The sequence below is a fragment of the Oncorhynchus clarkii genome, chromosome 22 (assembly GCF_045791955.1).
Source record: "Oncorhynchus clarkii lewisi isolate Uvic-CL-2024 chromosome 22, UVic_Ocla_1.0, whole genome shotgun sequence".
Lineage (NCBI taxonomy): Eukaryota > Metazoa > Chordata > Actinopteri > Salmoniformes > Salmonidae > Oncorhynchus > Oncorhynchus clarkii.
The window spans coordinates 48,192,857-48,264,945 of record NC_092168.1 but is presented as its reverse complement, the minus strand read 5'-3'; the positions used below and the strand labels follow the sequence as shown (position 1 = coordinate 48,264,945).

General features: G+C 41.4%; 3 protein-coding genes across 8 annotated transcripts in view; 1 reads left to right on the top strand and 2 right to left on the bottom strand.

Annotated features, from left to right (window-relative positions):
• Window positions 1–14,002, bottom strand: part of LOC139380364 (transmembrane protein 198aa) — a 69,467-nt gene extending 55,465 nt beyond the window's left edge. Inside the window, exon 1 of the mRNA XM_071122982.1 lies at window positions 13,932–14,002. The gene's annotated coding sequence lies outside the window, so the exon portion shown is untranslated. The remainder of the gene's footprint in view (window positions 1–13,931) is intronic.
• Window positions 14,003–26,167: 12,165 nt separating this feature from the next.
• Window positions 26,168–61,457, top strand: LOC139380983 (myc box-dependent-interacting protein 1). 6 transcript variants are annotated; one of them, XM_071124197.1, is made up of 21 exons: window positions 26,168–26,469; window positions 31,347–31,427; window positions 31,533–31,587; window positions 32,789–32,883; window positions 39,545–39,640; window positions 39,805–39,918; window positions 40,502–40,594; window positions 43,325–43,410; window positions 44,468–44,543; window positions 44,736–44,791; window positions 45,887–45,968; window positions 51,376–51,495; window positions 53,712–53,807; window positions 54,176–54,199; window positions 57,419–57,748; window positions 58,181–58,267; window positions 58,592–58,666; window positions 58,784–58,885; window positions 59,150–60,078; window positions 60,132–60,297; window positions 60,352–60,971. In XM_071124197.1, the coding sequence occupies exons 1-19, from the start codon at window positions 26,383–26,385 to the stop codon at window positions 59,249–59,251; spliced, it is 1,857 nt and encodes a 618-aa protein (XP_070980298.1). In that variant the 5' UTR covers window positions 26,168–26,382; the 3' UTR covers window positions 59,252–60,078; window positions 60,132–60,297; window positions 60,352–60,971. The 6 variants fall into 6 exon arrangements, with proteins under 6 accessions (XP_070980298.1, XP_070980297.1, XP_070980296.1 ...); XM_071124196.1 differs by having other exon boundaries at window positions 60,132–60,324; window positions 60,378–60,971; XM_071124195.1 differs by having other exon boundaries at window positions 60,132–60,971.
• Window positions 61,458–69,143: 7,686 nt separating this feature from the next.
• LOC139380982 (Indian hedgehog signaling molecule a) overlaps window positions 69,144–72,089 on the bottom strand; it is a 9,095-nt gene continuing 6,149 nt past the window's right edge. The window contains exon 3 of the mRNA XM_071124193.1: window positions 69,144–72,089. This exon is cut by the window's right edge and continues 1,590 nt beyond it. The gene's annotated coding sequence lies outside the window, so the exon portion shown is untranslated.

The following is a 72,089-nucleotide window of genomic DNA, read 5'->3' as shown; positions in this document are numbered from 1 at the left end:
TTGTTTTAACACCAATAAACGTCCCTTTTTCTGTCTTTCAAGGATAATTCGTAAAAATCCAAATAACTTCACAGATCTTCATTGTAAAGGTTTTCAATTAAACACTGTTTCCCATGCTTGTTCAATGAACCATAAACAATTAGTGAACATGCACCTGTGGAACGGTCGTTAAGACACAGATTACAGACGGTTGGCAATTAATGTCAACCGTCAATTAAGGTCACAGTTATGAAAAACACCAAAAGAAAGATGCCCAGGGTCCCTGCTCATCTGCATGAACGTGCCTTAAGCATGCTGCAAGGAGGCATGAGGACTGCATATGTGGACAGGGCAATAAATTGCAATGTCCGTACAGTGAGACGCCTAAGACATCGCTACAGGGAGACAGGATGGACAGCTGATTGTCCTCGCAGTAGCAGATCACGTGTAACAACACCTGCACAGGATCGGTACATCCGAACATCACACCTGCGGGACAGGTACAGGATGGCAACAACAACTGCCCGAGTTACACCAGGAATGCACAATCCCTCCATCAGTGCACAGACTGTCTGCAATAGGCTGAGAGAGGCTGGACTGAGGCAGGTCCTCACCAGACATCTCAGGCAACAACGTCGCCTAAGGGCACAAACCCACTGTCGCTGGACCAGACAGGACTGGCAAAACGTGCTCTTCACTGACAAGTCACGGTTTTGCCTCACCAGGGGTGATGGTCGGATTTGCGTTTATCGTTGAAGGAATGAGCATTACACCGAGGCCTGTACTCTGGAGCGGGATCGATTTGGAGGTGCAGGGTCCATCATGGTCTGGGGGAGTGTGTCACAGCATCATCGGACTGAGCTTGTTGTAATTGCAGGCAATCTCAACACTGTGCGTTACAGGGAAGACATCCTCCTCCCTCATGTGTTACCCTTCCTGCAGGCTCATCCTGACATGAACCTCCAGCATGACACTGCCATCAGATTTCCTGATTTCCTGATTTCCTGCAAGACAGGAATGTCAGTGTTCTGCCATGGCCAGCGAAGAGCCTGGATCTCAATCCCATTGAGCACGTCTGGGACGTGTTGGATCAGAGGGTCAGGACTAGGGCCATTCCCCCCAGAGATGTCCAGAAATTTGCAGGTGCCATGGTGGAAGAGTGGGGTAACATCTCACAGCAAGAGCTGGCAAATCTGGTGCAGTCCATGAGGAGGAGATATGCTGCAGTACTTAATGCAGCTGGTGGCCACACCAGATACTGACTGTTACTTTTGATTTTGACCCCTCGCTTTGTTCAGGGACACATTTTTCAATTTCTGTCAGTCACTTGTCTGTGGAACTTGTTCAGTTTATGTCTCAGTTGTTGAATCTTCTTATGTTCATACAAATATTTACACATGTTACGTTTGCTGAAAATAAACACAGTTGATAGAAAGAGGACGTTTCTTTTTATGCTGAGTTCATATTTCAATCTAGCCAAACCAGGCAACTAAAAGCAACTTTCTAAACGATGTTTTTGGTTCGTTTCCAGCTCGTTAGCTAGCTAGCTAACGTTAAGTTAATAACGATCATATCATATAATGATCATATCATATAGCTGACAACATCTTAACTTCAATTTCTAATAATTTCATTATTACAGGAAAATAAATTCCCTACAAGATGTAAATAAGAATACAATTTAAATACGAGCCTAGTTGGTTTAGCCACAGATAAAGACAGCAATCTTTCCGCTAGCCATGATTGGCTGAGGTAATGAGTGGGTTGGACATGCTGAGAGAGGAGTTCGGATTGGTCTGCCATGTAGCTCACTTCTGTCTTTTTGAGCTGATCGGTATGTGTAGGTAATCCTGTCTAACACGGCTTTAAAAAATATATATAGAACTGCACAAGTGTGGCTCTCCACTTTCTGGAGGACAGAGTTTTGAAACCAGTGGAATTAGAGTGTGATTGTTAAGGAGATGGAGAAAAAACCTGTCTCCGGATTACATCTTCAAACTAAGAGCAATCATGGCATCTGTGACAGACGGAGAAGTGTCCATCCATGTAAGATAGTCTAGCTAGTTACATTTACAGATATTACACGTTTATACATTTGTCATAAGGTTTTAACATTAGCTAGCTAGCTAACGTTAGCTGGCTGGCTAGGTAGCTAAAGTTACGTGTATGATCTGTGTAGTAATATTATTTGTATCTCAGAGCCATTTGCTTTGCTAGTTTTAGCCTAATGTTAGCTAGCTAACATTGAACCTGGTTGGTTAGCTACCTGCAGGTTCATGCAGGGTGGTAACGCCATGAGGAGAGATTATGGTTCATTGTTTAGCTAGCTAGCTACATGTCTTAACAAAAGACTCCACTATGCAAGTATCCATTTCAACAGAATGTTCATGATGTCACTGTGACACGACAGCTGTTGATAGACGTAGTGGGTAAATTTGCTCTGGATATCTACTCCGATTTCAGAGTGCAGAATCACTGACTAATTTAAGAACGCTCAACACCCGTTGAATATGTGTCAGCAAACACTGGCAAAAAAAGTGTAAATTGTTGCCAGCAGCACAGTTGCAGTCACCAACGCTCTGGATAACATAAAAACAGCCTAACCAGCTCTAGGGTGAGTAAAATGGTGAGAGGTTCTCTCATTTATGTCTGGAAGTGGCTAGAAAGCTAGCCAACGTTAGCCAATTAGCTTGGGTGCTTGACTGCGGTTGTTAGGGTTGATCCGAGCGGTCTGTCCTTAAATAGAAGGGTGGGGCTAAAGCTTAAGAGGGTGTGAACGATGCTGAATGGGTGGGGCTAAAGCTTAAGAGGGTGTGAACGATGCTGAATGGGTGGGGCTAAAGCTTAAGAGGGTGTGAACGATGCTGAATGGGTGGGGCTAAAGCTTAAGAGGGTGTGAACGATGCTGAATGGGTGTAGACAAAGAAGAGCCCTCCAGTAGCTATCAAAACATTCTAAGGACATTTTCTCAAAAGTGAGGTTAAGAGTTGATCAACTTTCAAAGCAGAAGTACTTTCCCATTGTTCCTCAACTGTAGTGTATGATATATAATTTTCTAGTTCTGAGTTTCTACTTTTATCCAACATAAAAATAAATTTAAAATAAATTAAAGATAAATACTGAAAATAGCTTACGGTTGTGAATGTGACGAAATAAAAGCAGGGCATTCTACCGGAGAACTTTAGAACTTGGACACTGTCTCATTGGCCTATTTTGACTTTGGTGTCATGTTGTTCTTAACATTACTGTCTCTGGTAAACACACACGATATCAAATAAAATCAACGTTTATTTGTCACATGCACAGGACACAGGTGTAAACGGTACAATGAAATGGTTACTTGCTTAGTGGAGTCTTTTGTTTAGACATGTAGCTAGCTAGCTAAACAATTAACCATAATCCCAACTCATAATGTTGCTACCCTGCATGAATCTGCTGGTAGCTAAAACTAACCAACTAGGTTTAATGTTAGGTAGCTAGCTAACATCAGGCTATAACTAGCAAAGAACATGGCTCTGAGATACAAATAATATTACTACACAGATCATACATGTAACGTTAGCTAGCTAGCCAGCCAGCTAACGTTAGCTAGCTAGCTAACAGTATGCTTTAACTTCATATGGCTACAGGGGCAGTATTGAGTAGGTTGGATGAAAAAGTATCCATTGTAAATGGCCAGCTCCTCAGTCTCAGTTGCTAATTCAGTCTCTCGATGTGCAAAACTGATAGAGACATACCCCAAGCGACTTACAGCTGTAATCGCAGCAAAAGGTGGCGCTACAAAGTATTAACTTAAGGGGGCTGAATAATTTTGCACGCCCAATTTTTCAGTTTTTGATTTGTTAAAAAAGTTTGAAATATCCAATAAATGTCGTTCCACTTCATGATTGTGTCCCACTTGTTGTTGATTCTTCACAAAAAAATACAGTTTTATATCTTTATGTTTGAAGCCTGAAATGTGGCAAAAGGTCACAAAGTTCAAGGGGGCCGAATACTTTCGCAAGGCACTGTATATGCATATTATTATTAGTATTGGATAGAAAACACTCTGAAGTTTCCAAAACTGTCCAAATATTGTCTGTGAGTATAACAGTGTCTCCTGACCCCTCCTGTCTCAGCCTCCAGTATTTATGCTGCAGTAGTTTATGTGTCTGGGGGCTAGGGTCAGTTTGTTATATCTGGAGTACTTCTCCTGTCCTATTCGGTGTCCTGTGTGAATTTAAGTGTGCTTTCTCTAATTCTCTCTTTCTTTCTCTCTTTCTTTCTCTCTCTCGGAGGACCTGAGCCCTAGGACCATGCCCCAGGACTACCTGACATGATGACTCCTTGCTGTCCCCAGTCCACCTGGCCGTGCTGCTGCTCCAGTTTCAACTGTTCTGCCTTATTATTATTCGACCATGCTGGTCATTTATGAACATTTGAACATCTTGGCCATGTTCTGTTATAATCTCCACCCGGCACAGCCAGAAGAGGACTGGCCACCCCACATAGCCTGGTTCCTCTCTAGGTTTCTTCCTAGGTTCCTGCCTTTCTAGGGAGTTTTTCCTAGCCACCGTGCTTCTACACCTGCATTGCTTGCTGTTTGGGGTTTTAGGCTGGGTTTCTGTACAGCACTTTGAGATATCAGCTGATGTACGAAGGGCTATATAAATACATGTGATTTTATTTTATTTGAACAGAACTGATATTGCAGGCGAAACCCTGAGGAAAATCAAAACAGGAAGTGGCTTCTATTTTGAAAACTCCATGTTCCATAGTCTCCCTTTGCTGGATTTAAAGGGATATGAACCAGATTCCTTTTCCTATCGCTTCCTCAAGGTGTCAACAGTCTTCAGACAGAGTTTCAGGCTTTTATTTTGAAAAATGAGCCAGAACGATAACATTGCATCAAGTGGTCACATGAGTTTTGCTTGCGCAACAGAATTTGGACAGACATTGTTTTCCGCTCTCCTACTGTGAAAGACATTTGCGATTGATATATTATTGATTATATATTTTAAAAACAACCTGAGGATTGATTATAAAAAACGTTTGACATGTTTCTGTGGACCTAATGGAAAATATTTGGAATTTTCGTCTTTCCTGCTCTTTCCTGTGGATTTCTGAACATAACGCGATAAAAACAAACGGAGGTATTTTGGATATAAAAATCATCTTTATGGAACAAACGGAACATTTGTTGTGTAACTGGGAGTCTCGTGAGTGAAAACATCCGAAGATCATCAAAGGTAAACGATTAATTTGATTGCTTTTCTGATTTTCGTGACCGAGCTACCTGATGCTAAGTGTACTTAATGTTTTATTGTGCGATCGATAAACTTACACAAACGTTTGGATTGCTTTCGCTGTAAAGCATCATTTCAAAATCTGACAGTGGATTAACAAAAGGGTAAACTGTGTTTTCCTATATTGCACTTGTGATTTCATGAATATAAATATTTGTAGTAATATTTATTGAATGTAGCGCTATGCTATTCAGCGGTTGTTGATTATACTTATCCCGATAGGGGGATTGCAGCCATAACAGGATACCTTGCAATGAAAACAACTTTCTGACTAAATTAGAAACATGTAATATCTGTAAATGTAGACTCTCTTATACATGGATGCAAACACTTCTCCATCTCTGTCACAGATTCCATGGTTGCCTTTAGTTTGAAGATGTAATCCAGAGACAGGTGTTTATACAACAGCCTTCTGTGTGTTCTCTTTTCTACTCCGTCTCCATATTTGCAATCAAACGCCAGAAATTTCTTCATCTCATTAGATATCATACTCTGCCTCCAAAACTCGGACCTCCAGAAAGTGGAGAGCATTAGCAACACTTCTACTTCTTCTTCGTTCTTTCAAAAAAATATGCATTAGAAAGGATAACCTACTACATACTGCGCTCATGTTATAGACGCGTACTACATGTCAGACCAATCCTAACTCATCTCTCGGCATGTCCAGCCCACCCATTATCTCAGCCAATCATGGCTAGTGGCAAGGTTCCTGTTTTTGTCCGTGGCTAAACCAACTAGGCTCATAATATAACAATTGTATTTGTATTTACAGATGGAATACAAGGTTGTTATTTAAGGCACATGAAAGTTCACATGTTCCAGAAGGCATTTCTGCCCAAAAACACATTATGATTTAAAAATAATTATGTTAAAATTCTAATGCCTCTCCGGTCAAGTGGTGATGCGTGACATACGCCTAGTTTCCTGAAACAAGTCACATGTTCTGCTGTTCTATCGCATGTGCAATGATGTCAAATTGAAAAAAAAACTGTGTTCGTTATTTCTTGTTATAATATCGCAAACGGACGTGGCAGTTTCACCATTAAGGATTCCAGCTTTAAGTTAACATTTCACTTTGACAACAATGTACTGTATAACTAAGTGATAACTCAATTTAAGTGGAAGTTAGGATTTGCTCCTTAGTTGGTAGATCAGAGTTTGTCTTTTAGGCCGCAGCCCCAATGTTGGTCTGGGACTGTCTGACATTTATTCAAATGTTTCTCAATAGAAGAGACAGACCAACCAGCAAAACTTCCTCCTTACACATTAGGTACGTCCCTGGTGCCCTATGTCTTGGGGTTGAGTCCCAGAACCTGACATTAGGTCTCTCCCAGCTGCCCTGCTTCTTGGGGTTGTGTCCCAGATCCTGATATTAGGTCTCTCCCAGCTGCCCTGCTTCTTGGGGTTGTGTCCCAGATCCTGATATTAGGTCTCTCCCAGCTACCCTGCTCCTTGGGGTTGAGTCCCAGATCCTGACAGCGATAGACAGGCAGCATATTCACAGGTTCTGGGCAGCATGACAATTCAGCCTCAGGCTGCATCCCAAATGGCGCCCATATGGCTCTGGTCCGAAGTAGTGTACTATATAGGGAATAAGGCCTATATGGCTCTGGTCCAAAGTAGTGCACTATACAGGGATTAGGGTGCCATTTGGGATGTAAGCCTAGCTTCCGCAACAGCCACCATACAGGCAGGCAGAATGGACATTTGGCCAGACTCCCTTTGTAATTCTCCTTCAATCAGGAAAGGGGGCATTGGGTTTACTAATACTGTGCTTCACTGCTCTTCATTCGAATTTGAATACTTTACCTTGAGAGTGATGATTTCCATTGGTATTTGTACTGTCTTTAAATATTAAAGCTTATTGTCCTTACTTATTAGGAACATAGCATTGAACGTTATCAACACTTCCAAAGCAGCTGCTGTACAGCTTGGGCACTATCAATCTACTGTCCAGGGGACTGTCTGATACAGGACAGGCTTGTTTAACAAATAGAGATACAGAACATCTAGAGATGTTACGCCGTTATATCGCCAAAGAGATACATACACTACCAGCTTGGCACACCTGTATTTGGGGAGTTTCTCCAATTCTTCTCTGCAGATCCTCTCAAGCTCTGTCAGGTTGGATGAGGGGCGTTGCTGCCAAGCTATTTTCAGGTCTCTCCAGAGATGTTCGAACGGGTTCAAGACCAGGCTGTGACTGGGCCACTCAAGGACATTCAGAGACTTGTCCCGAAGCCACTCCTGCGTTGTCATGGCTGTGTGCTTAGGGTCCAAGTATTCAATCTTGGTTTCATCAGACCAGAGAGTCCTTTAGGTGCCTTTTGGCAAACTCCAAGCGGGCTGTCATGTGCCTTTTACTGAAGAGTGGCTCCCATCTGACCACTCTACCATAAAGGCCTGATTGGTGGAGTGCTGCAGAGATGGTTGTCCTTCTGGAAGGTTCTCCCATCTCCACAGAGGAACTCTGGAGCTCTGTCAGAGTGACCAGTGGGTTCTTGGTCACTTCCCTGACCAAGGCCCTTCTCCCCCGATTGCTCAGTTTGGCCGGACGGACAGCTCTAGGAAGAGTCTTGGGGGTTCGAAACTTCTTCCATTTAAGAATGATGGAGGCCACTGTGTTCTTGGGGACCTTCAACGCTGCAGCAATGTTTTGGTACCCTTCCCCAGATCTGTGCATCGACACAATCCTGTCTCGGAGCTCTACGGACAATTTCTTTGACCTCATGGCTTGGTTTTTGCTCTGCCATGCACTGTCAGCTGTGGGACCTTATATAGACAGGTGTGTGCCTTTCCAAACCATGTCCAATCAATTGAATTTACCACAGGTGGACTCCAATCAAGATGTAGAAACATCTTAAGAATGATCCATGGAAACAGGATGCATCTGAGCTCAATTTCAAGTCTCATAGCAAAGGGTCTGAATACTAATGTAAATAAGGTATTTCTGTTTTTTATTTTTAATACTAAAAACCTGTTTTCACTTTGTCATCGGCTTTTTCAGCCACGCCCGTTGCTGACAGGTGTATAGAATCGAGCACAAAGCCATGCAATCTCCATAGACAAACATTGGCCGTGGAATGGCCCTTACTGAAGAGCTCAGTGACTTTCAACGTGGCACCGTCTTAGGACCTTTCCAACAAGTCAGTTCATCAAACTTCTTTCCTGCTAGAGCTGCCCCGGTCAACTGTAAGTGCTGGTACTGTAAATTGGAAACATCTAGGAGCAACAACGGCCCAGCCGCGAAGTGGTAGGCCACACAAGCTAACAGAATGGGATCACCAGGTGCTGAAGCAAGTAGCGTGTAAAAAATGTTCTGTCCTCGTTTGCAAACCGCTCTACCAAGTTCTAAACAGCCTCTGGAAGCAACGTCAGCAACAAGAACTGTTCATTGGGAGCTTCATGTAATGCTCGCCGCCATTGGACTCTGGAGCAGTGGAAACGCGTTCTCTGGACGGATGAATCACACTTCACCATCAGGCAGTCCGACGGACGAATCTGGGTTTGGCATAGTGCCAACGGCAAATATTGGTGGATGAGGAATAATGGTTTGGAGCTGTTTTTCATGGTTAGGTCTAGGCCCCTTAATTCTAGTGAAGGCAAATCATTAATCTACATCATAACAATGACATTCTAGATGATTCTGTGCTTCAAACTTTGTAGCAACAGTTTGGGGAAGGTCATTTCCTGTTTCAGCATGACAATGCCCACAAGCACAAGGGGAGATCCATGCAGCAATGCTTCAATATCTAGTGGAAAGCCTTCCCAGAAGAGTGGAGGCTGTTATAGCGGCAAAGGGGGGGGTGGGCAATTCCATATTAATGCCGATGATTTTGGAATGAGATGTTCAACAAGCATACTTTTGGCCATTTAGTGTATATACAGGGTTGTGTTAGCCATCCCACTGTGTTAACCATAGAGACATTCTCACTATGTTATCCCTAGTCCACTGTGTTAACCATACAGCCAGTCTCACTATGTTATCTCTAGCCCACTGTGGAGCAGCAGGACACAGGTATCCATCTATCTCTCCAGTTGATCCCTGTAAATCCCAGGTTAGTACTGAGGAGGTGACAGAAACATAAAGAGGATTACTGGAAAGCTCACTGTTTAGCCTGTGCCAGACCAAGACCAGACCAAGGCACCTGACCAGGAACAGACCAGGACCAGATCAGGACCAGACCAAGGACCAGACCAGGACCAGGGACAGACCAGGTCCGGGACCAGACCAAGGCACCTGACCAGGAACAGACCAGGACCAGATCAGGACCAGACCAAGGACCAGACCAGGACCAGGGACAGACCAGGTCCGGGACCAGACCAGGACATCAAGTTAATTCAGTCAATGGCTGTCTCATATGGCACCTTTTTTGACTACATAGCGCACTACTTTTGACCAGAGCTGTGTGACAATGGCAAAAAGATCTGGGACCAGGCTAGCCCTTCTCCGTCCCCAGACCTGCAGCCAGGCTAGCATGCATACAGCATGACTATACCCATTACCCATGCATTGCTCTAGACTACAGGTTTCAAACTAATTTCACAGAGAGCCTAGTGTCTGTGGGTTATCACTACTCCATTGTCCTTGATCTAATTAAAGTCACTAATTAGTAAGGAATTCCCTTCACCTGGTTGTCTAGGTCTTAATTGAAAGGAAAAAAACGTAAACCGAACACTAGGCACTCCATGGAATGAGTTGGACACCCCTGTTGTAGACTATTCTAGAAGATGTAACGGTCATAGTGTGAAAAGGCCCCTAGCTATTGTTTTTTAAGGGACCTGCCTTTCCTCTGGGACGAACCCTGCCACATAGAGGACCAATAACGGACAGGCTTTCCTCTGGGACCAACCCTGCCACATAGAGGACCAATAACGGACAGGCTTTCCTCTGGGACCAACCCTGCCACATAGAGGACCAATAACGGACAGGCTTTCCTCTGGGACCAACCCTGCCACATAGAGGACCAATAACGGACAGGCTTTCCTCTGGGACCAACCCTGCCACATAGAGGACCAATAACGGACAGGCTTTCCTCTGGGACCAACCCTGCCACATAGAGGACCAATAACGGACAGGCTTTCCTCTGGGACCAACCCTGCCACATAGAGGACCAATAACAGACATCCTTTCCTCTGGGACGAAGTGAGAGTTCTTCCTCAAACAACAACTAGTGGTTAGAGCATTGGGCCAGTAACCGAAACGTTGCTGGATCGAATTCCCGAGATAACAAGGTACAAATCTGTCGTTCTGCCGCCGAGCAAGGAAGTTAACCCACTGTTTCCCGGGTGCCGAAAATGATTAAGGCAGCTCCCCCCACCCCCGCACTTCTCTGATTCAGAGTGGTTGGGTTAAACGCGGAAGACACATTTCAGTAGAAGGCAGTCAGTTGTACAACTGACTTAGGTATCCCTCTTTCCCTAAACCTGTCCCGGTCTATGTTGCTGACGAACTGGACACCAAGGGGTAACATATACACAACAGGTTACATGAAATCATAATACACTGAACAAAACTATAAACGCTACATGGATTAATTTCAAGGATTTTACTGAGTTATAGTTCATATTAAAGGAAATATATTCAAATACATTCATTAGAACCTAATCTATGAATGTCACATGAATGGGAATATAAATATGCATCTATTAGTCACAGACTGCCTTGTAAAAATAAAAAAGAAGGGTAGGGCCGTGGATCAGAAAACCAGTCCGTATCTGGTGTGACCGCCATTTGTCTCATGCAGCGTGACAGATCTCCTTCGCACAGTTTCATCAGCTGCCCGTGTGGCTGGTCTCAGACGTTCCTGCAGGTGAAGAAGCCGGTTACACGTGGTCTGTGGTTGTGAGGCCGGTTGGACGTACTGCCAAATTTTCAAAAATGACGTTGGAGGCGGCTTATGGCAAAGAAATTAAACATCCAATTCTCTGGCAAAAGCTCTGCTAGACATTTCTGCAGTCAGCATGCCAATTCCACGCTCCCTCAAAACTTGAGACATCTGTGGCATTGTGTTGTGTCACAAAACTGCACATTTTAGAGTGGCCTATTATTGTCCCCAGCACAGGGTGAACCTGTGTTATGATCATGCTGTTTAATCAGCTCCTTCATATCTACCTGTCAGGTAGATGGATTATCTTGGCAAAGAAGAAATGCTCACTAACTTTATATGTTTCGTTCATATTTTTTGTTTCAGTGTAAAAAAAGAAAACAGAATGAGCAGCGGTTGCGATTGTAAGAGCCAAATAAACAAACATTATTTTGTCTATAAAACCACCACATCCTCGGTCATTCAGAGCTGTTGGGTCTGCAGGTCTGCTCCCTGCATAAAGAGGCTCTTCAAGCTGCCGGGTACAGTATATAGCTGTGGCTAGTAGGAAAGACAGCAGTGAAGTGGATTAATAGGATTAGAATCAACTCTCTCTCTCTCCCTCTATCCTTCTATCCCTCTCTTACCTCTCTCTAATAGTTCCATCACTCTCTCCATGCGCCCCCTCTCTCTGTCTTTCACACACACTCTCTCTCTCTCCGAGTCCCACCTCTCTCTCGCTCACTCCCACTCTCTCTCTCTCTCTCTCCGAGTCCCACCTCTCTCTCGCTCACTCACTCTCTCTCTCCGAATAACATTTCTCTCTCGCTCACTCCCACTCTCTCTCTCTCTCCAAGTCCCACCTCTCTCTCGCTCGCTCACTCTCTCTCTCCAAGACCCACCCCTCTCTCGCTCACTCACTCTCTCTCTCTCCAAGTCCCACCTCTCTCTCGCTCGCCCACTCACTCTCTCTCTCCAAGACCCACCTCTCTCTCGCCCACTCACTCTCTCTCTCTCCAAGTACCACCTCTCGCGCTCACTCCCACTCTCTCTCCAAGTCCCACCTCTCTCTCGCTCACTCTTTCTCTCTATCTCCGAGTCCGACCTATCTCTTGCTCACTTCCACTCTCTCTCTCTCTCTCCGAGTCCCACCTCTCTCTCTCTCTCTCTCTCTCTCTCTCTCTCTCTCTCTCTCTCTCTCTCTCTCTCTCTCTCCCCTACCATTCTCTCTCACCCTTTCTCTCTCACCCCCTCTATTTCCCACTCTCAACACTTTTCCCTGCTCACGTCTCCACCTTCACCTTTCTCTCTCCCTCCCTCCCACCTCCCCTCCCCACTCTCTCATCTGTGATAATGCATTAGCTAAGAAAATATTTGACCTGTTGCTGCATAACTCAATTAGACTGTGAACCCCCTGAGGAGACGTGCTGTTGATGCTGATGCTGCTTGGGTTCTCTCTATCCTCCCATTATTACATAACTGTCTTCACAGCAAAAAAACACAATTCCCCCATTTCACACCATTAAGCTCTGTTCATTTTACTCTCCTACATGCAGCGTCCATTTTACATTCCCAATTCATTCCTTCATCCATCACTCACTATCCCTAAAGCTGAGCCTGTCTAATGTATTGATTCAAATGCACTTATTCTTCCTTCAGCATACAGAGGGCATTTATAAATCATCAAACAATAGAATATTTAAAAAATGTAAATGGTTTTAAGAGCTCTTTCACAACACATTGCTTATATGTTGCCGTCTGTAATAACCGAAACACTGCCAAGCACAGCGGTGTAAAACATGTCCCCCTTGACAACAGATTCGTACACACAATGCTCTCAGGGTCAATCTCGAGGGGCGTCAAAACAATGTTTTGATATCAATAGGTTTGCCTGTGAATTTGAGAGTGGTTACATCCCTCAGCTGTTAATCCAAGCAAGTTTCAGGATGGCAGGACTGTTGTTTTCCAAGATTGTGCCTTTAACGTGACCTAAACAGACCCAACCTCATCCAGATGGTGACACCTAATGACCCTAATCATAACCAACATCACACTGTATACACACACACAGAGAGAGAGAGAGAGAGACAGAGAGAGAGAGAGAGGAAGAGGAAGAGAGGAAGAGGGAGAGAGAGAGAGAGACAGAGAGAGAGAGAGAGGAAGAGGGAGAGAGGAAGAGGGAGAGAGAGAGAGAGAGACAGAGAGAGAGAGAGAGAGAGAGACAGAGAGAGAGAGAGAGAGACTGAAATATATAAACAACCAAGGTATGCTGAATTCATAGGCCTACCTAATGGTGTCTTCTATAGAGACTAGAATGCAAGAAGACTGTTTAAAACGATTTTAAAAAGCCATCTGCTATGTTTGTGCTGGATGTACTAATTACATTAGGTCAGTACAATGTGCTGGATTGTCAACACAGTGTCCGATTGCACAGGAGACTTTCCGGCAAATGATGGAGTGCGCGGGCAGGTTAGTGGGCACGCCGGCAATCGATTCCTTTATTTTGTTTACATGCTGTGGCGCGAAATTATACGCCCTAATATCCAATTAAAAACTAAGTAAATAAATAAAAACTAAGTGATAATTGTGTTTGGTGGGGATATTACAACAATGAATATGGAAACAAAGCAAGATGTGGTATATATAGGCAACCATAACATTATTGAAACAAAAGATCAAAAACGGGGCTCGTTACAATGTAACACAAACCCAGATATTTCTATAATATCGTGATTTTCTGTGTGTTTTCTCCACGTCTTGCAAACAAGCATTCTTTAGAAAAAGCCTGGAACACCCTGTCCAAATCAACCTACGGCTGTTATTGATGAAGAACAAAGAAAGCTGCACCTGCTTCACTCACCTCCGTAACGACCCAGCATGTACAAGATATATGCCCAGTCAGATTCCGTTGAATCCTCTCCTCTGTGTCAACTAGCAGCCTCCAAGACAGTCATCGTCCTCAACCGTCAACGCAGTCCCTGCCCGCCCCAAACGCTACAGAGGCACCAGGACCACGGCTTGGCAGAGAGAGAGCACTGCCCACGAACACCAAGCCATCGGGAAACACTAGAACAACGTCTCACCGCTCAAGCTTCACTCTCTCCTGGATAACGGCAGTGTAATGTCCCCCTCCTATCATATGCCATGCAAATAATGGTTCGAATATGGATAGAAATTAAAAATCAAGACTGTTTTTAATATAAACTGTTGTCGTAAATCGGGTTCATCACTTGGTTTGAGATTTCTTGTCTTTTGTTCTTCCCAATCCGACGGCTGTGGTTTCTTTGTGTTCACGCTTCCCCTGCAAGCATCGTGCAGCCCCAGCTTTCCTTGGATGATACCATGTGCACAAGAACGCGGGGTTGTAGGAATACAGCAGCACAGAGGAGAATATCAATGGGTGGAGAGCAAGAGCAGGAAAGACCGGTTCCAGGCATAAGCGACATAAGCGGTCGCTTAGGGCTTCAGGCCACTGGGAACTTAGTCGGGGGTCTCAATTTACTGTGTCAAGTTAAAAATAGTAGAATACACCGAGGTACAAGTTCGAAAAATGATTGTGTGCATCAGCAGTTTTTCCTCTTGTTATGTCAGTCACTGAAAGTCACTCCATTAGCCATGTCAGCTAAAAAAACAAACCATTTTAAGATAGATCTGGCTATCTAAACTATCTTAAACTTGTGAATGAATGAAGTGCATTTTATTTTCGTGGCAAATCGCCAGGATTAATTGTCACATAAAAACAAACATTACAATAATGCAGTGATAATTCTTCGTGGCTGGTTCTCTGCAGTGAGCATCGCATAAAGTTACACTACCGTTCAAAAGTCTGGGGTCACTTAGAAATGTCCTTGTTTTTTAAAAAAGTTTATTTTTTTTGTACATTAAAAGTTGGACAAAATTGATCAGAAATACAAAAGAAGACATTGTTAATGTTGTAAATGACTATTGTAGCTGGAAACGGCAGATTTTTTTATGGAATATCTACATAAGCGTACAGAGGCCCATTATCAGCAACCTTCCAAGTTTATAATTTTAAAAGGCTAATTGATTATTAGAAAACCCTTTTGCAATTATATTAGCACAGCTGAAAACTGCTGTCCTGATTAAAGAAGCAATACAACTGGCCTTCTTTAGACTAGTTGAGTATCTGGAGCATCAGCATTTGTGGGATTGATTACAGGCTCAAAATGGCCAAAAAACAAAGACCTTTCTTCTGAAACTCATCAGTCTATTCTTGTTCTGAGAAATGAAGGCTATTCCATGTGAGAAATTGCCAAGAAACTGAAGATCTCATACAACGCTGTGTACAGAACAGCACAAACTGTCTCTAACCAGAATAGAAAGAGGAGTGGGAGGCCCCGGTGCACAACTGAGCAAGTGGACAAGTCCACTCAACTGGCAGCTTCAATAAATAGTAGCCGCAAAACCTTCTTGCTTTTCTTTCAAAAACAAGTACATTTCTAAGTGACCCCAAACTTTTGAACGGTAGTGTATGTATGTTAATATTTATATTTTTCTCTGGATTTTCGAAATTCTCTCGTGACTTTTTTTTTGGGAACCTCTGAATTAACAAACTTTTGAACGGTAAAAGTATGTGGACACCCGTTCAAATTAGTGGATTTGGGTATTTCAGCCACACCTGTTGCTGACAAGTGTATACAATCGAGCACACAGCCATGCAATCTCCATAGACAAACGTTGGCATTAGAATGGCTTTACTGAAGAGCATTAGTGACTTTCAACGTGGCACCGCCATAAGATGCCACCATTCCAACAAGTCAGTTCAACAAATTTCTGCCCTGCTCGAGATGCCCCGGTCAACTGTAAATGCTCTTATTGTGAAAAGCAAATGTCTAGGAGCAACAACAGCTCAGCTAGCAAAGTGGTAGGCCACACGAGCTCAGAGAACGGGACAGCCATGTGTTGAAACGAGTAGCGTGTAAAAATCATCTGTCCTCGGTTGCAACACTCACCGCCGAGTTCCAAACTGCCTCTGGAAGCAACGTCGGCACACAACAATAGTGTATAGTATATTTAATGTATATAGTGTATGGTATATTTAGTGTATATAGTGTATAGTATATATTGTGTATAGTATATTTAATGTATATAGTGTATGGTATATTTAGTGTATATAGTGTATAGTATATATTGTGTATAGTATATTTAATGTATATAGTGTATGGTATATTTAGTGTATATAGTGTATAGTATATATTGTGTATAGTATATTTAATGTATATAGTGTATGGTGTATTTAGTGTATATAGTGTATAGTATATATTGTGTATAGTATATTTAATGTATATAGTGTATGGTATATTTAGTGTATATAGTGTATAGTATATATTGTGTATAGTATATTTAATGTATATAGTGTATGGTATATTTAGTGTATATAGTGTATAGTATATATTGTGTATAGTATATTTAATGTATATAGTGTATGGTATATTTAGTGTATATAGTGTATAGTATATATTGTGTATAGTATATTTAATGTATATAGTGTATGGTATATTTAGTGTATATAGTGTATAGTATATATTGTGTATAGTATATTTAATGTATATAGTGTATGGTATATTTAGTGTATAAAGTGTATAGTATATATTGTGTATAGTATATTTAATGTATATAGTGTATGGTATATTTAGTGTATATAGTGTATAGTATATATTGTGTATAGTATATTTAATGTATATAGTGTATGGTATATTTAGTGTATATAGTGTATAGTATATATTGTGTATAGTATATTTAATGTATATAGTGTATGGTATATTTAGTGTATATAGTGTATAGTATATATTGTGTATAGTATATTTAATGTATATAGTGTATGGTATATTTAGTGTATATAGTGTATAGTATATATTGTGTATAGTATATTTAATGTATATAGTGTATGGTATATTTAGTGTATATAGTGTATAGTATATATTGTGTATAGTATATTTAATGTATATAGTGTATGGTATATTTAGTGTATATAGTGTATAGTATATATTGTGTATAGTATATTTAATGTATATAGTGTATGGTATATTTAGTGTATATAGTGTATAGTATATATTGTGTATAGTATATTTAATGTATATAGTGTATGGTATATTTAGTGTATATAGTGTATAGTATATATTGTGTATAGTATATTTAATGTATATAGTGTATGGTATATTTAGTGTATATAGTGTATAGTATATATTGTGTATAGTATATTTAATGTATATAGTGTATGGTATATTTAGTGTATATAGTGTATAGTATATATTGTGTATAGTATATTTAATGTATATAGTGTATGGTATATTTAGTGTATATAGTGTATAGTATATATTGTGTATAGTATATTTAATGTATATAGTGTATGGTATATTTAGTGTATATAGTGTATAGTATATATTGTGTATAGTATATTTAATGTATATAGTGTATGGTATATTTAGTGTATATAGTGTATAGTATATATTGTGTATAGTATATTTAATGTATATAGTGTATGGTATATTTAGTGTATATAGTGTATAGTATATATTGTGTATAGTATATTTAATGTATATAGTGTATGGTATATTTAGTGTATATAGTGTATAGTATATATTGTGTATAGTATATTTAATGTATATAGTGTATGGTATATTTAGTGTATATAGTGTATAGTATATATTGTGTATAGTATATTTAATGTATATAGTGTATGGTATATTTAGTGTATATAGTGTATAGTATATATTGTGTATAGTATATTTAATGTATATAGTGTATGGTATATTTAGTGTATATAGTGTATAGTATATATTGTGTATAGTATATTTAATGTATATAGTGTATGGTATATTTAGTGTATATAGTGTATAGTATATATTGTGTATAGTATATTTAATGTATATAGTGTATGGTATATTTAGTGTATATAGTGTATAGTATATATTGTGTATAGTATATTTAATGTATATAGTGTATGGTATATTTAGTGTATATAGTGTATAGTATATATTGTGTATAGTATATTTAATGTATATAGTGTATGGTATATTTAGTGTATATAGTGTATAGTATATATTGTGTATAGTATATTTAATGTATATAGTGTATGGTATATTTAGTGTATATAGTGTATAGTATATATTGTGTATAGTATATTTAATGTATATAGTGTATGGTATATTTAGTGTATAGTCTATATAGTGAATATAGTGTATAGAGTGTGTATTATATATGGTGTATATAGTGCATAAAGTGTGTAGTGTATTTAGTGTATAAAGTGTATAGTATATATTGTGTATAGTATATTTAATGTATATAGTGTATGGTATATTTAGTGTATAGTCTATATAGTGAATATAGTGTATAGAGTGTGTATTATATATGGTGTATATAGTGCATAAAGTGTGTAGTATATTTAGTGTATATAGTGTATAGTATATATAGTGTATAGTATGTATAGTTCATATAGTGTACGTATATTGTTTATAGTATATATAGTGTGTATAATGCGAATACTGTATTGTGTTTAAAGTGTATAGTGTATATACTGTATAGCATGTATAGTGAATATAATATATAGTATATATAGTCTATATAGTTTATGGTATATATAGTTTGAATAGTGTGAAGACTGTATTGCGTATGAACTGTATATAGTGTATTGCATATATAGTGTATATAGTGTATAGTATATTTTGTGTGTATAGTGTATAGTATATTTCGTGTATATAGTGTGTAGTATATATAGTGTATATAGTGTATTAAGTTTTGGAAAGTGGAAAGTTTTAAGTTCCTCGGCGTACACATCACGGACTAGCTGAATTGGTCCACCCACACAGACAGCATGGTGAAGAAGGCTCAGTGGCGCCTCTTCAACCTCAGGAGGCTGAAGAAATTCGGCTTGTCACCAAAAACACTCACCGAAAACGCTCACAAACGTTTACAGATGCACAATCGAGAGCATCCTGTCGGGCTGTATCACCGCCTGGTACGCCAACTGCTCCGCCCACAACCGTAAGGCTCTCCAGAGGGTATTGAGGTCTGCACAACGCATCACCGGGGGCAAACTACCTGCCCTCCAGGACACCTACATCACCTGATGTCACAGGAAGGCCAAAAAATATCATCAAGGACAACAACCACCCGAGCCACTGCCTGTTCACCCCGCTATCATCCAGAAGGTGAGGTCAGTATAGATGCATCAAAGCGGGGACCGAGAGACTGAAAAACAGCTTCTATCTCAAGGCCATTAGACTTGTCTAACAGCCACCACTAACATTGAGAGGCTGCTGCCAACATACTGACTCAACTCTAGCCACTTTAATAATGGAAAAATGTATGTAATAAATGTATTCCTAGCCACTTTAAACAATGCCACTTCATATAATGTTTACATACCCTATATTACTCATCTCATATGTATATACTGTACTCTATACCATCTACTCTATCTTGCCTATGCCGTTCAGCCATCACACATTCATATATTTTTATGTACATATTCTTATTCATTCCTTTACACTTGTGTGTATAAGGTAGCTGTTGTGAAATTGTTAGGTTAGATTAGTTATATATTACTGTACGGTCGGAACGAGAAGCACAAGCATTTCGCTACACTCGCATTAACATCTGCTAACCATGTGTATGTGACAAACAAAATTTGATTTGATTTAGATTTGATTTATGTATTTAGTGTATATAGTGTATTTAGTGCATATAGTGTGTAGTATATTTAGTGTATATAGTGTGTAGTATGCTTAGTGTATATAGTGTGTAGTATATTTAGCGTATATAGTGTATAGTATATATAATATATACATTGTATAGTATATATAGTGTACATAGTGTGCAGTACATATATTGTATATAGTGTATATATAGTATATAGTGTAAAGTATATACAGTGTATAGTATATGTAGAGTTTACACTGTGTAGTATATATAGTGTATATAGCGTATAGTGTATATAGTATATATTGTGTATATACTGTATTCAATCAAAACAAATCAAATTGTATTAGTCACATGCGCCGAAAACAACAGGTGTAGGTAGACATTACAGTGAAAAACTTACTTACGAGCCACAAACCAACATTGCAGTTTTAAAAAATATGGATAAGAATAAGAGATAAAAAAACAAAACAGTTGTGTATAAACTGTGTGTAGTGTATAGCATATACAGTGTATATAGTGTATAATATATATAGTGTATATAGTGTATAGTATATCTAGTGTATATAGTGCATGGTAAACATAGTGTATTGATTTTGTAGTATATATAGTGTATATAGTGTGAATACTGTATTGTGTATGAAGTGTATACTGTATATAGTGTATAATATATATAGTGTATATAGTGTATAGTAAATAGAGTGTATATAGCTTATAATCTAAATAGTGTATATAGTGTTAATGCTGTATTGTATATATAGTGTATATAGTGTATAGCATGTATAGTGTTTATAGTGTATTGTATATATTGTGTACATAGTGTATGTATAGCGTGTAAAATGTAAAGTGTATACAGTACATATTGTGTATAAAGTGTAAATAGTGTGTATATAGTGTATATAGTATATAATGTATAGTATATATAGTCTAGAGAGAGACGTTGTTCTGTTGTATATATAGTTTATAAAGAGTATAATGTATAGTATAAATAATGTACAAAGAGTGTAGCGTATAGTATATATAGTGTTCATACTATATCGTATATATAGTGTGTATAGTGTATATAGTGTATGTATAGTGTGTATACTGTATACTGTGTATAGTGTACATAGTGTAAATAGTGTATATAGTATATATGGTGAATATAGTGTATATAGTGTGTTGTGTATTGTGTATTTGGTGTGCATATGGTGTGTATAGTGTACATAGTGTATATTGTTTATATAGTATATATAGTGCATGTGGTATGTACAGTATATATAGTGTATATAGTGTAAATACTGTATATAGTATGTACAGGTTATATAGTGAATTGTGTATATAATATATATAGTGTGTATAGTGTTTAGTAAATATAGTGTATATGGTGTGTATATAGTGTATATAGTTTATATAGTATATATAGTGTATGTGGTATGTCCAGTATATATAGTGTGTATAGTGTAAAAAGTGTATATAGTATATACAGTATATACAGTGCCTTGCAAAAGTATTCTGCCCCCTTGAACTTTGCGACCTTTTGCCACATTTCAGGCTTCAAACATAAAGATATAAAACTGTATTTTTTTGTGAAGAATCAACAACAAGTGGGACACAATCATGAAGTGGAACGACATTTATTGGATATTTCAAACTTTTTTAACAAATCAAAAACTGAAAAATTGGGCGTGCAAAATTATTCAGCCCCTTTCAGTGCAGCAAACTCTCTCCAGAAGTTCAGTGAGGATCTCTGAATGATCCAATGTTGACCTAAATGACTAATGATGATAAATACAATCCACCTGTGTGTAATCAAGTCTCCGTATAAATGCACCTGCACTGTGATAGTCTCAGAGGTCCGTCAAAAGCGCAGAGAGCATCATGAAGAACAAGGAACACACCAGGCAGGTCCGAGATACTGTTGTGAAGAAGTTTAAAGCCGGATTTGGATACAAAAAGATTTCCCAAGCTTTAAACATCCCAAGGAGCACTGTGCAAGCGATAATATTGAAATGGAAGGAGTATCAGACCACTGCAATGTGGTATGTACAGTATATATAGTGTATATAGTGTAAATACTGTATATAGTATGTACAGATTATATAGTGTATACAGTGTATATAGTATGTACAGTATATATAGTATATAGAGTGTGTATAGTGTATATAGTGTTTATTGTGTACGTAGTGTATATTGTGTATATAGTGTATATAGTGTTCATAGTGTGTATAGTGTACATAGTGTATATAGTTTATATATTGTATATAGTCAATATTGCATGTACAGTATATATACTGTACAAAGGGTTTTTGTGTACGTGGTGTATATTGTGTATATAGTTTAGATAGTGTATATAGTGTATATGATGTATATAGTTTATATAGTGTTTATAGTGTGTATATTGTATATGGTGTCTATAGTGTGTATAGTGTATACAGAGTATATAGTGTGTATGGTGTCTATAGTTTGTATACAGTTGAAGTCGGAAGTTTACAGACACTTAGGTTGGAGTTATTAAAAATAGTTTTTTAACCACTCCAGAAATGTCTTGTTTAACAAACTGTAGTTTTGGCAAGTCTGTTAGGACATCTACTTTTTGCATGACACAAGTCATTTTTCCCCAAAAAATGTTTCACTTATAATTGCCTGTATCACAATTCCAGTGGGTCAGAAGTTTACATACACTAAGTTGACTGTGCCTTTAAACAGCTTATAGAATTCCAGAAAAATGTATTGGTTTTGGAAGCTTCTGATAGGCTAATTGAGTCAATTGGAGGTGTACCTGTGGCTGTATTTCAAGGCCTACCTTCAAACTCAGTACCTCTTTGACATCATGGGAAAATCAAAAGAAATCAGCCAAGACCTCAGAAAAATAATTATAGACCTCCACAAGTCTGGTTAATTCTTGTGAACAATTTCCAAACGCCTGAAAGTACCACGTTCATGTGTACAAACAATAGTACGCAAGTATAAACACCATGGGACCACGCAGCCGTCATACCGCTTAGGAAGGAGACGCATTCTGCCTTTTAGAAATTAATGTACTTTGGTGCAAAAAGTGCAAATCAATCCCAGAACAACAGCAAAGGACCTTGTGAAGATGCTGGAGGAAACAGGTACACAAGTATCTGTATCCACAGTAAAACGAGTCCTATATCGACATAACCTGAAAGGCTGCTCAGCAAGGAAGAAGCCACTGCTCCAAACCCACTGTAAAAAAGCCAGTCTACGGTTTGCAACTGCACATGGTGACAAAGATCATACTTTTTGGAGAAATGTCCTCTGGTCTGATGAAACAGAAATAGAACTGTTTGACCATAATAACCATCGTTATGTTTGGAGGAAAAAGGGGGAGGCTTGCAAGCCGAAGAATACCATCTCAACCGTGAAGCACGGGGGTGGCAGCATCATGTTATGGGGGTGCTTTGCTGCAGGAGGGCCTGGTGCACTTCACAAAATAGACGACATCACGAGGAGGGAAAATGATGTGGATATATTGAAGCAACATCTCAAGACATCAAATCAAAGTTTATTTGTCATGTGCGCCGAATACAACAGGTGTTAAACCTTACAGTGAAATGCTTACTTACAAGCTCTAACCAATGGTGTGAAAAAAAATGTATGTGTGTGTGTGTGTGTGTAGGTAAGTAAAGAAATAAAACAACAGTAAAAAGACATTTGAAAAAAGAGTAGCAAGGCTATGTACAGACACCGGTTAGTCTGGCTTAATTTAGGGCCTTCCTCTGACACCGCCTGGTGTAGAGGTCCTGGATGGCAGGCAGCTTTGCCCCAGTGATGTACTGGGCCGTACGTACTACTTTCTGAAGTGCCTTGCTGTCGGAGGCCGAGCAATTATCGTACCAGGCAGTGATGAAACCGGTCAGGATGCTCTCGATGTTGCAGCAGTAGAACCTTTTGAGGATCTCAGGACCCATGCCAAATCTTTTTAGTTTCCTGAGGGGGAATAGACTTTGTCGTGCCCTCTTCACGACTGTCTTGGTGTGTTTGGACCATTCTAGTTTGTTGTTGTTGTGGACACCAAGGAATTTGAATCTCTCAACCTGCTCCACTACAGCCCTGTCGATGAGAATGGGGACGTGCTCGGTGCTCCTTTTCCTGTAGTCTACAATCATCTCCTTAGTCTTGGTTACTTTGAGGGATAGGTTGTTATTCTGGCACCACCCGGCCAGGTCTCTGACCTCCTCCCTATAGGCTGTCTCGTCATTGTCAGGAAGTTAAAGCTTGGTCGCAAATGGGTCTTCCAAATAGACAACAACCCCAAGCATACTTCCAAAGTTGTGTCAAAATAGCTTAACCTTTCTGGCGCAGGTGTTCCGCTAGCAACCCACCTCGACAACATCCGGTGAAATTGCAGGGCGCCAAATTCAAAACACAGAAATAGTCATAGTAAACATTCATAAAATATACAAGTGTAATACATCAGATTAAAGATGATATTTTTTGTTAATCCAGCCGCTTGTAAGATTTCAAAAAGGCTTTATTTGATTTGATTTGACTTTACGGCGAAAGCATACCATGCGATTATCTGAGGACAGCGTCCCGCATACAAAAGCATGAAAAACATTTTCCAACCAAACAAATGCGTCACGAAAGTCAGAAATAGCGATAAAATAAATTGCTTACCTTTGTACATCTTCATCTTTTTGCAATACCAAAGGTCCCAGTTACACAATGAATGGTCGCTTTGTTCGATAAAGTCCTTCTTTATATCCCAAAAATGTCAGTTTATTTGGCGTGTTTGATTCAGAAATACACCGGTTCCAACTCACCCAACATGATTACAACGGATCTAATAAGTTACCTGTAAACTTGGTCTAAACATTTCAAACAACGTTTCTAATCCAACCTCAGGTACCTAAAATGTAAATAATCGATCAAATTTAAGACGAAATAGACTGTTTCCAATACCGGAGAAAGACAATGAGGAGAGCTCTCATTCACACACACCAAAAGACTAGAGTCCACCTGAGTGACACTTACAAAGACTACTTCATAAAAAAAAAAAACATTGAACAATTTCTAAAGACTTGTGACATCTAGTGGAAGCCATAGGAACTGCGATCTGGGTCCTAATAATTCAGCTTCCCCATAGCAATGCATTGTAAAATCCAATGACCTCAAAATATTTTTTACTGGATGGATTGTCTTCGTGGTTTCGCCTGCCAAATCAGTTCTGTTATACTCACAGACACTGTTTAAACAGTTTTTGTTTACTACCATGCATATGCATATCTTAGCTTCTGGGCCTGAGTAGCAGGTAGTTTACTTTGGGCACCTCCTAGCAAAAAAATTTACTAGGATTAAATGTCAGGAATTGTGGAAAAACTGAGTTTAAATGTATTTGGCTAAGGTGTATGTAAACTTCCAAATTCAACTGTATGTTTATATAGTGTTTATAGTGTATATAGTGTGTTGTGTATTTAGTGTATATAGTGTGTATAGTATATATAGTGTGTATATTGTGTGTAGTATATATAGTGTGTATAGTATATATAGTGTGTTGTGTATTTAGTGTATATAGTGTGTATAGTGTGTATAGTATATATAGTGTGTTGTGTATTTAGTGTATATAGTGTGTATAGTGTGTATAGTATATATAGTGTGTATAGTATATATAGTGTGTATAGTGTGTATAGTATATATAGTGTGTATAGTATATATAGTGTGTATAGTATATATAGTGTGTTGTGTATTTAGTGTATATAGTGTGTATAGTGTGTATAGTATATATAGTGTGTTGTGTATTTAGTGTATATAGTGTGTATAGTGTGTATAGTATATATAGTGTGTATAGTATATATAGTGTGTATAGTGTGTATAGTATATATAGTGTGCATAGTCTATATAGTGTGCATAGTCTATATAGTGTGTATAGTGTGTATAATATATATAGTGTGTATAGTGTGTATAGTATATATAGTGTGTATAGTATATATAGTGTGTATAGAGCATATTTGAAGACAAATATAGTCCAAACCCTTTCCTTGTGTTTTTGTCGTTGGTCCACAACTGTCACACACACAACTATGCTGTCCATTCAGCACCACCACAGGTACCAAAGTTGTAGGCTAAAAGTCATTCAGCACCATGGACAGCGCTATACCGGCTGCGTTCCCACAGAATATGTTACAGTACGTAGGTATGATGCAGTGACACTAACCTCTGCCTTTGTCTGTATCTAGCCTATTGTTTTGGTCTGGTAGTGTTTCCGTACTGATTTTACAGTACTTCCTCACACAGTAAAAAGATAAGCCGAGACATTAGTCCAAAAGCTAGACTTTAAATTGTATTTGGTGAGCTGAGCAAAGCAATGTCGCCACCAAGTGCATAAAGGGAAAACTACAGTAGTAAATACTGGATTGAGCAGTGGGCTCCGTGAGCTTGTCGCTTTAAGGGGTAACCCTTCTGCATTGGTTATTATTATCATCTGACGGACATAACGGTAGGCCACCTTACGCATAGCTGGAAACTGGAAAACCATTCGCTGGGTCTGTTCGCCACACACAGACACCCGTTCCGAAACGTTACCGTTACAAAGGCCTACGATCACGAGTGGTGACTACTTTTTCCGTCGACGTTGATGTCGCTACTTCCTCGGTAGAGAGTCGTTATTTTTCTTCTATTGAATCGAGAGCTTATCGGAAGACAAGATGGCAGAGATGGGGATGGGGAAGGGGGTTACTGCGGGGAAACTTGCCAGTAACGTGCAGAAAAAATTAACACGGGCCCAAGAGAAGGTAAGATATTGAATAACGTAAATGCGTTATATTCCGTTATGTCTTGTTCCATCCAAATGACATCACCCGGAGAGGACTCAATGACGCATCATCATGACGGTCAACCTTTAAAAACCTAGTAGGCCTGCGGTCGTCGGGATATGTCCTTAATTCATCCGTTATTTAATTACACTCATACCTTTTAACAGTATACCTATCGGCCGCAAACATGTAGATATGTATGTAGAAATTGAGCAATATAAGTAATTGTATAGCTAAACCAATGTAATGTTCTGCAAATTAAATGAATTCACTAATCCGGCCTGCAATAGTGCAGTGACTATTCAATAACAATATTGTCGATTACATTCCATGCAGCACCCATAACCAAAAAGGATTCCGTTTCCGGTTAGATTTGATATACAGTAGTTAATTTAACATGTAATAAAAAGCCTTATTTAGCTGTAATTCAAATGGTATATGACCTGATGGTATTAGTGGCCTTGTATCCCTATTGGACAACAGAGGGAGGGAATGACTGGATGGGAGGTGGGGGATGGACAACGTGTACAGTTCCTTCAGAAACTATTACTTTTTTCCCACACGTTTTTAAATACATTTTGTTGTGTTACAAAGTGGCATTCAAATGGATTTAATTGTCTTTTTTTTTTTTGTCAACGATCTATCCAAAATACTCTGTAATGTCAAAGTTGAAGAAATATGTTTAAGAGGTATTAGAATACAGTATATGCAAGTTATTTGAAAACAAAAAACGTTTTTTTTTTTACATTTTTTATTTGATGGCTGCCAAATATGTCATGAAGAACCAAAAAACTACAACAGTTAGTTGAATTAGTCTATATATAAGATCATTAGCGCATGGTTGGGAGGGCTCTTTGATATGAATCTAGCCTATAGGTAGATTTAAATACAGGAGAAACACTTTTGAGCTTAAAAATGACACGACAAATATATGTCAATAGTGAGTGACCTAAGGTAACACAGTAACACTTGACATCCAGTTTTTATACATGTGTAGTAACATTGTGAATATATTACAAATCAACATTGTTGTTACATAAGACTTAGAAAAGTGCTTTATAATTGCATAGAAAGGGTTACTACAGTTACTACATACATTGGGTGGATTATATATACCTAAGGTATTTAAACTGGAACAAACATTTCAATTACGAGTGCCAAAAAAATCTAACTAACTGATTGTATTAGTTTTAGAAAAGGTTATGTTATTATCTTTGTGTAGCATAAGGTTAATCAATAAATGTAATAAATGTACATTCACAAACATTGATATTGAAAAAATAAAAAAATAAACCGGCAATAGAGCATGCTGGGAAATATGATAATGTTAGGCATGGTTTTGAATGGAAAGTAATGTGTATGAGTTTCAGGCCCCTATATTGGGGTAAAACTAGGCCCTCAGAATAATGCCTTATGAAATACTTATGTTATTGTGCAAAAAAAAAACTAAACGTTTTTTTACATATTCACTTAGTATCTGACTAGCTGGTCTGAAAGAACAAAAACAGATGAATGCAACAACCATGTCACTAACAAGTACAGTCATGGGTAGTAACTACAATTTTTACTAAAAAGGAAAGGCACTCTGGGAAATATTTGAATAAGGCTTTACACTAAGCAGTTTGTTAGTAGAACACTTTTCCAGTGTCTATATGTGTCCACAGACTCAACACTTTCAGTGTTGATTTAATTTTTTTTTTTTAACAATGGATCATTTGCTGTGTTATAGCATCCAACTTGCTGTTTTCAATGTTTGCGAATGACTTTGAGTTATTCTGCAATATTTTCAGGTACCATAAAAATCTATTGCAACTTTCAACCTTTTCAGTGGCATGTTGAAAGAGCCATACAGTAGTTGAGCATCACAACTTATTTATACTTCTCTGTACAAAATATAATTATTTAATTTGTTTTACTTGATTATGTACACCTGAAGCAATGCACTTTCAGGAGAATGGACATTTACATAACGTTCGCATAGAAATGTATTGAGTAGATCCAATATGACTGTCAGATAGCATAGGAGATTGTGTGTGCTCTATTCATTATATTTATATCTTCAACATTCAGTTCAAGATACAGTTCTGCCATTATTTGAAGGCAGCCAATCTAATAATATTCAAATATTTATGAAAAAAAGTATTTGCTTTTCTGAGATCTGTACTAGAGGTTGACCGATTATGATTTCTCAACGCCGATACCGATACCGATTATTGGAGGACCAAAAAAGCCGATAGCGATTAATCGGCCAATTTTAAATAAATATAATGACAATTACAACAATACTGAATGAACACTTATTTTAACTTAGTATAATACATCAATAAAATCAATTTAGCCTCAAGTAAATAATGAAACATGTTCAATTTGGTTTAAATAATGCAAAAACAAAGTGTTGGAGAAGAAAGTAAAAGTGCAATATGTGCTATGTAAGAAAGCTAACGTTTCAGTTCCTTGCTCAGAACATGAGAACATATGAATGCTGGTGGTTCCTTTTAACATGAGTCTTCAATATTCCCAGGTAAGAAGTTTTAGGTTGTAGTTATTATAGGAATTATAGGACTATTTCTCTCTATACCATTTGTATTTCATTAACCTTTGACTATTTCACGTTCTTATAGGCACTTTAGTATTGGCAGTGTAACAGTATAGCTTCCGTCCCTCTCCTCGCTCCTCCCTGGGCTCTAACCAGCAGCACAAGTACAACAGCCACTCTCGAAGCAGCGTTACCCATGCAGAGCAAGGGGAACAACTACTAGAAGGCTCAGAGCGAGTGACGTTTGAAACGCTATTAGCGTGCGCTAACTAGCTAGCCATTTCACTTCGGTTACACCAGCCTCATCTCGGGAGTTGATAGGCTTGAAGTCATAAACAGCGCAATGCTTGACGCACAACGAAGAGCTGCTGGCAAAACGCACTAAAGTGCTGTTTGAATGAATGTTTACGCGCCTGCTTCTGCCTACCACCGCTCAGTCAGATACTTGTATGCTTGTATGCTCAGTCAGATTATATGCAAGGCAGGACACGCTAGATAATATCTAGTAATATCATCAACCATGTGTAGTTAACTAGTGATTATGATTGATTGTTTTTCATAAGATAAGTTTAATGCTAGCTAGCAACTTACCTTGGCTTACTGCATTCGCGTAACAGGCAGTCTCCTTGTGGAGTGCAATGAGAGAGAGGCAGGTCGTTATTGCGTTGGACTAGTTAACTGTAAGGTTGCAAGATTGGATCCCCTGAGCTGACAAGATGAAAATCTGTCGTTCTGCCCCTGAACAAGGCAGATAACCCACCGTTCATAGGCCGTCATTGAAAATAAGAATGTGTTCTTAACTGACTTGCCTAGTAAAATAAAGATTAAATAAAGGTATACATTTATTTGTTGTATTATTTTTTAATCGGGCAAATCGGCGCACAAAAATTTGAAATCGGCCCTAATTAATCGGCCATTCTGATTAATCGGTCGACCTCTAATCTGTCCTCAAATAGTTGTAGTCAACTCCAAAGTAGCTATTTGTTTCCCCGGAAAAAAATTGTTCCTTTCAACAAAGCATAGTTATCTATTACACTGTAAATTATCTACTCTGAGACTGTCTTTGTGATCTGGGGTTTGAACTGAATCATCTGGGATCTGAACTGAATCATCTGGGGTCTGAACTGAATCATCTGGGGTCTGAACTGAATCATCTGGGGTCTGAACTGAATCATCTGGGGTCTGAACTGAATCATCTGGGGTTTGAACTGAATAATGTGCCAATGTTTTTTGATTGTACCTTGCATGGCATTTCCCAGAGGAGAATATTCCACAAAACATTGTATCCTCGGGTCAGTCTTTTTGCGTACTGAGGATTTCAAGCTATCCAATTGGCTAGTGTCCATGATGCGTTCTCCAGCTGATTGTAGGCACTCCTCGGAATAATCTCTATCCCGAAATCTGTTCATCAAAACTGTACTTTGTTGGGAGAAAGCAGCTACAGATTCGCCGGACATGTTTAAACTGACTGATCGGCTTTTCTTTAGAGGAATGGGGTGGAAACTATCACTTCTTAGAAGCGTCTTTCGATCTGTGGGCTTCCTGTATAGATTGGTGACGAGCGTGTCCTTTTCTTTGGTGATCTGAATGTCAAGGAAGCTGACGCTGAAGTAATCAAAGTCCACGGTGAAACGAAAATGACCATTCCACTTTTTAAAGATTTTCACTGAACATCAGGTTAATGCCAATGTATCATCTATATAACGTCGATATAGTTTGATCTTGGATAGAAAGGTATTTTTCTCAGGGTTGAGAATGCGATCATGTTTGTAAGAGTTCCATGTAAAGATTGTCATAATTTGGGGCCATCGTTCTCCCTATAACAGTTCCTTTAATTTGAAGGAAAAAGTCACTTCAACTCATAAAACAGTTATTTTTGAGTACCAGATCTTTTATTTTACCTTTATTTAACTAGGCAAATCAGTTAAGAACAAATTCTTATTTTCAATGACGGCCCAGGAACAGCCTGTTCAGGGGCAGAATGACAGATTTGTACCTTGTCAACTCGGGGACTTCCGGTTACTAGTCCAACACTCTAACCACTAGGCTACCCTGCTGCTCCCCTCTGCTAGGTGTCTGATACATGAGGAGCCAGGCCAAGTCTGTAGGGCGTACCTGTATATCTCCTGTATAAATGAGACAAGGATTGTTTTACATATGTACCTCTCTTGTATAAATGAGACAAGGATTGTTTTACATATGTACCTCTCCTGTATAAATGAGACAAGGATTGTTTTACATATGTACCTCTCTTGTATAAATGGCTAGGATAAAGATGAATGTTAAAGGTATGTCTTTGTTCAATGTATTTTTTCCCCAGGTAATGCAGAAGTTGGGTAAAGCAGATGAGACCAGAGATGTTGCATTTGAGGAAGGAGTAATCAACTTCAACAAACAATATGTAAGAGTCAACAAACAATATTAGTCTTTTAATTAAAAATGATCTGCCTCCTCCAACAAAAGCCATGATCTGTGTACAATGACATGTTTTATGTTCCCTTCTCAGACAGAGGGATCCAAACTGCAAAAAGACCTTAGAGCCTACCTGGCTGCAGTACAAAGTAAGATTATAATTTAATCTAGACTATTTTAACACGATGACTACTCCGGGCACGTACGTGCACCCGCGTGCGTCATCGAGCGCATAGTTGATTTTGTCCATCCCACATCAGACACGATCATAACACGCAGGTTGAAATATTAAAATGGACTCTGAACCAACTGTATTCATTTGGGGACAGGTCAAAAACCACACATGAAACATTCCTGGACATTTAGCGAGGTCCTTTTAAACTGGACCCATTTGGAGTCACACAAAACCATGTGTTCTTTACTCTGACAATTAAACCCACAGATAAAAGTTAGTTTCTAGTAATCACTTCTTCTTCTTCTATGGATTTGAATTGGCGGTTGTCAACCGATTTTAAAGTGCATTAGCACCACCAACTGGACTGGAGTGTGAACCTCCAGTTCATCTCTAAATCACCCACGTGGATATAGGCTCCTGAAAAAACCAATGAGGAGATGGGAGAGGCGGGACTTGCGGAGCGTCAAGCGTCAAAAATAGAGCCAAGTTCTATTTTAACGCCTAGCTACGCAGACGCTCATTGACGCGCGCGAGCAGTTTGGATGAAATGACTGAATAGCATGTATGTGTAAATATTTTGCAAGGCTCGTGCAACGCAACGCGGGCGGTGTGGAAGCATGTTAGGGCTGGATTTCCAGACATAGATTAAGCTTAGTCCTGGACAAAAAAAACAAATTCTCAATGGAGATTGCAACAGCTATCTGCCCATAAGTCATTATTTTGGTCTGTACAATCCTCTCCACTGATGCCTGTCTGTCTGTCATGTCTGTCATGTCTGTCATGTCTGTCTGTCTGTCTGTCTGTCTGTCTGTCTGTCTGCCTGTCTTGTCTGTCATGTCTGTCATGTCTGTCTGTCTGTCTGTCTGTCTGTCTGTCTGTCTGTCTGTCTGTCTGTGTCTGTCTGTCTGTCTGTCTGTCTGTCTGTCTGTCTGTCTGTCTGTCTGTCTGTCTGTCTGTTTCTCTGTTTCTCTGTCTGTCTGTCTGTCTGTCTGTCTGTCTGTCCGTCTGTCTGTCTGTTTCTCTGTCCGTCTGTCTGTCTGTTTCTCTGTCTGTCTGTCTGTCTATCCGTCTGTCTGTCTGTTTCTCTGTCTGTCTGTCTGTCTATCCGTCTGTCTGTCTGTCCTACTGTCCGTCTGTCCGTCCGTCTGTCTGCCTGTCTCTCTGTCTGTCTACAGCGATGCACGAATCCTCCAAGAACCTTCAGGAGTGTCTGTCTGACATGTACGAGCCGGAGTGGTACGGCAAAGATGACTTGGACTCCATCGTTGAGGTCAGAGGGCATCTTTAGTTATCACAACTAAAGTCACATTCATTTAATTCACTGACCCATCCTTCTATCCTTTCTCTCTCTTCTTCAGCCCCTGCAGTCTCTCAGCCCTCAGTCACTCCCTCTCGCTCCCTGACTGTGCTCTCTCTCCAACTCTCTCTTCCTCCCCCACACACACTAGGGTTGAATATTTTCCCGGAATTTTACAAATGTTCCATCCCGAGAATAAATCACTTTCCTACTAGATAACCGAGTATTTCCCGCTAAAATCGGAAGTGTCATTCAAAAGCATTCAAAAGCATTCTAAATGATTCTAAAGCATTCTAAAGGATTTTAAAGGATTCTAAAGCATTCAAAACCATTCTAAAGCATTCAAAACCACTCTAAAGCATATAAATATGTCTGCATTTGATCAGAGCTTTGACCAGCGTGAACATTTTAATGAGCCCAAGCAACAAAAAAAAAATAATGTTTTTGTCATTGTGCTGTTATCCAATAAATATATGATATAGACTACTGCACATTATGCACGACAGAAAAACATAATGTAGCTACGCTCTCATGGGTAAATCAGTAGGCTAATCTTTTTAAGTGAACTGTATTACTGTACTGTATTATATTATACCGTGTTATATAGACTGGAATTACACACATCATTCAAACCGTGATGAAGCAGGGAGAGAACATGTGATTAAGTTGCAGCACATGCATCCTACACAGTTACAAGTATAGGCTAGCAAATGTAATAACAGTTTTGAAATCTGTTGCATATCTTTCATAATATCTACCCTAATGTCAGTAGCCTACCTCCTCTTTCTCTCTCTATTGCTTCATTTATTCCTTCCTCGCTTTCACGAGTTAAATTAAATGGGTTTTATTGTCCTTATCTTTAACGTTCTGATGACATGCTTGAAAAACATAGGACACGAATTAGATGCAGAAGGCTTTCACTTCTCTTCAAGAAGATTGAATGGTTATGGGTCTGAATTAATAACTGCTATAGTCTACCACCATCTGAATGGTTATGGGTCTGAATGGATATTAGTCTGAATGGTTATGGGTCTGAATTAATAACTGCTATAGTCTACCACCATCTGAATGGTTATGGGTCTGAATGGTTATGGGTCTGAATGGTTATGGGTCTGAATTAATAACTGCTATAGCCTACCACCATCTGAATGGTTATGGGTCTGAATTAATAACTGCTATAGTCTACCACCATCTGAATGGTTATGGGTCTGAATTAATAACTGCTATAGTCTACCACCATCTGAATGGTTATGGGTCTGAATTAATAACTGCTATAGTCTACCACCATCTGAATGGTTATGGGTCTGAATGGGTATGGGTCTGAATTAATAACTGCTATAGTCTACCACCATCTGAATGGTTATGGGTCTGAATTAATAACTGCTATAGTCTACCACCATCTGAATGGTTATGGGTCTGAATTAATAACTGCTATAGTCTACCACCATCTGAATGGTAATGGGTCTGAATTAATAACTGCTATAGCCTACCACCATCTGAATGGTTATGGGTCTGAATGGTTATGGGTCTGAATTAATAACTGCTATAGCCTACCACCATCTGAATGGTTATGGGTCTGAATGGTTATGGGTCTGAATTAATAACTGCTATAGTCTACCACCATCTGAATGGTTATGGGTCTGAATGGTTATGGGTCTGAATTAATAACTGCTATAGTCTACCACCATCTGAATGGTTATGGGTCTGAATGGTTATGGGTCTGAATTAATAACTGCTATAGCCTACCACCATCTGAATGGTTATGGGTCTGAATGGTTATGGGTCTGAATTAATAACTGCTATAGTCTACCACCATCTGAATGGTTATGGGTCTGAATTAATAACTGCTATAGTCTACCATCATCTGAATGGTTATGGGTCTGAATGGTTAAGGGTCTGAATTAATAACTGCTATAGTCGACCACCATCTGAATGGTTATGGGTCTGAATGGTTATGGGTCTGAATGGTTATGGGTCTGAATTAATAACTGCTATAGACTACCACCATCTGAATGGTTATGGGTCTGAATGGTTATGGGTCTGAATGGTTATGGGTCTGAATTAATAACTGCTATAGTCTACCACCATCTGAATGGGTATGGGTCTGAATTAATAACTGCTATAGTCTACCACCATCTGAATGGTTATGGGTCTGAATTAATAACTGCTATAGTCTACCACCATCTGAATGGTTATGGGTCTGAATTAATAACTGCTATAGTCTACCACCATCTGAATGGTTATGGGTCTGAATTAATAACTGCTATAGTCTACCACCATCTGAATGGTTATGGGTCTGAATTAATAACTGATGTAGTCTACCACCATCTGAATGGTAATGGGTCTGAATTAATAACTGCTATAGCCTACCACCATCTGAATGGTTATGGGTCTGAATGGTTATGGGTCTGAATTAATAACTGCTATAGCCTACCACCATCTGAATGGTTATGGGTCTGAATGGTTATGGGTCTGAATTAATAACTGCTATAGTCTACCACCATCTGAATGGTTATGGGTCTGAATGGTTATGGGTCTGAATTAATAACTGCTATAGTCTACCACCATCTGAATGGTTATGGGCCTGAATTAATAACTGCTATAGTCTACCACCATCTGAAGGGTTATGGGTCTGAATTAATAACTGCTATAGTCTACCACCATCTGAATGGTTATTGGTCTAAATGGTTATGGGTCTGAATGGTTATGGGTCTGAATTAATAACTGCTATAGTCTACCACTATCTGAATGGTTATGGGTCTGAATTAATAACTGCTATAGTCTACCACCATCTGAATGGTTATTGGTCTGAATGGTTATGGGTCTGAATGGTTATGGGTCTGAATTAATAACTGCTATAGTCTACCACCATCTAAATGGTAATGGGTCTGAATTAAAAACTGCTATAGTCTACCACAATCTGAATGGTTATGGGTCTGAATTAATAACTGCTATAGTCTACCACCATCTGAATGGTAATGGGTCTGAATGGTTATTAGTCTGAATTAATAACTGCTATAGTCTACCACCATCTGAATGGTAATGGGTCTGAATTAATAACTGCTATTGTCTACCACCATCTGAATGGTAATGGGTCTGAATGGTTATTAGTCTGAATTAATAACTGCTATAGTCTACCACCATCTGAATGGTAATGGGTCTGAATGGTTATTAGTCTGAATTAATAACTGCTATAGTCTACCACCATCTGAATGGTTATGGGTCTGAATGGTTATGGGTCTGAATTAATAACTGCTATAGCCTACCACCATCTGAATGGTTATGGGTTTGAATTAATAACTGCTATAGTCTACCACCATCTGAATGGTTATTGGTCTGAATGGTTATGGGTCTGAATGGTTATGGGTCTGAATTAATAACTGCTATAGTCTACCACTATCTGAATGGTTATGGGTCTGAATTAATAACTGCTATAGTCTACCACCATCTGAATGGTTATTGGTCTGAATGGTTATGGGTCTGAATGGTTATGGGTCTGAATTAATAACTGCTATAGTCTACCACCATCTGAATGGTAATGGGTCTGAATTAAAAACTGCTATAGTCTACCACAATCTGAATGGTTATGGGTCTGAATTAATAACTGCTATAGTCTACCACCATCTAAATTGTAATGGGTCTGAATGGTTATTAGTCTGAATTAATAACTGCTATAGTCTACCACCATCTGAATGGTAATGGGTCTGAATTAATAACTGCTATAGTCTACCACCATCTGAATGGTAATGGGTCTGAATGGTTATTAGTCTGAATTAATAACTGCTATAGTCTACCACCATCTGAATGGTAATGGGTCTGAATTAATAACTGCTATTGTCTACCACCATCTGAATGGTAATGGGTCTGAATGGTTATTAGTCTGAATTAATAACTGCTATAGTCTACCACCATCTGAATGGTAATGGGTCTGAATGGTTATTAGTCTGAATTAATAACTGCTATAGTCTACCACCATCTGAATGGTTATGGGTCTGAATGGTTATGGGTCTGAATTAATAACTGCTATAGCCTACCACCATCTGAATGGTTATGGGTTTGAATTAATAACTGCTATAGTCTACCACCATCTGAATGGTTATTGGTCTGAATGGTTATGGGTCTGAATGGTTATGGGTCTGAATTAATAACTGCTATAGTCTACCACTATCTGAATGGTTATGGGTCTGAATTAATAACTGCTATAGTCTACCACCATCTGAATGGTTATTGGTCTGAATGGTTATGGGTCTGAATGGTTATGGGTCTGAATTAATAACTGCTATAGTCTACCACCATCTGAATGGTAATGGGTCTGAATTAAAAACTGCTATAGTCTACCACAATCTGAATGGTTATGGGTCTGAATTAATAACTGCTATAGTCTACCACCATCTAAATTGTAATGGGTCTGAATGGTTATTAGTCTGAATTAATAACTGCTATAGTCTACCACCATCTGAATGGTAATGGGTCTGAATTAATAACTGCTATAGTCTACCACCATCTGAATGGTAATGGGTCTGAATGGTTATTAGTCTGAATTAATAACTGCTATAGTCTACCACCATCTGAATGTTAATGGGTCTGAATGGTTATTAGTCTGAATTAATAACTGCTATAGTCTACCACCATCTGAATGGTTATGGGTCTGAATGGTTATGGGTCTGAATTAATAACTGCTATAGCCTACCACCATCTGAATGGTTATGGGTTTGAATTAATAACTGCTATAGCCTACCACCATCTGAATGGTTATGGGTCTGAATTAATAACTGCTATAGTCTACCACAATCTGAATGGTTATGGGTCTGAATTAATAACTGCTATAGTCTACCACCATCTGAATGGTTATGGGTCTGAATAGTTATTGGTCTGAATTAATAACTACTATAGTCTACCACCATCTGAATGGTTATGGGTCTGAATTAATAACTGCTATAGCCTACCACCATCTGAATGGTTATGGGTCTGAATTAATAACTGCTATAGTCTACCACCATCTGAATGGTTATGGGTCTGAATGGTTATGGGTCTGAATTAATAACTGCTATAGTCTACCACCATCTGAATGGTTATGGGTCTGAATGGTTATGGGTCTGAATTAATAACTGCTATAGCCTAACACCATCTGAATGGTTATGGGTCTGAATTAATAACTGCTATAGTCTACCACCATCTGAATGGTTATGGGTCTGAATTAATAACTGCTATAGTCTACCACCATCTAAATGGTTATGGGTCTGAATTAATAACTGCTATAGTCTACCACCATCTGAATGGTAATGGGTCTGAATGGTTATGGGTCTGAATTAATAACTGCTATAGTCTACCACCATCTGAATGGTTATGGGTCTGAATTAATAACTGCTATAGTCTACCACCATCTGAATGGTAATGGGTCTGAATGGTTATTAGTCTGAATTAATAACTGCTATAGTCTACCACCATCTGAATGGTGATGGGTCTGAATTAATAACTGCTATATCCTACCACTATCGAGCATTTCGTTCTTCTTTCTAACTACCCGTGAGTTCTATTTGCTGCTGTATTTAACACTCAGCAAACATTCAGCAAGCGTCCCTCTTCTAATAGTCTATTGGAATAGAAAATGCAACAACAACAAAAAAAATGTTTTTCTGCAATGATTCAAAGAGCTAAGGAGCGTTTTTCTCTCTCTCTCTCTCTGTCTTTCTCTCTCTCTCTGTCTTTCTCTCTCTCTCTCTCTCTCTCTCTCTCTCTCTGTCTTTCTCTCTCTCTCTCTCTCTCTCTCTCTCTCTCTCTGTCTTTCTCTCTCTCTCTCTCTCTCTCTCTCTCTCTCTCTCTCTCTCTCTCTCTCTCTCTCTCTCTCTCTCTCTCTCTGTCTTTCTCTCTCTCTCTCTCTCTCTCTCTGTCTTTCTCTCTCTCTCTCTCTGTCTCTCTCTCTCTCTCTCTCTCTCTCTCTCTCTCTGTCTTTCTCTCTCTCTCTCTCTCTCTCTCTCTTTATCTCCGCTTTCTTTTGACAGAAGTAGGAGCTGTACATATGTGTTGAGTAGGAAAGTTTGGCATCAGACCATAACTTTCATAGCATGCTTCTGGTTCTGGTCTATCTTACCAAAATATTACTATTTTAGCTGCATTAAAGCTCATTCTGGGATTCGAAAAAAAGACCAAAACTGCAGCCCTGCTAATTGAAATTACCGTTGAACAGCTTCCCATATCCCAAACTGCAGCTTTACGTCCTTGGCTCTCCCTCTTCTCTGTGACATCATCTGTTTCCCTTCTTCCTGTTCATATCCATTGTGTTCTTCTCAGTAACTACCTATACTTTTGCTATGCTTTCTATCATCTGTGCTCGTTCATTCATTCATGCTTTATTTGTCCTTCATTTTGTCCCTTCCCTGTTCTCCACATCCTTCTCTCTCCAGTGTAAATAAAGGCTTAGAGAAGAAACAACTTTGAGGTAAATAAATAATTTGTGTTTTACTCACTCAGTGGAAGTGATAGTACTAGGCATTTCTATTAGGTCGTAGCTTCAGGGTTATTTAAGGAGCTGAATGGTCGATACACATTTGAGGTAGGCTGCCATTCAGCTGTACTACTTTGAGGTAGGCTGCCATTCAGTAATTTAACTTCACTTCCTTGTTTCGGGTTGCAGGACACTGATGTTCTGTGGACCGACTTCCATCAGAAGCTGGTGGATAATGCTTTGATATCTATGGACACGTATCTTGGACAGTTCCCTGATATTAAGGTATGATCATATCTTAGACAGTTCCCTGATCTTTAAGGTAGTTTCCTCATCGTCGTGCTCCCTTCCTGAGGACTAGCTTTGATTCGTATAGAGTACAGCTGCCTTCATCAAACTGCTTTCATCACTTGTTTGTGATGAGGTGTGCTCGTCTTCTTCTTCTTCAGTCTCGTATTGCAAAGCGTGACAGGAAGCTTGTGGACTACGACAGCGCCAGACACAACCACTCTTCTACCAATAAGGGGAAGAAAGGAAAGGACGGGGGCATCAAGATCACCAAGGTAACAAGACCTCTCTCAGCACTGGATATGTAGCCCTTTTAATCCTGCGTAATTCTGCAATTAATATCAATCTGTTGTCTCTGTATGCCAGTAATTTACACTGAACTAAATACGTGTAAATCTGTTGAAAATACTCTCTCTCTCTCTCATTTCTCTTTCACTTTCGTTCTCTCTCTCTCTCTGACTCTCTCTCTCTCTCTCATTTCTCTTTTGCTTTCGTTCTCTCTCTCTCTCTCTCTCTCTCATTTCTCTTTCGCTTTCGTTCTCTCTCTCTCTCTCTCTCTCTGTCCTTTTCTCTCTCTCTCTCTCTCATTTCTCTTTCGCTTTCGTTCTCTCTCTCTCTCTGTCCCTCTCACTTTCTCTGTCCCTCTCTCTCTTTCTCTCTCTCTCTCTCTCTCTAATTTCTCCTTCTCTTTCGCTCTCTCGCTTTCTCTCTCTCTAATTTCTCCTTCTCCTTCTCTTTCGCTCTCTCTCTCTCTCTCTGTCTCTCTCTCTCTCTCTCTCTCTCTCTGTCTCTCTCTCTCTCTCTCTCTCTTTCTCTCTCTCTCTCTCTCTTCATCTTTTCATCTTTTCCCACCTCTAGCCAGCATCTCTGTTGGAAAGGGCCACACCAGTTTGGGCTCAGGGCATCCTGTCAGCCCACAACATTGCTCAGAGTAACCTCTCCAGGAACCAGGTGGGTCCACCACCTCTCTCAGCCACCCTGTTGACTACTGCTGTCATTGGGACCCAACACTCTATTTTAGTCTGTAGACTGCCTACAATAGCTTTAGACCTTTAGAAAGAGCCCTCATTTTACACCGTTTCTTTCCCAGACACAAAACCTTTGTCTTCAGACAAGGGAGTTATGGTTTGCTATGTATGACCGACCCGGCTCAAATCAGTCTTATGTAGCAAAAATTGAAATTGTGTTTTGTGGATGAAAGTCGAGACTCAGAGCTACAAAATGGTATGTTATACACTACAGTTGAGGAACAATGGGAAAGTAATTATGCTTTGAATGCTGATTTTTTGTTGTTGTTGAAAATGTCCCTTAAATAGTTTGTACCTACCGGAGAGCTATTCTATGTCTATACTCATTCAGCATTGTTCACACCCTCTTAAGCTTTAGCCCCACCCATTCAGCATTGTTCACACCCTCTTAAGCTTTAGCCCCACCCATTCAGCATTGTTCACACCCTCTTAAGCTTTAGCCCCACCCTTCTCTTTAAGGATTGATCCGAGCGTTCTGTCCTAACAACATCAGTCAAGCACCCAAGTTAACAGAGTTAGCACCCAAGTTAATTAACAGAGTTAGCACCCAAGTTAACAGAGTTAGCATCCAAGTTAACAGAGTTAGCACCCAAGTTAACAGAGTTAGCATCCAAGTTAATTAACAGAGTTAGCACCTAAGTTAACAGAGTTAGCACCCAAGTTAATTAACAGAGTTAGCACCCAAGTTAACAGAGTTAGCACCCAAGTTAATTAACAGAGTTAGCACCCAAGTTAACAGAGTTAGCACCCAAGTTAATTAACAGAGTTAGCATCCAAGTTAACAGAGTTAGCACCCAAGTTAACAGAGTTAGCATCCAAGTTAACAGAGTTAGCACCCAAGTTAACAGAGCGTTGGTGACTGCAACTGTGCTGTCAGATCGTCCGTTTGTAAATTCAGAGTGTTTTGCGTTCAGAGCGCACACTGGACGCTCTGGCCAATGAGTAGGGTTGATACGAATGTTCTGACCTCACAACGGCAGTCAAGCACCCAAGCTAACTGGCTAACATTGGCTAACTTGCTAGCTACTTCCAGACACATAATGAGAGACTCTACTCTGACCACTTTACTTGCCCTAGCCGCGCTAAGCTGTTTTCATGTTATCCAGAGTGTTGGTGACTGTAACGGTGCTGCTGGCAACAATTGAATTACGCTTTTTTGCCGATGTTTACTGACACCGGCCATATTCAACATGTGTTGAGTGTTCGTAAATTCATCAGTTATTCTGCGCTCTGGCACACTCAGACAAGAGTGCTCTGAAATCGGAGTAGATGGCCAGGCTGAATTGATGAACGCACCCGAAATGGTAACTTGCATAGTGGAGTATTTTGTTAAGACATGTAGCTAGATAGCTAACAATGAACCATAATCACAACTCAAACAGTAGTTGGCAAGTAGTTAGCCTGTAGTTGACCAGTACTTGGTCAGTATTTAGCCAGTAGTTGGCCAGTAGTTGGCCAGTAGTTGGCTAGGAGTTTAATAGTTGTTGACTAGGAGTTGGCCAGTAGTTGGCTAGTAGTTGTCCAGTAGCAGATGGCCAGTAGTAGTTGGCTTGTAGTTTGCCAGTAGTAGTTGGCCAGTAGTTGGCTAGTAGTTGGCTAGTAGTTGGCCAGTAGCAGTTGGCCAGTATTAGTTGGCTAGTAGTTGTCCAGTAGCAGTTGGCCAGTAGTAGTTGGCTTGTAGTTGGCCAGTAGTAGTTGGCCAGTAGTTGGCTGGTAGTCGGTTAGTAGTTGGCCAGTAGTTGGCATTAGTTGGTTAGTAGTTGACCAGTAGTTGGCCGGTAGTTGGTTAGGAGTTTAATAGTAGTTGGCTAGTTGGCGAGTAGTTGGCCAGTAGTTGGCCAGTAGTACTTGGCTAGTAGTTGTCCAGTAGTAGTTGGCAAGTAGTTGGCTTGTAGTTGGCCAGTAGTAGTTGGCCAGTAGTTGGGTAGTAGTTGGCTAGTTGTAGTTGGCTTGTAGTTGGCCAGTAATTAAGTAGTAGTTGGCTAGTAGTAGTTGGCTTGTAGTTGGCCAGTAGTAGTTGGCCAGTAGTTGGGTAGTAGTTGGCTAGTAGTTGGGCAGTAGTTGGCCAGTAGTTGCCCAGTATTATTTGGCCAGTAGTTGGCTAGTTGTTGGCCAGTAGTAGTTGGATTGTAGTTGACCAGTAGTAGTTGGCAAGTAGTTGGCTAGTAGTTGGCCAGTAGTTGGCCAGTAGTTGGTTAGTAGTTGGCCAGTAGTTGGCTTAGTTGGTTAGTAGTTGGCCAGTCGTTGGCTGGCAGTGGGTTAGTAGTTGGATATTGGGTGGCTAGTAGGTGGATAGTAGTTGGTTAGTAGGTGGATAGTAGGTGGATAGTAGGTGGCTAGTAGGTGACTAGTAGTTGGATAGTTCGGTGGCTAGTAGGTGGATGGTAGTTGGTTAGTAGGTGGTTAGTAGGTGGCTAGTAGGTGGCTAGTAGTTAGATGGTTTACTGGTTAACTGCATTTTACAGTATATTGGAATGGTAAGTGTAAAATAAGGACCATATGTGCCTTGTGACAGATATTGTGTTTGTTGGTGTGTGTGTGTGTGTGTGTGTGTGTGTGTGTGTGTGTGTGTGTGTGTGTGTGTGTGTGTGTGCGTGCGTGCGTGCGTGCGTGTGTGTGTGTGTGTGTGTGTGTGTGTGTGTGTGTGTGTCAGGCGGAGGACGAGTTGGAGAGAGCTCAGAAGGTGTTCGAGGAGATTAATGAAGATCTGCAGGAGGAACTGCCCTCACTATGGAACAGGTACATCTCACTATGGAACAGGTACATCTCACTATGGAACAGGTACATCTCACTATGGAACAGGTACATCTCACTATGGAACAGGTACATCTCACTATGGAACAGGTACATCTCATTATGGAACAGGTACATCTCACTATGGAACAGGTACATCTCACTATGGAACAGGTACATCTCACTATGGAACAGGTACATCTAACTGTGGAACAGGTACATCTCACTATGGAACAGGTACATCTCACTATGGAACAGGTACATCTCATTATGGAACAGGTACATCTCACTATGGAACAGGTACATCTCACTATGGAACAGGTACATCTCACTATGGAACAGGTACATCTCACTATGGAACAGGTACATCTCACTATGGAACAGGTACATCTCACTATGGAACAGGTACATCTCATTATGGAACAGGTACATCTCACTATGGAACAGGTACATCTCACTATGGAACAGGTACATCTCACTATGGAACAGGTACATCTCACTATGGAACAGATACATCTCACTATGGGACAGGTACATCTCACTATGGAACAGGTACATCTCACTATGGAACAGGTACATCTCACTATGGAACAGGTACATCTCACTATGGAACAGGTACATCTCACTATGGGACAGGTACATCTCACTATGGAACAGGTACATCTCACTATGGAACAGGTACATCTCACTATGGAACAGGTACATCTCACTATGGAACAGGTACATCTCACTATGGAACAGGTACATCTCATTATGGAACAGGTACATCTCACTATGGAACAGGTACATCTCACTATGGAACAGGTACATCTCATTATGGAACAGGTACATCTCACTATGGAACAGGTACATCTCACTATGGAATAAAAAGTGAAATTATGTTTTTGTTGCATTCCAAAAGGTGCATGATAGTACAAACAATACTAACTATGCACTAACACATCCCACACAAGGTTTACAATGATTATTTGTTAAAACTCTCAAATACCCCTTTTCTCTCTTTCTCACTCCTTCTTCGCTGTGTCCATCTTCTTCCTCTGTCTCTCTCTCTCTGTCTCCATAGTCGAGTTGGCTTCTACATTAGCACCTTCCAGAGTATGTCTGGCTTTGAGGAGAAGTTCCACAAGGAGATGGGGAAGGTGAGTCTGATGACTTGATGTTGATCTAACCAACAAGTCCATGAATTAATATGGAGACCTTGTTTACTTTCTCTCTCTTTCTCTCTCTCTCTCTCTCTCTCTCTCTCTCTCTCTCTCTCTCTCTCTGTCTCTCTGTCTCCCACCCTCTCTCTCTCGCTCTCTCTCTCTGTCTCTCAATCACACCGTATGCAGCTCGACCAGAATCTGTACGATATTCTTGTCAAACTGGAGAAACAGGACATGTCTGGGTGAGTTTCTGTAGTATAGTATACCTTTCCTTGTATATAATATACGATGAGCATATGAACAGGTAACAGCGATGCACCGACGTCGTTGCGAGCTCAGAGGAGGTAACCAAGGCAGAAGCCCTGTCTGACTAAACTAATGTGTTTGTCTGTCCTCTGTCTCTGGTTCCGTGTCTGAGATCAGTGCTGCTTGGTGGGTTGTTACTGTTAATCACATGGTAAACAGAGAGACTTTAAGAGTCCCAAACCACTCCTCAAGTTCCCCCCCGTTCCACATCTTTTTTTGTGTGTGTGCTCTTGCCAACTCCAAACATCGCATGACAATGAGTAACGAGGAGTTGGCATGATGGCACAAACAGACTCTGGCACTTTAGGCTACCCCTTGTTTCACTCGTTGGATGTATTCCAGAACTAGCCCGTATGATTCAACTAACGAAGGGCTTTGGTGATTTAGTTGAACAGTTGAATCAGGTTGGCTTGTTCTAGAATGTGTCAAATAAGTCGAACTGGCTGAGGTAACTGCTTTGACAGAGCCCTGTTGGTGGATGAGATATACACTGCTTTAGAGTATCTGCAGTTGTATAGACTGTCAGTCTGCCTTCACTGTTCGCTATAACCTAACAGGCACGTTCCATTCTGTACTGTACAATGGGATCAGATTTCACTCTCTTCTCTCTCTCCTGTCTTTCCCTTCTCTACATCTGTCTCTCTCTCTCTCTCTCTCTCCCCCTATCTCTCTCTTCCCCCCTCTCTCTCCTCTCTCTCTCTCCCCCCCTCTCTCTCCCTCTCTCTTCCCCCCTCTCTCTCTTCCCCCCTCTCTCTCTCCTCCTCTCTCTCCCCTCTCTCTCTCTTCCCTCCTCTCTCTGTCTTCCACCTCTCTCCCCCTCTCTCTCTCCCCCTCTCTCTCTCTTCCCCCCTCTCTCTCCCCTCTCTCTATTTTCCCCCCTCACTCTGTCTTCCCCCTCTCTCCCCCTTCTCTCTGTCGTCCCCTCTCTCTCTCCCCTCTCTCTTCCCCCCTCTCTCTCTCTTCCCCCCTCTCGCTGTCTTCCCCCCTCCCACTCCCCTCTCTCTCTCTGTCTACTTCCCTCTCTTCTCTAGTGAGCTCCCCAGAGGAGCAGATCCAGCCAATCACACTCTGAGTCCAGGCGGACCGCCACCCATCCCTAAGTCCCCCTCTAAGGTACTGTAGTACACACACACACACACACACACACACACACACACACACACACACACACACACACACACACACACACACACACACACACACACACACACACACACACACACACACACAAACAGACACACACACACACACAGACACACAGACACACACACACACACAGACACACACAGACACACACACACACACACACACACACACACAGGGGCTGGAATGACATAGCCTAATAGCGAAGCATGTCTGTTCTACGAAATGTATTCCCAAATAAATGTATTCCCAAATAAATGTATTCCCAAATAAATGTATTCCTAAATAAATATATTCCCAAATAAATGTATTCCCAAATAAATGTATTCCCAAATAAATGTATTCCCAAATAAATGTATTCCCAAATAAATGTATTCCCAAATAAATGTATTCCTAAATAAATATATTCCCAAATAAATGTATTCCCAAATAAATGTATTCCCAAATAAATGTATTCCCAAATAAATATATTCCCAAATAAATATATTCTAAATTATTACATTTTCTCTATTAAACCTTGTGCAGTGAACAACAATGATTGTTGCTGACATGCCGATGTTCAGATGAAGGGACTGTAATAGTCTATGTGGTGCTCAGCTCAGACTGTAGGTTGTAGTCTACTGTAATAGTCTATGTGGTGCTCAGCTCAGACTGTAGGTTGTAGTCTACTGTAATAGTCTATGTGGTGCTCAGCTCAGACTGTAGGTTGTAGTCTACTGTAATAGTCTATGTGGTGCTCAGCTCAGACTGTAGGTTGTAGTCTACTGTAGCTGCTGGTAAAGGAATTCAAAGCCTCTACTTTATCACTCAGGATGGAACGTTCCTTGGTGTTAAAACTAAACCAGACAACTCTAAAGTAGAATAGTTAACCTATTTATTTTTTTGAGTGAATAATAATTATTCATTATTTATATTTATACTCAAATAATAATAATTAATAATAAGAGCAATCAGAATGTTGTGTCCAATTCGGTAGATGAACAAACCCAATGCTTTAGCCTATGTACATGATATAGCCACAATGCTTCATCAGTTGGGTTACAGGTGATCATGCTGTTTGCCAATAATAGTAAACATCTGATAATATAGACCGCACAGTACATAGTCCAATATGTTAAAATCATTTTAACATCATTTTTACCAATATGTTTTTATGGCTCATTTCTGGAGGTGGAAATTATACTTTAGATGGTGTCAGAGTCAGTTTATTTTTAATTTATTTTGGAGTAAAATTATTATTATATAAATATATTTTAAACCAAATCTCTCCCCTAAATAAGGATTTTTCGTTGTATCAAATTGGTAGTTACAGTCTTGTCTCAGCGCTGAAACTCCCGTACGGACTCGGGAGAGGCGAAGGTCGAAAGCCATGAGTCCTCCTAAACACGAGCCAACCAAGACTCACTGCTTCTGGTCCTCTTAGATGAAAGGGGAGGTTAACTTGGCCCCGGACAATGGAACTGAGATCGATTTAAGGTTTCAGTCAATGTTATTTATTTTTGTTGCACACAGACGCTGTTGCTGCAAGTTTCCGGGGGAGTTTTTCAATGTATTTAAAGGCAAGCACACACAGACAGACTTGTGCCCCGGATGCAAAAACACTCACACACACACACACACACACACACACACACACACACACACACACACACACACACACACACACACACACACACACACACACACACACTCACACACACACACACACACGTACACACACACGTGTTTATATTAAGAAAGAACAGACAACAGATTTCCACCTCGTCTGCAGATGTCTCCTGGGAGCAATACTGGCTCCATCTAGTCTGTGACCAACTCTAAGGGAGAGGGAGATATTGCTCTCATTCAGAATGTTGGTAACGCTTTACAGCAAGCTCTCACAGTCCTACTGCAGAATTAGCAGTTCATCCACGTTTCTCCAAACGTCAAATTTAGGTTAAGGTTTTTTAAATAAAACATTTTGAGTGTTCTGGTCATTTGAGCGTTCTGTTAATTTGAGCGTTCTGTTAATTTGTGTCACGTTCGTTTAGAAATGGATTGGACCAAGGTGCAGTGGTAGGCGTACATTTAACTTTTATTTAAATGACATCGAAAAAACAACAAAATACAAAAAAAAATCGAACGTAAAGCTACATGCAGTGCAGAAAGCAACTACACACAAACAAGATCCCACAATCTAAGGTGGGAAAAAGGGCTGCCTAAGTATGATACCCAATCAGAGACAACGATAGACAGCTGCCTCTGATTGGGAACCATACCTAGCCAACAAAGAAATAGACAACCTAGAATGCCCACCCAAATCACACTCTGACATAACCAAATAGAGAAATAAAAAGGCTCTCTATTCTGTTAATTTGAGCATTCTGTTCATTTGAGCATTCTGTTAGTTAGAGCATTCTGTTCATTTGAGCATTCTGTTCATTTGAGCATTCTGTTCATTTGAGCATTCTGTTCATTTGAGCATTCTGTTAGTTAGAGCATTCTGTTCATTTGAGCATTCTGTTCATTTGATCATTCTGTTCATTTGAGCATTCTGTTAATTAGAGCATTCTGTTCATTTGAGCATTCTGTTAATTTGAGCATTCTGTTAATTAGAGCATTCTGTTCATTTGAGCATTCTGTTCATTTGAGCATTCTGTTCATTTGAGCATTCTGTTCATTTGAGCATTCTGTTAATTAGAGCATTCTGTTCATTTGAGCATTCTGTTCATTTGAGCATTCTGTTAATTAGAGCATTCTGTTCATTTGAGCGTTCTGTTGATTAGAGCATTCTGTTAATTAGAGCATTCTGTTCATTTGAGCATTCTGTTAATTAGAGCATTCTGTTCATTTGAGCATTCTGTTAATTAGAGCATTCTGTTCATTTGAGCATTCTGTTCATTTGAGCATTCTGTTCATTTGAGCATTCTGTTCATTTGAGCATTCTGTTAATTTGAACATTCTGTTCATTTGAGAGTTCTGTTGATTAGAGCATTCTGTTAATTAGAGCATTCTGTTCATTAGAGCATTCTGTTCATTAGAGCATTCTGTTCATTTGAGCATTCTGTTCATTTGAGCATTCTGTTCATTTGAGCGTTCTGTTGATTAGAGCATTCTGTTCATTTGAGCGTTCTGTTCATTTGAGCATTCTGTTCATTTGAGCATTCTGTTAATTTGAGCATTCTGTTAATTTGAGCATTCTGTTAATTAGAGCATTCTGTTAATTTGAGCATTCTGTTAATTAGAGCATTCTGTTAATTAATTAGAGCATTCTGTTCATTTGAGCATTCTGTTCATTTGAGCGTTATGTTCATTAGAGATTGAATGTAGGAGAATATAGCACAATAAATCTGGTAAAGAAAATACAAAGAAAAAACCAACCGGTCTTTTTCTACCATCATCTTTGAAATGCAAGAGAAAGGTCCCAGTTATAGCCATCACTCTGCTTGTAATTCAGATAGAGCCCACAAGATGGCAGCCGTGTATGTGCAAAGTTTCAGATGGATAACTTCAAAAATGAGTGAACAACAAAACTTTTAGTGTGAAGTCCCCAGGTATATGTGGGCAAATCGTGAAGAAGACATTCACAATCATATTCCATTTTTTATGCAAGAATATAATCAAATCTGTATACTTGGGCTTTGATTATTTTTCCAAGTATTAGTAGCCATATAATAAGTTCAACACTTGCAAAACAACCCGTTTTCATAACTTCATAATTGGTGCTAATTTGACAAAGATACAGTTGTTCAAGTGATGGCTGCCCGCGCCATAAAGGCGTCGCTCTCTGACCAGATATGGTGTCCTATAGGATATACTACACCCCTAATGAAATAATTAAGTATTGTTACCTTCTAGGATCTCTGAGGAATAGATACGAACGTGATTTGACTCGTTCAAATAACGTTTAGGGTGAGATTTTCACAGATTCCTTTCTTTGCAAATTTAACGAGTGGAAATACAAAACAGATCATGCATATGCTATATGGATCTTTTTAGGATATGAAAATTTATTTTATCTAACAAAACAACACTTCATGTTATTTCTGGAACGCTTTGGATGATAAATCAGAGCAAGATTTCAGAATGTAAGTACACATTTCACCTTTAGAGGTGAATTTATCAAATCTATCGCGGTGAAAAAAGTGTTTTGTTGTTAGGAGCTCTCCTTAAACAATAGCATGTAATTGTTTCGCGGTAATAGCTACTGTAAATTGGACAGTGCAATTATATTAACAAGAATTTAAGCTTTCAGCCAATATAAGACACTTATATGTAGCGACATTTGTAGTTTCTCTAAAATCTGCGATCGTGACACAAGGCGATGCATTATTTACAACTGTCCCATTGATGAATTAATTATTTTATGATTTACAGTCAGAGGTGTACAGTTCTTTATCGAAGCAGGAACATCTTTGAAGTTGGCAGTAGTAAGTGTGGTGGTCAGACAAGCTCATTTTATTGATTAAAGAAATAGACCTGCTATTGTTCCTTGTAATACAGTGATTGATTAATTGGGGTTCTGATAGTAATTCCCCCGTTTCAGATACAATAGTTAATATATCAGCTAATTGATCATTACAGCTAATTGATCATTACTGCGTAGCTTGTTGGCCAGTAAACAACTGGGACGATTTCCATGGAGGTAATGGTTGAGTCTTACTCGATGGATTGGCAAATTCTGCTCTCTGTCTTATCAATAAATTAGGTTCTGTCTTGACTTGACTTTGTAAAGAGGAATAGTTAGAGGAGGCAGGTATCCTAGTGGTTAGAGCGTTGGACTAGTTAACCGTAAGGTTGCAAGATTGAATCCCTGAGCTGACAAGGTAAAAACCTGTCGTTCTGCCCCTGAACAAGGCAGTCAACCCACTGTTCCTAGACCAGTTAACCCACTGTTCCTAGACCAGTTAACCCACTGTTCCTAGGCCATCATTGAAAATAAGAATTTCTTCTTAACTGACTTACCTAGTTAAATAAAGGTAAAATAAATAAATAAAAACCTTATCTGAAAATAATGTTTGTTGATAAAACCTTTGATAGAATCAGATTTTTTTTATTGATCATTATGAACTTATTTAGTTCTATTTCAAATTGATCACAGAAAGTAGTAGTGGTGAAACGTTGAAATGCCGTCTTGTGGCCCTTTTAGGAGATTCAGAAATTTGAAGTTGGCAGTAGTAAGTGTGGTGGTCAGACAAGCTAATTTTATTGATTCAAGAAATAGTGAACGTGAACGTTCCACACCTTAATGTGATGCTATATGTTGACAATTATTTGAATTTGAATTCCATTAATTCATAGTTATTTTGCAAAAGTAAGCCAGCAGAAAGGCACAGGTTTAAATGTATGCCATGTGACCCTTGTCTTTACCTGTCTTTCTCTCCGTCACGTTGTGCAGCTGAGACCAGCGATGCCGCCGCGGCCTGAATCCAGCCCCTGTCGGGACATGAAACCAGAAAACATCATTAACCTGTTTGATGCTGCTGCTCCTAACATCAGTGTTACGTCCCCAACACAGGTACAGCCTGTTACCTGTTCTCTTTTCCTTTATCACGTCATGCCTGACTCCTTACCCTAACCCTTACTCTACCCTAAACCTACCCTAACCCCTACTCTACACTAAACCTACCCTAACACCTACTCTACACTAAACCTACCCTAACCCGTACTCTACACTAAACCTACCCTAACCCGTACTCTACACTAAACCTACCCTAACACTTACTCTACCCTAAACCTACCCTAACCCTTACTCTACCCTAAACCTACCCTTACTCTACACTAAACCTACCCTAACACCTACTCTACACTTAACCTACCCTAACCCGTACTCTACACTAAACCTACCCTAACCCGTACTCTACACTAAACCTACCCTAACCCGTACTCTACACTAAACCTACCCCTACTCTACCCTAAACCTACCCTAACCATTACCCTACCCTAAACCCTATTCTACACTAAACCTACCCTAACCCGTACTCTACACTAAACCTACCCCTATTCTACCCTAAACCTACCCTAACCATTACTCTACCCTAAACCTAACCTAACCCCTACTCTACCCTAAACCAACCCTAATCCTTACTCTACACTAAACCTACCCTAACCCGTACTCTACACTAAACCTACCCTAACACCTACTCTACCATAAACCTACCCTAACACCTACTCTACCATAAACCTACCCTTACTCTACCCTAAACCTACCCTAACCCCTACTCTACACTAAACCTACCCTAACCCTTACTCTACCCTGAACCTACCCTAACCCTTACTCTACCCTAAACCTACCCTTACTCTACCCTAAACATACCCTAACCCTAACTCTACCCGAAACCTACCCTTACTCTACCCTAAACCTACCCTAACCCTTACTCTACCCTAAACCTACCCTAACCCTTACTCTACCCTGAACCTACCCTAACCCCTACTCTACCCTAAACCTACCCTTACTCTACCCTACACCTACCCTAACCTTACTCTACCCGAAACCTACCCTTACTCTACCCTAAACCTACCCTAACCCTTGCTCTACCCTAAACCTACCCTTACTCTACCCTAAACCTACCCTAACCCTTACTCTACCCTAAACCTACCCTAACCCTTACTCTACCCTGAACCTACCCTAACCCCTACTCTACCCTAAACCTACCCTTACTCTACCCTACACCTACCCTAACCCTTACTCTACCCTAAACCTACCCTTACTCTACCCTAAACATACCCTAACCCTAACTCTACCCGAAACCTACCCTTACTCTACCCTAAACCTACCCTAACCCTTACTCTACCCTAAACCTACCCTAACCCTTACTCTACCCTGAACCTACCCTAACCCCTACTCTACCCTAAGCCTACCCTTACTCTACCCTACACCTACCCTAACCTTACTCTACCCGAAACCTACCCTTACTCTACCCTAAACCTACCCTAACCCTTACTCTACCCTAAACCTACCCTAACCCTTACTCTACCCTGAACCTACCCTAACCCCTACTCTACCCTATAAACCTACCCTAACCCCTACTCTACCATAAACCTACCCTAACCCTTACTCTACCCTAAACCTACCCCTACTCTACCCTAAACCTACCCTAAACCCTTACTCTACCCTAAACATACCCTAACCCCTACTCTACCATAAACCTACCCTAACCCTTACTCTACCCTAAACCTACCCCTACTCTACCCTAAACCTACCCTAAACCCTTACTCTACCCTAAACATACCCTAACCCCTACTCTACCCTAAACCCACCCTAACCCTTACTCTACCCTAAACCTACCCTAAACCTACTCTAACACCTACTCTACCCTAAACCTACCCTAACCCCTACTCTACCCTAAACCTTACTCTACCCTAAACCTACCCTAACCCCTACTCTAACCTAAACCTACCCTAACCCTTACTCTACCCTAAACCTACCCTAACCCTTACTCTACCCTAAACCTACCCTAACCCCTACTCTACCCTAAACCTACCCTAAACCCTACTCTACCCTAAACCTACCCTAACCCTTACTCTACCCTAAACCTACCCTAACCCCTACTCTACCCTAAACCTACCCTAACCCCTGCTCTACCCTAAACCTACCCTAACCCCTACTCTACCCGAAACCTACCCTAACCCTTACTCTACCCTAAACCTACCCTAACCCCTATTCTTGCTAATCCCTGCCCTCGTTCTCCTGTTAACTGTCTGTATGTATCGTATCCTTCCTTCCCATGTCAGTTTGACAGCCCTGCAGGGGCCAACCTGTTGGACATGGACCTGTCCATCCTGGCTGCACCAAGTCATGGTGGCACAGCCGTGTCCTCAGCCTCTCAGGTGGGTTGGCCCGTTCAGGCAGACGGTCAGGCAGGCAATAAGTCAAGTTGGTATCAGCTCCTATACGTGTTTGATACATGCTTAGACCCTGGCCGAGCTCAGTCTGCCTGGCGAGACATTCATTACCACCGTGTATATTTGAGACTCGTTAGCATTTTCATAATTTCTGTTTGTTTAGACGTATGACTTTGAAATGCATGGGTTGAATTAAAGTTTTCTTCTGTTTATTTGTTGTGTTTGAGCATCTCTACCGCTTCTCTCTCTGTCTCTCTCTGTCTCTCTGTCTCTCTCTGTCTCTCTCTCTCTCTGTGTGTCTCTCTCTCTCTCTCTCTCCCTTTCTCTCTATCTCTCTTTTTTTCCTGCTAAAGGCGGTATCATGGGACACATGGGAGGTAAGCACAGTCATCATACTCTACATTGGCCATAGATTCCCTCCAACAGGGACTGTCTAGCTGATCCAACAGGGACTGTCTAGCTAATCCAACATGGACTGTCTAGCTGATCCAACAGGGACTGTCTAGCTGATCTAACAGCCATGGGACTGTCTAGCTGATCCAACAGTCATGGGACTGTCTAGCTAATCCAACAGGGACTGTCTAGCTGATCCAACAGGGACTGTCTAGCTGATCTAACAGTCATGGGACTGTCTAGCTAATCCAACAGGGACTGTCTAGCTGATCCAACAGGGACTGTCTAGCTAATCCAACAGGGACTGTCTAGCTAATCCAACAGGGACTGTCTAGCTGATCCAACAGGGACTGCATAGTTGATCCAACAGCCATGGGACTGTCTAGCTGATCCAACAGCCATGAGACTGTCTAGCTGATCCAACAGTGACTGTCTAGCTGATCCAGCAGGGACTGTCTAGCTGATCCAACAGGGACTGCATAGTTGATCCAACAGTCATGGGACAGTCTTGCTGATCCAACAGCCATGGGACTGTCTAGCTGATCCAACAGGGACTGTCTAGCTAATTCAACAGCCATGGGACTGTCTAGCTGATCCAACAGTCATGGGACTGTCTAGTTGATCCAACAGGGACTGTCTAGCTGATCCAACAGGGACTGTCTAGCTAATCCAACATGGACTGTCTAGCTGATCCAACAGGGACTGTCTAGCTGATCTAACAGCCATGGGACTGTCTAGCTGATCCAACAGTCAAGGGACTGTCTAGCTAATCCAACAGGGACTGTCTAGCTGATCCAACAGGGACTGTCTAGCTGATCTAACAGTCATGGGACTGTCTAGCTAATCCAACAGGGACTGTCTAGCTGATCCAACAGGGACTGTCTAGCTGATCCAACAGGGACTGTCTAGTTGATCCAACAGTCATGGGACTGTCTAGCTAATCCAACAGGGACTGTCTAGCTAATCCAACAGGGACTGTCTAGCTGATCCAACAGGGACTGCATAGTTGATCCAACAGCCATGGGACTGTCTAGCTGATCCAACAGCCATGCGACTGTCTAGCTGATCCAACAGGGACTGTCTAGCTGATCCAGCAGGGACTGTCTAGCTGATCCAACAGGGACTGCATAGTTGATCCAACAGTCATGGGACAGTCTTGCTGATCCAACAGCCATGGGACTGTCTAGCTGATCCAACAGGGACTGTCTAGCTAATTCAACAACCATGGGACTGTCTAGCTGATCCAACAGTCATGGGACTGTCTAGTTGATCCAACAGGGACTGTCTAGCTGATCCAACAGGGACTGTCTAGCTAATCCAACAGCCATGGGACTGTCTAGCTGATCCATCAGGGACTGTCTAGCTGATTCAACAGGGTCTGTCTAGCTGATCCAACAGGGACTGTCTAGCTAAACCAACAGGGACTATCTAGCTGATCCAACAGGGACTGTCTAGCTGATCCAACAGCCATGGGACTGTCTATCTAATCCAACAGGGACTGTCTAGCTGATTAAACAGCCATGGGACTGTCAAGCTGATCCAACAGGGACTGTCTAGCTCATCCAACAGCCATGGGATTGTCTAGCTGATCCATTAGGGACTGTCTAGCTAATCCATCAGGGACTGTCTAGCTAATCCAACAGCCATGGGACTGTCTAGCTGATCCAACAGGGACTGTCTAGCTCATCCAACAGCCATGGGACTGTCTAGCTGATCCAACAGGGACTGTCTAGCTCATCCAACAGCCATGGGACTGTCTAGCTGATCCATTAGGGACTGTCTAGCTAATCCATCAGGGACTGTCTAGCTAATTCAACAACCATGGGACTGTCTAGCTAATCCAACAGCCATGGGACTGTCTAGCTGATCCATCAGGGACTGTCTAGCTGATCCATCAGGGACTGTCTAGCTAATCCAACAGCCATGTGACTGTCTAGCTGATCCATCAGGGACTGTCTAGCTAATTCAACAGCCATGGGAATGTCAAGCTGATCCAACAGGGACTGTCTAGCTCATCCAACAGCCATGGGACTTTCTAGCTGATCCATTAGGGACTGTCTAGCTAATCCATCAGGGACTGTCTAGCTAATTCAACAACCATGGGACTGTCTAGCTAATCCAACAGCCATGGGACTGTCTAGCTGATTCATCAGGGACTGTCTAGCTGATCCATCAGGGACTGTCTAGCTAATCCAACAGCCATGGGACTGTCTAGCTGATCCAACAGGGACTGTCTAGCTCATCCAACAGCCATGGGACTGTCTAGCTGATCCAACAGGGACTGTCTAGCTCATCCAACAGCCATGGGACAGTCTAGCTGATCCATTAGGGACTGTCTAGCTAATCCATCAGGGACTGTCTAGCTAATTCAACAGCCATGGGACTGTCTAGCTAATCCAACAGCCATGGGACTGTCTAGCTGATCCATCAGGGACTGTCTAGCTAATCCAACAGCCATGGGACTGTCTAGCTGATCCATCAGGGACTGTCTAGCTAATCCAACAACCATGGGAATGTCTAGCTGAATTTAGGGACTGCATGATACTAACAGAATAACAAAATAGTTATTTCAGGGTTTTCATGCCCTAACCAAACTGTTATCTCCACATCTCTGTGTTTTTGTTGGGGGAAATAGTAAAGCAGAACATACAGGGAATTGTACCTCTGACCTTCCACGATGTTACCTGGTAGCCTGAGTACCAGTCTGCGCAATCATGCCAACTCCATAACAACAGCCTTCTTTGATTTGGAAAAGCTAACGATCGAAAACCTAATTGATCTTTCCTAATTGTTTTTTTCACTTTTTCGCCACATCCCCCACGTTTCAATCATCAATCTTTTTATTTATCAATTAATTAATTAATTTAATTAATTTGAATTAATTTCCTACATTTCTATTATCCCCGATAAATGGCCCATTGCCATGGAAACCTTGCCTGACCCGGTTCTTGGTCACTATGGCTTCCTATGGCCTATTATACCCCATTTCACTGCCCCCACCCCGTACCTTTGCCTCTTAACCCTCGCCCCTGCCCCCTACCCCTCACCCCTTCCCTCTGCCCCTACCCCCTTGCCCATGCCCATTGCCATGGAAACTCTGGCTCTAAACCTGGTCTCTATGGCTTCGAATGGGTTCCTCATACCAATGGACATGCCCCATTCTGCCCATTTAATTGCCCCACCCCAACCCCTCGCCCACCTAGCCTGAGGAAACTCCTGCTCCACCAGAGGAGCCCCAGGGCTGGGATGATGACGGTACCCTGCCAGTGTGTGCTGCCGGCTGGGATGATGACGGTACCCTGCCGGTGCGTGCTGCCGGCTGGGGGGATGACGGTACTCTGCCGGTGCGTGCTGCTGGCTGTGGGGATGACGGTATAGCTGCCACCACAGCAGGCTGGGATGATGATGGCTCTCTGCCTGTGAGGGTGGATGACTCCTGGGGGGATGATGGTGTTGCTGATGCCACTGCTTCCGCTGCCGTGGCCGAGTCTGAGGCTGCTGGCTGGGATGATGATGAGGAGGGGGTGCCCCAGGTACGATGGAAAGAGTAGGATGCATCTGGAGCTGGGTGGATGCATCGGCTACAACACTGGTCTGGTGGTCTAGCAGGACAGGATGGAGGATACTGTAGTTGTAGACACATGATGGTGGAGCTCTCTGGTTCTCTCTGGTTCTCTCTGGTTCTGTCTGGATCTTCCAAGTAGTAGTAGTAGGCAGTGGCAGGTGTCCTTTGAAAAATAGGTATTCTGACCACAATGGGACTTCCTGAATAAATAAAGAGATGAAATATAGAAAGAGGGTCTTGTTTCTCCGGATCCCTTCAAAATGAAATGTATCGTAGTCTTTCAGTCCGTAAACCACTGCCTGGCTGTAACAGGGGATACTTTATAGACTGGGGGTGCATTTCTAGTGACATCATGATGTGCTGTATGTGTAACAGTTCTTCTTCTCTCCGTCTCTAACAGGCTGACACACTTACGACTCCTGCAGCCCCTACAGCTGCAGCCCCTACAGCTGCAGCCCCTACACCTGCAGCCGCAGCACCAGAAGAGGTAAGTGGCACCTTGGTTGGTTGATTGGTTGGTTGGTTGATTGGTTGGTTGCTTGGTTGATTGGTTGGGTGGTTGGTTGGTTGGTTCGTTGATTGTTTGGTTGGTTGGCTGATTGGTTTGTTGATTTGTTGGTTGGTTGGTTGGTTGGTTGGTTCGTTGATTGTTTGGTTGGTTGGCTGATTGGTTTGTTGATTGATTGGTTGGTTGGTTGGTTGGTTGGTTGGTTGGTTGGTTGGTTGGTTGGTTGGTTGGTTGATTGATTGGTTGGTTGGTTGGTTGATTGGTTGGTTGGTTGACTTATTTTTGTGACTTCTTTTATCACAGACCCCTGTTGTGGCAGCAGCAGCAACCAACGGGGATTCAGAGGCGGTAGAAATGCCTCCAGGATTCCTCTTCAAAGTGAGTGGGGATGATGATGAGATGTGAATAAATTCTACGTTGTGTAATATGTATCTATTATTTCCAAGTAGGAAATCATTTGAAACTGAATTGTACTATTTTCTTCATCGTGTTCAGGTGACCACCATGCATGACTATGCCGCTAATGACTCGGATGAGCTGGAGATGAAGGCTGGAGACATCGTGCTGGTTGTGGCCTTCGACAACCCAGAAGAACAGGTCAGTGTTCTTAGTCATAGCCTGATGGTACATTCTATTTGTGCTTTATCAAATGCCTGTCTTTGTTTGTACACGATTCTTGCAACAATAGAAGAATTAACTACATTTAATAGCCTTTTTTTTGCCAGAACGGGCTCATAGGACCGTTTCTGTAGTGTGAGGCAGCTTTGATGTACAAAAGACGTGTCTATCTCATGTCCTTAGCTACATTACAAAACGATGTGCTTTGGGTTCCTCTTAATCCACATGATGTGTTTGTTTCAGGACGAGGGCTGGCTGATGGGGATGAAGCAGGAAGACTGGATCCAGAATAAACAGAGCTCGCTCAAAGGGGTGTTCCCCGAGAACTTCACCTCCAGGCTGTGAGAGAGGAGACGCCATATTTATTCTCCTCTGGCTTCTCTCTCGTCCACAAGATCCTTTATTCTCTTACCTCCTCTCCTCTCCTCTCCTCTCCTCTCTTCTCCTCTCTTCTCCTCTCTTCTCCTCTCTTCTCCTCTCCTCTCCTCTCCTCTCCTCTCCTCTCCTCTCTTCTCCTCTCTTCTCCTCTCTTCTCCTCTCCTCTCCTCTCCTCTCCTCTCCTCTTCTCCTCTCTCTCCACCAGATTATTATTTTCTCTGTCTCTCTCTGACCCAATTCCCTGTGCCATCCTCCCTTCCCTTTCCTAACCTCTGGGTTTGTGCCAGCGTGATACTGTAGGTATCGGCATGAGAAACAGCACTGCATCGTCAGCTGTCTCTTCTGTATCCATGTCTAGCATGGTGTACATGCTGGTTAGAAGTATTTTTTTGGGGTGGGGGGGGCTACTGAGGCTATAGGGTCAGATTGTGGCATATCAGTTGACTTGCACTTGTTTTAAATCGCCATAAAACAGAAATATGTTTCAGTATACGTACATACTTTCAAGAGGTGTTTTACAAAGGAGTTTATCTAGTGTTCTTTATCATCTTTTTCCAACACAATCAGACAGAAAAGACATTGAAGATGACCCTGAGGGCTTTACAGAGGGCGTAACCTCTCAGAGAAACTCCTCTAGTGGCTGAGGCATCACACCATAATACCAGCCCTAAGAGACCTTAGACCTTTTTTGATATGACTCGTTGGCTTTCTCCTCAACCCCTTCACCTACTAAAGTATGTTTGTTACCAGGTGTTGTGATGATTCCGGGTTGCCAGGTGTTGTGATGATTCCGGGTAACCAAGGTGTTGTGATGATTCCGGGTTACCAAGTGTTGTGATGATTCCAGGTTGCCAGGTGTTGTGATGATTCCGGGTAACCAAGGTGTTGTGATGATTCCGGGTTGCCAGGTGTTGTGATGATTCCGGGTTGCCAGGTGTTGTGATGATTCCGGGTAACCAAGGTGTTGTGATGATTCCGGGTTGCCAGGTGTTGTGATGATTCCGGGTTGCCAGGTGTTGTGATGATTCCGGGTAACCAAGGTGTTGTGATGATTCCGGGTAACCAAGGTGTTGTGATGATTCCGGGTTGCCAGGTGTTGTGATGATTCCGGGTTGCCAGGTTTTGTGATGATTCATTCCTGAAGAGACTAACTAACCCTCGCCCTGTTCTATACTGTGTGTAATTGTCACCTGAACTTAACTCTACATTCCTGCATCATTTAACCCTTGAAATATTAAGGAAGCAGACTATCTGTGTAAGGACACTAAATATGGTTGTGTTTTGGTTCCTGAAGGTGTAACAATATAGGTCTAAGTCCATGTACACTGAGAGGGATATGCAGTTTATTTTGAGAAATGTGTGTTATGTTTTTTTTTCTCTTGATGTTAAGTAACTCTGATCCTTCTGTGGTTGGTGAGACTGGTAATTTTATGGTCCAGATTATTCATCCTTCAGAATAAAAAACGATTCCTTTTTTGTATGCAGTCGGAGCAATTGATCATGGAGGATAGGGAAACTGTCAACTCGGAAATGTTAATAATATCATAGAGATCTGGTTGTATTCTGCGTATGCCATTCCCTAGTGCAGTGTGACTTCTGTCATCTAGGTTGCTATCCCAAACTGACATGACCTGCTGAAATGATGCCGTAACTTGGTAGTGTATGTGGGAGTGTTTGTGTACGTGCGTGAGTGCGTGCGTGCGTGAATCTGCGAATGTGTGTGTGTGTGTCCTTTTCATACAGAGAACTTTTGTCCCTCCTTTCGGCTGTACCTCTCAATTTATTTATGCGCTATTGTCATTGCTTTCACTTCCTCCCGTGTGGTGACTGGATAAGACATTTTTACAGGAGCCATTCTGATTTGATTAAGGACTCAGGAGAGACCAATTCTACTCATTCAGACGTTCAGACGTTCTGTTTTTTTTTTTTTGCTGCTGGTGTTATTATCATCGTGTATTTATCGTGTATATTTCGTGTGTTTTAACAAGCCGTGACAAACATATTAATCATATCTGTGTGAGTAAATGTGTCAAGGAGCATGCCAAATTAATTCCACGTGTCGTGTATTATAGGAGCGATCCTCTTTGTAGGAACTCGTTTAAAAGGGCAAGAACTTGTTCCTTCTGATTACTATTGGAGACCGATAGTAATAAACAGATATTTAGAAGCTCAACTTGTCTCTTTATTCTTTAATACTGTGTTTCCGGGTTAATTACTTTCTTGTTCCCTCTCCTTCGTTTTCCCCCTACCGTCACCAACGTTCCCTTTCAATAGTGCATTATGTGTGTTTTTATGGTTATGTGGTGTTTTCTGACAGACTAGCTGGTCAGCGTGACAATTTGGCTCAAGATTTTAATATTTTAAAAATGTTGTATTTAACTAGGCAAGTCAGTTAAGAACCATTCTTATTTACAATGACGACCTACCAGGGAACAGTGGGTTAAGTGCCTTGTTCAGGGGCAGAACAACAGATTTTTACCTAGTCAGCTCGAGGATTTGATTCAGCAACCTTTTGGTTACTAGTCCAACGCTCTAACCACTAGGCTACCTGCCGCCCCAATTTGGTTTCCAAGGTCATATAATGTAATGTAATGTATAATGCCTAATCAGGAGGTATAAGTCGATTCAGAAGCCATTATAGTGTAGTGTTAAATCACTCATTGTTTTGTTTAGTGTGTGAAAGATCATGTTTAACAAAGGGAGACTCAAGTCATAACAAACCTTTAATGGGTCAAAGTTCACCTAGTGCAGAAAGAGGGCAGAGAATGGTGACACGTTTCAGCAGATCCACTAATGTTGTTGTGAAGGGGTTTGCAGGGGATCAGTTGAAGACTGAGAGTGTGAGGTGAGAGAGAGTGAAAGAGAGTGCTGTGACATCACAGCAGCAAGATTTGTGACCTTTTGCCACAAGAAAAGGGCAACCAGTGAAGAACAAACACCATTGTGAATACAACCCATATTTATGCTTATTTATTTTCCCTTGTGTACTTTAACCATTTGTACATTTGTAATGTCTTTATTGTTTTGAAACTTCTGTATGTGTAATGTTTCCTGTTAATTTGTATTGTTTATTTCACTTTTGTATATTATCTACCTCACTTGCTTTGGCAATGTTAACACGTTTCCCATGTCAATAAAGCCCCTTGAATTGAATTGAGAGAGGTGAGAGAGAATGAGAGAGAGAGGTGAGAGATGAGAGAGAGGTGAGAGATGAGAGAGAGGTGAGAGAGAGTGAGAGGGGAGAGAGAATTAGAGAGGGGTGAGAGATGAATGAGAGGTGAGAGATGAGAGAGAAGTGAGAGAGAGTGAGAGGTGAGAGAGAATGAGAGAGAGGTGAGAGATGAAAGAGTGAAGTGTGAGAGAGGTGAGAGAAATACATTTATGTAAATGGTTGGACTGAAAACCTACAGGACGGTAGATCTCCAGGAAGAGGGTTGGACTGAAAACCCACAGGACAGTTGATCTCCAGGAAGAGGGTTGGACTGAAAACCTACAGGACGGTAGATCTCCAAAAAGAAGGTTGGACTGAAAACCTACAGGACGGTAGATCTCCAGGAAGAGGGTTGGACTGAAAACCTACAGGATGGTAGATCTCCAGGAAGAGGGTTGGACTGAAAACCTACAGGACAGTAGATCTCCAGGAAGAGGGTTGGAGTGAAAACCTACAGGACAGTAGATCTCCAGGAAGAGGGTTGGAGTGAAAACCTACAGGACAGTAGATCTCCAGGAAGAGGATTGGAGTGAAAACCTACAGGACAGTAGATCTCCAGAAAGAGTGTTGGAGTGAAAACCTACAGGACAGTAGATCTCCAGGAAGAGGTTTGGACTGAACCCACAGGACAGTAGATCTCCAGGAAGAAGGTTGGACTGATAACCTACAGGACAGTAGATCTCCGGGTAGAGGGTTGGACTGATAACCTACAGGACAGTTGATCTCCAGGAAGTAGAAGTTATCAGTCCAACCCTCTTCCTGGAGATCTACTGTCCTGTAGGTTTTCACATTTTTATTAAACCCTTTTTAAAACTCGGTACATCATCTCTCACTCACACCTGTCTATAATGATCAAACCCAAGCGTTGAACAGATGGGACCAGCCTCAGCCTCCTCCTGGTCTATCTCTGAAGATCCTTTTCCCTGCTGAAGTCCTCACTGCCCAGATTGGTGAGTTAGTCTCTCGGCTCCATCAATCTGACAACCTACCATGTGCCTCAGGCTAAATTCTCACTCAGGTTGTACAACTCATTTGACGAACAAACAAACAATTTTTTATTTTTTTTTTGCAGACAAACATCAAGAATATCCCAACTGTCGAATGCAGTGTAAATCAGTTGTGCTAGACCCTTTTTTATAAACTGAAAGCCGTGGTATATCAGATCGTATTTACCACCGGTATGACAAAACATATAGTTTGACTGCTCCAATTAGAGTTTATAATAGCAATAAGGCTCTTCGGGGGTTTGTGATATATGGCCAGGCACTCCACGTTGCGTCGTGCTTAAGAACAGCCCTTAGCCGTGGTATATCGGCCATATATCACACATCCTCTGGTCTTATTGCTTAAGTATCTCATTGTGGTTAATGGAGCGATTTACTTTATGTCCTGCAGTGAGTGAACCAGCCTGCAGGGGGCACTGTGGGGAAGTGATCCTACATAGAGCCAACTCAGTCAGAGAGGTACTGTACCCTGGTTCTATAGTGCTGCTGTCCATGGTGCTGAACCCAAAGACCAGACCACCTCCTCTTCTCTCACTCCCCTGTTACCGAACACAACTTTCAGCAGATATTCAACTACGTTTCATAACGTTTATCAAGAGGCTTTAGTACAGTAATACAGATGTGCAAAATACACATGTATACACTATATATACAAAAGTATGAGGACACCCATTCAAATTAGTGGATTCTGTTAGTTCAGCCACACCCTTGGCTGACAGGTGTATAAAATCGAGGACAGAGCCATGCAATCTCCATAGACGAACACAGTCTGGTCAGTAGAACGGCCTGTACTGAAGAGCTCAGTGAATTTCCATGTGGCACCGTCATAGGATGCCACCTTTCCAACAAGTCAGTTTGTCAAATTTCTGCCCTGATAGAGCTGCCCTGGTCAACTGTAAGTGCTGTTATTGTGAAGTGGAAATGTCTAGGAGCAACAACGGCTCAGCCGGGAAGTGGTAAACCACGCAAGCTCACAGAACGGGACCGCCAAGTGCTGAAGCACGAAACGTGTAAACGAAAGTCTGTCCTCGGTTGCAACACTCACTACCGAGTTACAAACTGCCTCTGAAAGCAACGTCACCAAAATAACTGTTCGTCGGGAGCTTCATGAAATCGGTTTCCATCGCCGTGCAGCCGCACACAAACCTAAGATCACCATGCACAATGTCAAGCGTCGGTTGGAATACTGTCACTTCCGATCGTCACCTCCTGTTGAACGTGGAATGAGAGCTTGTTGTTGTTTGTTGTTTTGAAAGGTTTGTTGTTTTGGAACGTTTTTAAAGTTTGGTTACTGGCTAGCTACCTTTTAAAGTTGATATCCGGTGACGGGGTTGGCATCAGTTCCTTGGACCCCTACTATCTGTCCAGTGGTCCTGCCGACCAAGGCGTCCAAGGAGTCCAAGGAGCTGGCCGATAGGGGTCTAGTTCCTGAGGTTCAAGGACAAAGTAGCTGTTCTGGAAAAAGCCAAGAGCGTGCGCCTTCGGAAAGTATTCAGACTCCTTGACTTTTTTCCACATTTTGTTACGTTACAACCTTATTTTGAAATGTATTAAATAGTTTTTTTCTCTCCATCAATCTACACACAATACCCCATAATGACATCACAATACCCCATAATGACATCACAATACCCCATTATGACATCACAATACCCCATTATGACATCACAATACCCCATAATGACATCACAATACCCCATAATGACATCACAATACCCCATAATGACATCACAATACCCCATAATGACATCACAATACCCCATAATGACATCACAATACCCCATAATGACATCACAATACCCCATAATGACATCACAACACCCCATAATGACATCACAATACCCCATAATGACAAAGCAGAAACAGGTTTCTTGAAATGTTTGCAAACGTATTATACATTTAAAACAGAAATATCACATTTACATAAGTATTCAGACCCTTTAATCAGTGCTTTGTTGAAGCACCTTTGGCAGCGATTACAGCATTGAGTCTTCTTTGGTATGACTGCAGGGGTATGACTGTGACAGAGGTTCTGGTCAGGCTGGTTCTGGGTGTGACAGAGGACCTGGTCCGGCTGATTCTGGGTGTGACAGAAGGCCTGGTCCGGCTGGTTCTGGGTGTGACAGGGAGTCTGGTCCGGCTGGTTCTGGGTGTGACAGAGAGTCTGGTCCGGCTGGTTCTGACTGTGACAGAGAGTCTGGTCCGGTTGGTTCTGACTGTGACAGGGAGTCTGGTCTGGCTGGTTCTGACTGTGACAGAGAGTCTGGTCTGGTTGATTCTGACTGTGACAGAGAGTCTGGTCCGGCTGGTTCTGGGTGTGACAGAGAGTCTGGTCCGGCTGGTTCTGACTGTGACAGGGAGTCTGGCCTGGCTGGTTCTGACTGTGACAGAGAGTCTGGTCCGGCTGGTTCTGGGTATGACAGAGAGTCTGGTCCGGCTGGTTCTGGGTGTGACAGGACTGAGTGGTTGAGACACTGGGGTCCGCTGGTCATGTCCCCCACGAGTCCGTCTACTAGATTTCTCCAACTCTGTTCAGACCACTGGGCCATCGCTGCACTGTACGTACAAACAGCGTGTCTGTCTGTCAGTCCGTCAGTCCGTCTGTCCTCTATTTGCCATTTTTGCCTCACTTTTTTGTGTCGTCTCAAACTCCCCGTATTCACGTCTTCCTGCATCCAGTCATATGTTTTATGTTTTATATATAAATATCCAAACTGTATTAGGATTGATAGTCCCTGTTACTACAATTAGAACTTGTTGTCATGTTTCTCTGTGTAGGACACAGTCTTCATGTTCCTGTCCCAGCATCTACGCTCATACATGCTCCCAGCATGCCTCAGGGTCCCCCAGCTAAATGTTTGCAGGATGCTATCTGTGAGTCTCTCTCCTCTGAGTCTCTGCTCAGTCAGTGAGTGAGTGAGTGAGTGAGTGAGTGAGTGAGTGAGTGAGTGAGTGAGTGAGAGAGAGAGCGAGAGAGAGAGTGAGAGAGCGAGTGAGTGAGTGAGAGGATCCTTCTGACAAACACTATCAACTCTTAAGAAACATCTCTAGTTAGCAAAGTTGTTAACCTTTATTTGTGTACAAGTGCTGTTACCATTGTTGAGTGTGTGGACTCTGTGTGCCGTAGTGGAGAGGGGGTTTTCACCTTCACTCTGAACTGCTGCCAGTACTGAAGACCAGCAACACTTCCTTTTCCTGTACGACCAGCAACACTTCCTTTTCCTGTACGACCAGCAACAGTTCCTTTTCCTGTACCTTCCCCATCGGACCTCACATCCTTCACTGCCCCGTAGCTCAGCCCCCCCCCCCCCACCCCCCCTCTCCTCTCTGACAGGTCAGTAGTGTTAGCTTAGTCTGCTTAGTCTGTTGTGGTTAAACAAAGATTCTACAGTTAATTAGGCAAATAACTGGTGGAAGACATGACACTTCCCAGTTCATTAAGTCTCTGTTTATTTCATCAGTCAAATACATATATATATATATATCTTTTTTTTGGGGGGGGGGGGGGGGGGTGTCTATGTTAATGTCATGTGATGTGATTGACTTTATGATCTTTCCATATGTACTGTGTGAAACAGAGATGTGGCTCGCCCTGCTGTCAGTTCGAGGCATAATACTAGCAGTTAAGAGCATTGAAACCCAATCCAACTAAGTGAAAAATCTGCCGACGTGCCCTTGAGCAAGGCACTAAACTCTTAAGGGCTCCTGTAAGCCGCTCTGGATACGTGTATCTGCTAAATGACTCAAAAATGTAAATGTGTTTGAGTGCTGATTTTTACACTCTGTATTTAGTGTTTTGACTCTTTCCCCTGCTCCTCTCTCTCTCCTCCTAGGCTGAGTCCAGGCAGACAGTGCAACTGGCAGCCATTTTGGGGCTGGTCCTTAGGAATGTTTCCCGTCGACTGACGACTCTTTCTCAATTCGTCTTTCTTCGATACCTTACATCCTCCCTCACTTTTATGGAAAATCCAAAATTCCTCCACTATAACCTTGTCCTTTAATGCGTTTTGAGAAGGAGGCAAGAAGAGAGGGAATGACACATAAAGGAAAGATGAACTGATAAAGGATTCTATACCAGGCGCTGTTCTCGGTGTAACCTACACAATCGCTGTGGAAACGGGTGTGAAGTACTTCCAGTTCACGCATGTAGTAACATCTGCAACATCGGTTTAGCAGTCTTCATGTCTCTAGTACTGCCTCACTGGTACAGTATGCAGCCCAGATTTATGGATCATCATTTATTGATCAGATCATTTCTGTGCTGTTTAGTCAATTCGACTTTAGACCAGGCTATTCTTTCAGTGAAATTAGCCTGGGTGCCCAGCTGTTTCTGCTTTCTTGCCAACTACCTATGTTATTGTCACGCCAGAAAAATACAAATGACAAGTGATGGATTTGGCAAGATGGCACAAACAGATCTAGGACCAGTCTACAGATCTAGGACCAGTCTACAGATCTAGGACCTGTCTACAGATCTAGGACCAGTCTACAGATCTAGGACCAGTCTACAGATCTAGGACCAGTCTACAGATCTAGAACCAGTCTATAGATCTAGGACCAGTCTACAGATCTAGGACCAGTCTACAGATCTAGGACCAGTCTACATATCTAGGACCAGTCTACAGATCTATGACCTGTCAACAGATCTAGGACCAGTCTACAGATCTAGGACCAGTCTACAGATCTATAACCAGTCTATAGATCTAGGACCAGTCTACAGATCTAGGACCAGTCTACAGATCTAGGACCAGTCTACAGATCTAGGACCAGTCTATAGATCTAGAACCAGTCTACAGATCTAGAACCAGTCTACAGATCTAGAACCAGTCTACAGATTTAGGACCAGTCTACAGATCTAGAACCAGTCTACAGATCTAGGACCTGTCTACAGATCTAGAACCAGTCTACAGATCTAGGACCAGTCTACAGATCTAGAACCAGTCTACAGATCTAGGACCTGTCTACAGATCTAGGACCAGTCTACAGATCTAGAACCAGTCTACTATGATATTACACAGCCAGGCAAAAAAAGAGCAACATGGCTAAATGAGTGTCTTGCCCATTTCCTAATTGTGTGTGTGTGTGTGTGTGTGTATACCTGTGTAGGTATAGTCAGTGTTGAGGTCTTTCTCAACACTGAGAGAGAGAGAGAGAGAGAGAGAGAGAGAGAGAGAGAGAGAGAGAGAGAGAGAGAGAGAGAGAGAGAGAGAGAGAAAGAGAGAGAGAGAGAGAGAGAGAGAGAGAGAGAGAGAGAGAGAGAGAGAGAGAGAGAGGACATCAGTCAACATTGAACCAGGAAGTGGAGTGAAGGTTTATGAGTCCCCTTACTTACTGTTGCACTTAGCTGGGTTCAGAATGCCCCCCCCCCCCCCCCCCTATAGGATCACAGATGTTGGAGATATACTGTATATCTGTTGTGAATAATCTATAGTATTGATGGCACCTGTAAGGTCAAGTACTGGAGGCATTAGGCATTGCATGGGTATTAGTTGTCTTTTCTATGACAGTGTGATTTGCATTGGTATTTGTGAATTGGCTCATGTTGTTTGTGTTATCGAATGATGATTTCTCAAGAGTCTCTTGAAAAAAATACTAATTAGTAAAGAATTGCAAACATTAAAAAAAAAAAAAAACATTTCAGTCATTTTAAAAATAGATCTTTAAATAGTTTTTTCACACCATAATAATATACATCTGACATAGTTCAGCACAAAATAACATAATGCCTCAGATTTCATGAAGATAATATTCATGAAGACATAAAGACGAAGACATGAAGATATGAACACATGAAGATATGACTACAGAATAACCTGGACAGATTGATAGATGTTGACAGGATCATATTACACACAGACATGTATCAGACAAGTTGACAATACTTTTACAATAAACCCCCCTGTACAGACCAATACATGTAGTAGGCCAGGTGAAGATGACCTCTGAACCCTTTCATCTGCTACACCAACACCAGACCCTTCTCTCTATCTCCTCATTATCTAACCTGAGTGTGTTTGAGTGTTTACCTCGTGTGTGTGTGTGTGGTGTGTGTACACATTCCAGTGTTGAGTGTCAAGGACTCGCGTGGTCCTGAAAACAGGAAGTCATATGATGGGAAAGGCCTAAATAAATAGGCACAGAGGTCTTTACATATGTTGCTCCCTGCAATGTAATGTAGAAGTTTCTCAAAAGTATCTTTGGGTGTAAAGCAGATGAACTCTGTGCAGCAATTCTCAGAATTCTCAAAATGTTGTATAATTTTGCTTCCAGAAACTGTAGAAAATGTTTGAAACTCTAAAAAGGTGATAGAAAGCTATTGTCTGTTTCCATTGACTCATACTTCCTTACCTTCAGCTTACCGGTCTGCAACGCAGACGACTCTCATTACCTTTATATTTCTTCTCAAAGGGAGGCACTGGGATAGCGATCATTTTTACGGGCTTCTGACCAATAACACCATTTTGTTGTTGTTGTTGTTTGTGTTTTTTATTTTTTTACATATAATGTTTCTACCATCGTTTCCTATGACTAAAAAAATAAAATAGAAAGCTTCTGGACATCAGAACAACGATCACTAAACCTCGATTTGGATGAAGACTTTTACTTCTATAACTAGGGGGCCGAGAAGGACATACTGCTCACCCGGGACCAGGCCCTAGTCCCCGACACTCAGGAAGAACAAAAAGACGACGATATTGAACCCTGATGAAACTACGGAGGAAAATAATCTGCTTGTTGTATTGGCGGATTACCGGAGACCAAACTGGACGAGCTTCGTTTGAGACTATCCTATCAAAACGGGAAATGAATAACTGTAATATCCTATACTTTACGTAGTCGTGGCATCTCGTAAACTCAAGAGTGGGGGTGGGGGCGGGGCGGGGGTGTCTCTGTTAAGAACAGCTGGTGTGCAATATCTAATATTAAGGAAGTCTCGAGGTTCTGCTCGAATGAGTTACAATATCTCATGATAAACTGTAGAACATAAGATTTACCAACGCAGTTTTCAGCTATGAGCTGCCTCTAGACACGAGCCTACCAGACGAGATAAATGCCTTCTATGGCAAGCAACACTGAACCATGCGTGAGAGCAGCATCTGTTCCAGATGACTGTGTGATCACGCTCTCCGTAACAGATCTTTAAACAGGTTAACATCTGGGGGGCCAAACAGATTATCAGGACGCATACACAGAGCAGGCACTGACCAGCTAGCAAGTGTCTTCACTGACATTTTTAACCTGTCCCTGACATAGTCCCTGTACCCAAGAGCACCAAGGTAGCCAGCCTAAATGATTATCACCCCATAGCACTCAAATCTATAGCCATTAAATGCTTTGAAATGCTGCCATGACTCACATCAAAACAATACCATCATCTCAGACACCCTGGATTCACTCCAATTTGCATACCGCCCCAACAGATCCACAGATGACGCAATCTCCAATGCACTCCAAACTGCCCTTTCCCACTTGAACAAAAGGAAACCTATTTGAGAATGCTGTTCACTGTCTACAGAATGCTGTTCACTGTCTACAGAATGCTGTTCACTGTCTACAGAATGCTGTTCACTGTCTACAGAATGCTGTTCACTGTCTACAGAATGCTGTTCACTGTCTACAGAATGCTGTTCATTGACTACAGTTCAGCTCAGCAACACCATAGTGCCCTTGAAGCTCATCACTATGTTAAGGTCCCTTGGACTTAACACGTCCCTCTGCAACTGGATCCTGGACTTCCTGACGGGCCGCCCCAGGTGGTAAGGGAAGGCAACAACACATCCACCACGCTGACCCTCAACACAGGAGCCCCTCAGGGGTGCGTGCTTACTCCCCTCCTGTACTCCCTCTTCACCCACAACTGTGTGGCCGTGCTCAACTTCAACACCACAATAAAGTTTTCTGACAACACAATGGTTGTCTTACAACAGTAAGACAAAAGAGCTGATCATGGGCAACAGGAAATGGAGGGCCGAGCACACAGCCATTTACATCGACGGGACTGTAGTGGAGACGGTCGAGAGCTTCAAGTTCCTTGGTGTCCAGATCACGAAGGATCTATCATGGTCCACACTAACCAACACAGTCGTGAAGAGGGAACGACAACACCTCTTCCCCCTCAGGAGGCTGAAAAGATTTGGCATTGGCCCTCAGGTCCTCAAAACGTTCTTCAGCTGCACCACTGAGAGCATCTTGACTGGCTGCTTCACCGCCTAGTATGGAAACTGCTTGGCATCCTACCTCAAGGTGCTACAGAGGGTAGTGTGTACGGCCCAGTACATCACTGGGGCCGAACTTCCTGCTATCCAGGACCTCTGTTCCAGTATGTGTCAAAATTGTCAAAGACTCCAGCCACCCAAGCCACAGACTGTTTTCTCTGCTACCTCACGGCAAGTGGTACCGATGCACCAAATCTGGAGTCAAGAGGACCCAGAAGAGCTTCTACCCCCAAACCATAAGACTTCTAAACAAGGTAGCCTAGCGGTTAGAGCGTTGGGCCAGTAACCCAAAGGTTGCTAGTTTGAATCCCTGAGCCGGCTAAGTTAAAAAATCTTCCGATGTGCCCTTCAGCAAGTCACTTAGTCGCGCTGGA

What these genes read in the sequence shown, in the direction of transcription:
- LOC139380983 (XM_071124197.1), top strand. Translation starts at nt 26,383, where the DNA reads ATGGCAGAGATGGGGATGGGGAAGGGGGTTACTGCGGGGAAACTTGCC. An exon ending in TCCCTAAGTCCCCCTCTAAG is followed by an intron (nt 45,969 to 51,375) that starts GTACTGTAGTAC and finishes CACGTTGTGCAG; the next exon opens with CTGAGACCAGCGATGCCGCC. An exon ending in CCGTGTCCTCAGCCTCTCAG is followed by an intron (nt 53,808 to 54,175) that starts GTGGGTTGGCCC and finishes TTCCTGCTAAAG; the next exon opens with GCGGTATCATGGGACACATG.